This window comes from Setaria viridis, chromosome 1 (genome assembly GCF_005286985.2).
Source record: "Setaria viridis chromosome 1, Setaria_viridis_v4.0, whole genome shotgun sequence".
NCBI lineage: Eukaryota > Viridiplantae > Streptophyta > Magnoliopsida > Poales > Poaceae > Setaria > Setaria viridis.
In genome coordinates this window covers 6,673,234-6,740,839 of record NC_048263.2, presented here as the reverse complement: position 1 = coordinate 6,740,839, position 67,606 = coordinate 6,673,234, and the positions used below count along the sequence as shown (strand labels likewise).

General features: G+C 44.3%; 9 protein-coding genes, 2 long non-coding RNA genes and 1 pseudogene across 13 annotated transcripts in view; 7 read left to right on the top strand and 5 right to left on the bottom strand.

Moving 5' to 3' along the window:
• The window catches only part of LOC140221946 (uncharacterized), an 8,659-nt gene extending 750 nt beyond the window's left edge, over window positions 1-7,909 (bottom strand). The window contains exon 1 of the long non-coding RNA XR_011897474.1: window positions 7,644-7,909. This is a non-coding gene — a long non-coding RNA (uncharacterized lncRNA). The remainder of the gene's footprint in view (window positions 1-7,643) is intronic.
• On the top strand, window positions 2,258-3,667 carry LOC117853303 (protein ALP1-like; annotated as a pseudogene).
• LOC117844891 (uncharacterized) lies at window positions 4,082-8,487 on the top strand. Of its 2 annotated transcripts, XR_004637951.2 has the most exons (4): window positions 4,082-7,295; window positions 7,671-7,760; window positions 7,903-7,983; window positions 8,308-8,487. It is a non-coding gene; the product is annotated as an uncharacterized lncRNA (long non-coding RNA). The 2 variants fall into 2 exon arrangements; XR_011897473.1 differs by having other exon boundaries at window positions 4,088-7,295; window positions 7,903-8,406.
• A 221-nt stretch (window positions 8,488-8,708) lies between these two features.
• LOC117844883 (4-hydroxyphenylpyruvate dioxygenase) lies at window positions 8,709-10,537 on the bottom strand. Its single transcript, XM_034725710.2, has 2 exons — window positions 9,323-10,537; window positions 8,709-9,129 (listed from the first exon to the last, which is right to left on the bottom strand). Exons 1-2 carry the CDS (start codon window positions 10,408-10,410, stop codon window positions 8,943-8,945), a joined length of 1,275 nt encoding a protein of 424 aa, XP_034581601.1. The 5' UTR covers window positions 10,411-10,537; the 3' UTR covers window positions 8,709-8,942.
• Window positions 10,538-19,866: 9,329 nt separating this feature from the next.
• Window positions 19,867-23,451, top strand: LOC117841748 (protein JASON). Of its 2 annotated transcripts, none has more exons than XM_072291885.1 (8): window positions 19,867-20,224; window positions 20,340-20,394; window positions 20,484-20,557; window positions 21,592-21,684; window positions 21,765-21,835; window positions 21,940-22,756; window positions 22,835-22,935; window positions 23,119-23,451. In XM_072291885.1, exons 1-8 carry the CDS (start codon window positions 20,168-20,170, stop codon window positions 23,162-23,164), a joined length of 1,314 nt encoding a protein of 437 aa, XP_072147986.1. In that variant the 5' UTR covers window positions 19,867-20,167; the 3' UTR covers window positions 23,165-23,451. The 2 variants fall into 2 exon arrangements, with proteins under 2 accessions (XP_072147986.1, XP_034578126.1); XM_034722235.2 differs by having other exon boundaries at window positions 19,884-20,224; window positions 22,853-22,935.
• Window positions 23,452-29,432: 5,981 nt separating this feature from the next.
• On the top strand, window positions 29,433-34,258 carry LOC117866449 (putative E3 ubiquitin-protein ligase LIN-1). The gene is made up of 7 exons (XM_034750658.2): window positions 29,433-30,583; window positions 30,712-30,859; window positions 31,843-32,816; window positions 32,915-33,059; window positions 33,146-33,397; window positions 33,504-33,813; window positions 33,973-34,258. The coding sequence occupies exons 1-7, from the start codon at window positions 29,508-29,510 to the stop codon at window positions 34,080-34,082; spliced, it is 3,015 nt and encodes a 1,004-aa protein (XP_034606549.1). The 5' UTR covers window positions 29,433-29,507; the 3' UTR covers window positions 34,083-34,258.
• Window positions 34,259-35,648: 1,390 nt separating this feature from the next.
• On the top strand, window positions 35,649-38,265 carry LOC117851036 (O-fucosyltransferase 23). Its single transcript, XM_034732938.2, has 2 exons — window positions 35,649-36,014; window positions 36,432-38,265. The coding sequence occupies exon 2, from the start codon at window positions 36,565-36,567 to the stop codon at window positions 37,891-37,893; it is 1,329 nt and encodes a 442-aa protein (XP_034588829.1). The 5' UTR covers window positions 35,649-36,014; window positions 36,432-36,564; the 3' UTR covers window positions 37,894-38,265.
• Window positions 38,266-38,825: 560 nt separating this feature from the next.
• LOC117851044 (OVARIAN TUMOR DOMAIN-containing deubiquitinating enzyme 11) lies at window positions 38,826-42,547 on the bottom strand. The gene is made up of 10 exons (XM_034732949.2): window positions 42,386-42,547; window positions 41,372-41,586; window positions 40,941-41,014; window positions 40,805-40,859; window positions 40,436-40,510; window positions 40,245-40,318; window positions 40,092-40,140; window positions 39,440-39,524; window positions 39,179-39,235; window positions 38,826-39,065 (listed from the first exon to the last, which is right to left on the bottom strand). Exons 2-10 carry the CDS (start codon window positions 41,540-41,542, stop codon window positions 39,022-39,024), a joined length of 684 nt encoding a protein of 227 aa, XP_034588840.1. The 5' UTR covers window positions 41,543-41,586; window positions 42,386-42,547; the 3' UTR covers window positions 38,826-39,021.
• Window positions 42,548-44,406: 1,859 nt separating this feature from the next.
• Window positions 44,407-46,318, bottom strand: LOC117842759 (peptidyl-prolyl cis-trans isomerase FKBP17-1, chloroplastic). The gene is made up of 4 exons (XM_034723270.2): window positions 46,002-46,318; window positions 45,609-45,731; window positions 45,041-45,157; window positions 44,407-44,739 (listed from the first exon to the last, which is right to left on the bottom strand). The coding sequence occupies exons 1-4, from the start codon at window positions 46,257-46,259 to the stop codon at window positions 44,614-44,616; spliced, it is 624 nt and encodes a 207-aa protein (XP_034579161.1). The 5' UTR covers window positions 46,260-46,318; the 3' UTR covers window positions 44,407-44,613.
• A 1,276-nt stretch (window positions 46,319-47,594) lies between these two features.
• On the top strand, window positions 47,595-51,295 carry LOC117848872 (porphobilinogen deaminase, chloroplastic). Its single transcript, XM_034730452.2, has 5 exons — window positions 47,595-47,931; window positions 48,641-49,046; window positions 49,612-49,815; window positions 50,582-50,759; window positions 50,859-51,295. Exons 1-5 carry the CDS (start codon window positions 47,768-47,770, stop codon window positions 50,975-50,977), a joined length of 1,071 nt encoding a protein of 356 aa, XP_034586343.1. The 5' UTR covers window positions 47,595-47,767; the 3' UTR covers window positions 50,978-51,295.
• A 262-nt stretch (window positions 51,296-51,557) lies between these two features.
• LOC117848879 (uncharacterized) lies at window positions 51,558-53,375 on the bottom strand. Its single transcript, XM_034730460.2, has 4 exons — window positions 53,133-53,375; window positions 52,964-53,056; window positions 52,179-52,354; window positions 51,558-51,964 (listed from the first exon to the last, which is right to left on the bottom strand). Exons 1-4 carry the CDS (start codon window positions 53,365-53,367, stop codon window positions 51,899-51,901), a joined length of 570 nt encoding a protein of 189 aa, XP_034586351.2. The 5' UTR covers window positions 53,368-53,375; the 3' UTR covers window positions 51,558-51,898.
• An 804-nt stretch (window positions 53,376-54,179) lies between these two features.
• On the top strand, window positions 54,180-56,271 carry LOC140221528 (uncharacterized). The gene is made up of 2 exons (XM_072291307.1): window positions 54,180-54,385; window positions 55,737-56,271. Exons 1-2 carry the CDS (start codon window positions 54,241-54,243, stop codon window positions 56,111-56,113), a joined length of 522 nt encoding a protein of 173 aa, XP_072147408.1. The 5' UTR covers window positions 54,180-54,240; the 3' UTR covers window positions 56,114-56,271.
• Window positions 56,272-67,606: the final 11,335 nt, after the last annotated feature.

Sequence of the window (67,606 nt, the reverse complement as noted above, 5' to 3'; positions counted from 1 at the left end):
ATGATAAGATACGGCACACAAGATGAGTGAGAGAGGTTTAATCCTTAAGTTTAGATATGTAGAGAGAGTCCGACCCATCCCTAATTCATCATCACATTTCATGGACCCTCCCTACACACCATGTTCAATTATCATCCATACACCTTATCCATCCCAAACCATCGTCTCATTAGGTTTACTTTAGAAAATAGTTTTTGATGCAATGTTTAAAAAGGATTATCTTTTCAAAAAGAAATCATTATATCTACCTAACTTGCCCGAGCTCCCAAGAAAAGTTCATCTCTTAAATGCTTGTCTCCATGCTTTCCATGTTTTTGTAAATTAACAGGTATAAAAGAGCTTAATTACATTACTGCAAAATTTCTATACTGTGCACAGTTATATTTGTGTGGCATTTGGTCAACCTAGAATTATTGGATTTGAGGTCAAGTACTAATATAATAAGGGCACGTACAACAGGCTGTTGCGAGCCGTCTGCAAGCCGACACTTTTGCAAAAAAGACCTTCTCTCGCCGAGGCGACGGGCGCGCCGTCGCCTCGCGAGACGACGGCGACGTCCCGTGCTCCGAGGCGGGTAGAGACGGTTCAGCAGCGTTGTACGTCCCTCGTCTCCATCGACCGCACGCGGATCCCGCGCGGACAGCAATTGGGCGCGCGTGGGATTTTTCCGCGCCAAATCCATCTCCTCCTCCTCTCCCCGCGTCGTCGCTTTCCCCACGCTTCGAGCAAACTCTGACAGGAGCATCTCCGCCGTCGTTGATTCGACCTCCGCAGGTGCTGAATCGACCTCCGCCGCTGTCGACTCGAGCTCCGCAGGCGCCGAATCGACCTCCCGCGCGGACAGCAGCTGATCCCCCCTCGCACCATGGCCGCGCCGCCATTGCCGGTGAGGTTGCGGTCTCCTCATCGTCAGGGTCGGAGTCCAAGTCAGGGAGCGATGACGAGGATACGGAGCGGGAGCGGGAGCTAGAGCGCGTGCTGGCCGACGAGCCCTTCGGAGAGTTGCAGCGCGCGGGGGCCGACGGGTCGCTCGCCTTGCAGACTGCCTCTGCGGCCAAAGCAGCTGCAGATAAGAAGGCTCGCAGGAAAGAAGGCTCACGATGCCCAGCTGCTGGAGATGGAGATAAGCACGAAAATGCGGCTACCGAAACTCAGGGAGGTGATCCAGGTAATCTAAATTATTTAATCCCCAAGGGGAACCTAAATTATCTTTCTGATAATAAATGATCACTTGATCGAGATCATCACTTTACCTTGTTGATGGGTCTAGTGATAGCAGAGCCTGTAATAAGATTAACAATTTCAGGTCCAGACCAGTTCTAGCTCCAATTTCTCACAACTAGGTAGTAAAGATTTACAATATTCAGGTCCAGAAGTATACGGTTCATGGTATTAACAAGTTAACTGTATTTTCAGTAAGGAAAACAGGATAAACATGCTAATTTATGACTAACTAAAAGATACAAACGAATTGAGATGCAGGACATGCCATCCATTTCTAATATGAACAACCAATCTGCAGTCTCTAGACTATGCATCAACATGTATTTTACAACTACATGTATTTTACAACTAGCATAAAGTGTTGTGCCCTTATCTCTTGAATGCCCTTCATCTGCATGCAGTACTGATTTATGTTTGCTTTTTTACTTGTATTAGATTATGGAGATGAGTTCCTGTTAGCATTGAGATGAGATGAGCAGCTACACAGGTTTATTGTTGATATCTGAGATAAGGTGGCCAAGCTATTAAACATATATGGTTATGGTTCTTGTTCATGAATCATGAGATGCCTGTCATTGTGCATCCTGTCATGAGATGCTTCGAAGGGAAAATTTAGATGGCTCTAATCTATGGAAAACTGAATGGCAGTTGCACTAATCGGATAGTAACATACTACTTGCTGTGATTTATTTCTAGTGAACTGAACACTTGTTGTGGTCTTGGCGTTTCACTAATCAGATAGTAACATATTACTTGCCCATCAGTGTGAACCTGTGCTTGAGGTGTGAAATCCGTAACTTAGGTGTGAACCCAACATATTGCTTGAGGTGTGAAATCTGTAACTTAGGTGTGAACCCAACATATTGCTTGAGGTGTGATATCTGTAATTTAGGTGTGAACCTGTGCTTCAATTGTGAAATGTGTAACATATTCCAGTATAAATACATGGCCATCGGTGGCACTATGCATAGATGCTTCTTTTCTCCACGTTCCTATCAATGTCAACTCAATCCACTGATGAAGAACTGGAATATGAAGCCCTGCCCGGTGATGAAGCACCTGATGAAGCTATTGAAGATGATGATGAGGGCCTGTCCGCTGAACATGAAGTCATCGAAGAAGATTTTGATCTAGTGGAGGTATATACGCTTGAAGATGTCATTGCTGAGGACGCAAGATTAGAAGAATTTCGGAGGAAAATCAGCGACAAGATTAAGGCTAAGTTTCAAGGGGAATCATCTGAACCACCTCGCCGTCGCCGTCGCCAAAGTGAGCCGAGAAGGTACATACCACGTAATCGAGAAGCTGGTCACGACGATCTTGTTGCAAATTATTTCTTTGCAAATCCTATCTACACCGACGAAATGTTCCGTAGGAGATTCCGGATGTCGAAACCTTTATTCCTCCGAATTGTGTCAGAGCTTAGTAATTGGGATCCTTTTTTCACCCGAAGAGTGGATGCAACCGGTAGAGATGGACACTCACCCCTTCAAAAGTGTACTACAGCTATTCGAATGCTAGCATATGGCTCACCGGCTGACCAACTTGATGAGGTATTGAAGATTGCAGCAAGCACATCTTTATTGTGCTTAGGAAAATTTTCCCAAGGAGTGATAGAGTGCTTTGGTGCGGAGTACATGCGCCCTCCGAGAAGTGATGAACTTGAAAAAATTCTACAAGATAATGAGTCCCGTGGTTTTCCAGGTATGATAGGAAGCATTGACTGTATGCACTGGACGTGGAAGAATTGTCCTAAAGGTTGGGCCGGCATGTTTACTCGTGGTGATAAACGTGTTCCTACTATGATCCTTGAAGCAGTTGCATCACGAGATCTTCGCATATGGCATGCATTTTTTGGTACTGCTAGGGCCTATAATGATATCAATGTGCTGAATAAGATACTGCTATTCATTGAGGTGATAAAAGGAGAAGCCCCTAGAGTACAATATATTGTAAATGGAACGCAATATGACACAGGATACTATCTTGCTGACGGGATTTATCCAGAGTGGGCTGCCTTTGTGAAGACAATATCAAAACCTCAAACGGAGAAGCACAAATTATATGCACAACATCAAGAAGGGGCAAGGAAGGATGTCGAGTGCGCATTTGGTGTCTTACAATCTCGTTTTGATATTGTTAAACGTCTGGCACGGTTATGGAAACGGGATGATGTTGTTAACATCATGCAAGCTTGTATTATCCTCCATAATATGATAGTTGAAGATGAGAAGGAATTGGTCAAAATTCCATTGGATTTGAATGACAATCCGAGTGCAACAATTGTGCTACCACCGAAGTGAGGACAAGTGATGATCCTAACCCATGCTTCGTAGAGGTACTTCGGAGAAACAAGGTTATCCGTGGTCGCTCTACACACAAGCAGCTCAAGAACGATTTGGTTGAGCATATTTGGCAGCGTTATGACCGCAAGGAAAACTAGACCTACACGGGTAATCTATTGAGTCTTTATGACTAATATATTGAGTCTTTATTATATTATCATATTATGTATTGCAAAGATCAATTATTATAAATATATATTATATTTATATTTCTATGTCAAATTCATGTGTCCATAATATGAGGTAGCATGCATTGCATTGAGTGAACAAGCAACAAAATGGCATACATAGATCATATTTATACCTAATCACCTTGATTTGAATGAATTAAATAACTTGCAGACAACTTAAAAGACACATCATTGTATAAGCTGTCGGTTTCACTATCTATATATAACTTACAGACGGCAGCCATCACTGTCTATATATGACTTACAGACGGCAGCTGCCCTAAGTAGAGATATATCGCTGTAAGGATCGCTGGCTCCGGAGCCTCTCCGCCGCTCCCGCCTGTTGCGTCACGCCGCGTGTCCACCCAATGAGATCATACTGCGTGTCGCGCATTAACGTGGCTGCTCATCGCGTGTGCTTGACGCGCAGCAACAGAATCAAGCAGTCAGCCACGCCACTTGCTCGCCGCGTGTCCATAAGTCCATAACCAGGAGAGTCGTCCTTGCATCTCCACCAAATCGGCGACACGACACAACGCTTCGTCCTCCTCGCCCTCCTCATTTGCAAGGAAAAAAAAACCCTCGACGTCGCCGCTGCTCGCCGCTTTCTGTCCACCGGTGGGATCCAAGCCCGTGCAAAAAGGGCTTGGCGGCGGGTAGAGTTCCGGGGAGGCGGATGGGCAGACGGAGCTGCTGGCGCAGTGGGTGGCCACAAGCTGAGGAGGACTGCCTCAACTGCTCATGGCGGCAGCGGCCATGTGGGGCATCGCGATGCCGGACGGGAGCTGGTCAATTGTCGCCTCCTCCGCACGTCGTTGCGCCGCTGCCGTCCTCCTTCGAATGGGTGCTGCAGGTCCGTCGGCGTCCTCACTTGTGAAGCCCGCCGCAGGGCGCCCGAGTTCGCCGAGCGCGGCGCCGCGCTTGCCCGTCGTGCCTTTCCTCAGGTCCTACCTCCCTTCCGTGTGCGTCCATGTCCGGGCGATGCCGGAGTTGTGTTGGTTGTGGGCCATCAGGCGAGCAGGTGGACAGTGCGCCGCTCCGGTGACCGGTCCCTTCCTTCTGAATCGGCAGGCATTTCCACTGCCGAATCAGGCGTCGCCATCTACGCATCGACGGTGTTCTTTCCCACTCTCTGGCCTCATGCTTCTCAGCTATGCTGCTGCCGCCGGTCTCATTTTTCCAGTTATTATCCGAATCCATTTGCTCGACACAATCTTTTGTTCCCCTTTAGTTCTATCTCTTCTCAGTGTTCGGAAAAACTCAGATGTGGCTACATCTACGTGCTACTTTGTTCATTGTGACGCGCGCAATCATCTCAGCAGCTTCATTTCAATATGCTAATTTATACCGCAAATTCCTTGCTGTAGTGAAGATGGTTATGTGCTGTTTGGATCTGGGAATGCTCTCTGGTTCTGGGAGCTCATTTGCATCTGTCAACGGTGAGAAGAAGCTACTGTAGTTATGATTTATTAGTTTACATGCCACTAAAACCTGGATGTCAGTATTACATGGTCACCAATTTAGTTGCCTTTTAATTATTATGTCAAAACCTGAATCACGATGTGGCAATGCTGATTGGAGCTGGGTGCTGCACTGAATTGGAATGGAAATCGATCGTCTATCCCACACTGGAATTTCTCTCTGTCCTATTATCATTATTCAGTGCTACACTGCTACATTACATTTAGTTAGGTGCAGTCAAATTGATTGCTTTAAACTTTACAGATACTTAGTGTTTCCTTTACAAGTTTACTTTTTTGCTTCGTTCACATTGTATTTATAGTTCAGGACTTCAGGTTTTGCTTTGTATTACAAAACATATGTGTGCCTTTTGAGTGGAGCCTGAAAGTATGCCTAAATGTTGGTCATCTCGGTTGCTTTTCAGTACATTACAGAGCAGATAGCTCTGTTTCTTCATGAGCTACGTTATGTTTCTTGCAAGTTATGCAGTGCATATGGCCATTCCAGCGCCTGCAAAAGTGGATTTAGTTCATGCGGCTACGTTCCTGGACATGGTCAAAGAAACACACGAGTGAACTCTATTTTCTTTTGTTAAGAATTTCAGTTTCATGTCATTGGAAAGGTCGGAATTCTGAAGGATATGGCCTTCATGGATTTGTATAGTTTGGCAAGGTTGAAATTCCACATAGATTGACAGTTGAAGTGTTATATGATTATTATTTAATTTTTGTAGTTTTCAGCAATAACGGTGAATAGTCTGCACCACGCCCATACCGGTTTACCTTTCCATCTTCAGTTTTCCATTACAAGTTCGTGTTACCACTGTGTTACTATGTGATTGAAGCCACGTATCACATTGCCAAATCACAGTGCACACGTGCAAATTCTCAGTCATGTATTGTTCAAACAGATTTATTTCCATTGTTTTGTGTTGGGAGTCTGACATTAGCCTACTGCAGTAGAGTTTATCTGACAGTAGTTGGATTCTTGCTTACTTAATTCAGTTCCATTAGTTGTGTATATGTGAAGTTTCTCTGTGCAGTGTTGCAAGTTCATTAAAGGTACCTCACGATCGTCCCAGGTTTCAATTGGACAAATTTAGATGACTATCTTTTTTATATTGTGATAAATTTCCACAAAATGTTAAGGTTTGTAGTCGGTTCTAATATGTTGTTACTACAGAGTGTTAAAATTCTTACTCCGAATATCTCACAAGAAACTATCACATTCCTTGCTGTTTTTGATCTATATGTTGCGTGGGTTGCTGATCAGAGGTCATAAAGTTTCTACTTTGATATAGTTTGTCACAGATCATTTCCTTTTTTGCTTCAGATGAAATCACTAATGTACAACTGTAAGAGGAAATGATCATTTGCATTATTTTCTTCGATTACAACATGGCCATCTATTAAGATTTAAGTTTGACTGCATATGAGCGAAAAAACTACCACATTTGTGTTCAGCTCAAATTGAAGTTGTCCACTGATCATTGCTGCCTACTTCTCTTTTGCTATGCAGCTTATATTGCTTCGAGATAGAGTTAGACAAGCATAGGCGTGCAGCGCTGCAGTATACGGGCGCGGCGTAGCGCGCCTGCCATCCTAGTTTATATGCAGCTAGAAGTCTTAAGTTGGATTAATATATTTAATCAAGTTCTGTTACAGGCTAACATCCTTGTCAAAGCACCATTTCCTTTTGTTAGAAGACCACTCAAGGACGTGCCCATATGTCAGCTCTTTGGCCTATCTTTCCTCTGTTTCTTTTCCCCATTCCCCTCTCCCTGCGCCTACAGTTCTCAAGCTACTGCCCTCAAATCCACAGCCATGGCTGTAAGTTCTTGGACGATTACTACTCCAACTCAAGTCTACAAGGGTTCTGGATGCTATTTATCCATTTTTCCCCTTCGATTTCTTCCTCTCTTGTAATTGTCACCTCACCCTAGCGGCTTGTGCAGGATGGGCCGCCGACGGCGAACCGGCCATGGTGCTGTGGCCGGCGAGCTGTGGTGCTGTGATGGGAACCAAGGCCCATTGCGTGTTGCAGGAGCAAGCCGTGCTTCATCTCAGGCTGTGGCATCAACTTCTAGACTCTGACAGTGAGTGTTCCTATCATTCATCTCCCTTCTCAGTTTCAGTTAGCTCACTGTGTATTCTACAGCTACAACCTGAGCGTTGCTCCATGTGCAAGTTACTCGTGCTTCTTCTTTAGCCTAAGTTCCAGCATTATTGTGCATGCTTGCAATTAATAAAAAGGATATTAGCTCTTGCACTGTGAAACAACTAGCACATCTACGTTCTTGGGAAAATACATTACCTTATCCTATTTTTGACATGCTGTGCCAGTAGTGATAGCTAAGTAAAGACATCAATCTCTAATGGAAGGTGTTCTATGATTTTAGTTCTATTGAAGCAAAATCGCTCTAAGCTGTGAATGTGAACCTTACCTTAAGCTTGATGGTGTCTAACTGCAGACCTTAGCTTCTGATTCTCCTACAAGATCTTCACTCCTTGGATGGTCTTTCGTCTTGATCAGCTCGCTCTCTTCTTGACTTCCTCATCTGGTGAGCTCCCTTCTCCTCCACCGTGTCTCTCTCTATGGGTGGTTGTCACCAGGTTGTTACAGAGGGGTTGGAATGGCTTGATGGTCCTTCACCATCAAGGATTGGATGCTTCTAAAGTGGTTCTTGGTGTGCTCTGCTGCAGGAAGGAACAAGGAGCTTCTATTTTGTCAGTTCCATGGGGGAATGCTCACTCTCTCCTCCACCTTGTACTGAAAGCCTTGCAGTTACTGCCCTTTCTCTCTCTCTCACCAAGCTGTTGTCTATCTCTAATTGGCTGTTGGTTTGCCATGTTCCTGCTGCCAACCTTTGATTGGCTGGTAGAAAACTTGAGTCTCTCATTGGTTGGCTAAAAGGGTATTGCACTATTGTTGCTACAAGTTGGCCGGCTAGGTGCTCTGCATTTAGAAGTTCATGGCAACGCCTAGGTGCATGCACTAGTCCAGAGAGTTGGTTGCATGATAATCAATTAGACAAAACTGTAAACAAGATGTGTTTAGGGTTTTAAGTGAGTTGTCAACTTATTACCCTCTTTCTTTTTCTTGTGCAGGAAATATAATATCTTATATGATCAGTGTCATTGTATTTCAAGTGCAAGAGTTCTGTATATCAAGGTATTTTTGTAGTACTTATGTATATTCTTGTATTATATATGCCTATTGTGGGGAGATTGAAACCACTTGTTTTTTTTATCACTTAACTAAATGATGTTCAGCCATTTAATTACCAATTAAGCTGCAGACCGCGTCCTCACACCTCCTGGACAGTCTGAAACGTTCCAGGTGTTAGGCCAATCTAATATGAATTCATAGCATATGTAGATAGAGAGTGCCTCCAATACATTTTTTTTTGAAAATTCAAACTCCATCCCACAATGCTGCGAAAAAATCATGGAGTCGCTGGCCATCCGCTGCCAGTCGTTTTTGCTCGCCCCCCTGAAACAAGTTTCGGTTGTCTCTTGCTTCATTTTTTTATTTCTTTATTTAGGCATTTCAGCAAACATGTAACGTACCTTCAAGTTCCGTCTCTTATCACCTCTGTTACACCGGTTGTAGCAACATATCTTCATATTCAACTATCTATTACTACATCGGTGTCTGCATGTCAAGTGTTCCAAGGAACACCCTTTTTCTTTTGCACCAAGATACAAATTACTAGAACTGCTGTCCTTCTTCAAGTTGTATTCTAGGATCCCTGAAGAGCATCAGCTTGCTTTGCTTCAAGCGACTTCTCGTACTCCTCGAGGGATTTGAACAGCTCGGAGAAGTTGCCCTTGCCGAACCCGCCGCAGGCGCCTCTCTGGTAGTCTAGCCCCGTTTCATCCTTCTCCATGCACCCGATCCTTTGGATTATCTCCAGGAAGAACGTTGGCCTGAATGACATAGCTGATCCAGTTAGAACCGGGAAAGGTAGAGGAATAACAATAGCACGATGCAGTCAGGAATAACAGGAACGCTGAGTCCCGTATTTAGCTAACTACAAACCTGAAGAAATTGCTCCTTCCAAATCCTGCATGGCTGCATGCATAATGCAATGCAAAAGCTGGGAAAAGGTGACGTTTTTACCTGTCCCCCACTGGCTTGGTGAAGATTTGGAGCAGCACCCCCTGGTCATCCCTGTCCACCAGCACCCCCAGCTCCTGGCACTCTTTGATCTGCGCCTCCGAGAGCACGTCGCCGGCGCGGCGCCTGACGCCGTCGTAGTAGTTGGGCGGCGGCGGTGCCAAGAACTCGAACCCGCCCATGGCGGAGCGCGCCCGCATCTTCCGCAGCGTCCTGAGCACGTCGTCGCTGGCCATGGCGATGTGCTGCACGCCCGGGCCGCCGTGGTGGTCCAGGTACGTCTGTATCTGGCTGCGGCGCTTCGTGCCGTGCACCGGCTCGGTGAGCGGTAGCAGCACCGTCTCGGAGTTATTGGCGAGGACCACCGCGTTGAGCCCGCTCTCCGCCGTGCCGACATCCTCCGCCGTGAACTCGGCGAACTCGTGGAACCCCGTGAACCCGGCGACGTACGCGGCCACCGGCGCCAGCTCCGGCAAGCTGCCGACGATGTGGTCGAACCTCCTGAGCCCGTAGTCCAGCGCCCCGGGGTTGTTCACGTTCTCGAAGCCCGGCAGGAAGGGCGCGTCCTCGGCGTCCGGGTAGCTCACGTAGCGGAGGACGACGTCGCCGTAGAGCTCGACCTCGGCGAGGCGGAACCCGAGGCCGAGCTCGACGGGCTCGAACGCGGGGCGCGCGCCGGCGGCGACGCTGGCGCGGAAGGCGTCCTCGGCGTCGGCGACGCGGAGCCCGATGGCGCGCACCGCGAGGCCGTGGTCGCCCGCGAAGCGCCGCGCGGAGGGCGCGGAGAAGGACGGCAGGGATGCGGTGGCGGCGTCGACGCCGTGCGCGTAGGGCGCGGTGAAGAGGAACGCGAGGGAGTCCGAGCGGAGCAGGAGCGAGGCGTGCGCGGAGTTCCCCGTGGAGTGGTCGGAACGCGCGGCGAGTGGCGCGCCGAGCGCGAAGGAGAAGCGGCCGGCGGCGGACGCGGCGTCGGCGCACCAGAGCTCGACGTGGTGGAACGACAGCGCGTGGAAGCGGTCGGAGCGCGGGTTGGCGCGGACGAAGCTGCGGTGGCCGACGGTTGCGGCGGCGGCAGGTGGTGTCGGGGCCATGGCGTTCGGCTCTCTGAGGTGTGGCACTGTGGGGCGTGGAGCGTGGTGGCGTACCTCAGCTTGCAATTGTGCATGCGGCGAGTGTGGAGATGAGCGAGGGGGTAAACAAAGGGTAGAGAACTAGAGATGCGACCACTTGGGGGATTCTGGTTGTTGATGTGGTCGTTTGGTGGGTGGACTAGCCACTGGTACACAAACTGGTGTATCAAAAATTGCATTAAAAATATAAATGGATAGATTATATATTTATAAAATTTGAGCTTAGGACAAAAACTTGTGGAAGGAGGGAAAAGAGAGACGTGAAATCAGCACTTCAATAATTTGTTCAGGATCATGTATCTTTTAGTTACATCTGTGCTCTTCATATCAGATCATTGAACACTTTCACCAAAGGGTTCATTGTTACTCTTCATTGAGTTTCATTCCAACCTCAATTTCCATCATCCTCCCAACTGAGACTGTGTGGGAGTGTCGGAGCATGTACGTCTACGATGATCCTGGCGTGATCCATAATCTTTGTTTTTTAAGTTTTTTTACAACTTCTTATTTTTAAAAGTTGCTATAGCTTATTCATAGAATTTTTTTAAATGTCTTTGGAGGATAGCTTTTCCCGAAAATATTGTTAGGAGAACTTGACACACACCTTTTTTAATATAATTTCTCTAGATAACTTTTTTAGCACTCTTGAGATATTTTTCTATTTTACAAACTTTTTCTAAACAACTAATATTGTCCGCATAATTTTCAGAAGAATGTTGTAAGGTGAACTTGCCACAACTCTTCTACACATAACTTCTCCAAATAGTGTTACGCAATAAACTTATTGAGATAACTTTTTCAGCATAACTTCTACAATGATTTTGTCACAAGAACTTATAGGGAGGAGAACATTATATTTTTAGAAATTTTTCTATATTCGCTTAAAAAAAGGTTTTCTATACGCATAATTTTTTTTGCTATTCAACTTCTTTGAGAAAACTTGTTTAGCAATATAGAGTAGTTTTCGACAAATTCTTTCAGCTAATTTTGTATAAACTTTTCTATAACAACTCGTTCAACTAACGTTTATAGAAATAAGTTGTCCCAAAAAAAACTTTGTTTGAGATTAGGGATGGGAGATATCAACATGGGCATTTCTGCTCTTAGTATGATGAAGACGTGTGACTTGGCAAAAAAGAGAGAAAGAAAGAAAAAAATGATAGAAGACAAGGGGAAAATCTGGATCCCTATCTTTTCCGTACTAACGTAATCAGTTTATAATTAGACAATGATAGCTTAATTCGTTGGCTTTAGTTTAGCACCGGCAGCAGCCATGTGTACCTCGTGATGAATCGTGATAATTGGGATCTTGTTTAGTACCAGCCCGGCAAGCACACCAACGCAAATGATTTGCATGGATTCATCTTCTCCGCCCAGCTCTCAGCTAGTATTGGCACGGTGCCATGGCACCGTTGGAGTTTCAACCAGCCGCAAGTTGTATAGTACAGTACGTAGTACCATAATACGCTGAGTGACGCAACACATGATAGGTTGTCAGAAGGCGGCGTGGCAGCAGACGATAAAAGCATGGCATTGACTGATTGACATGATCCCGCTGATGGAGCGATGTCGTCGTTTGTGATCCTTCCGGCGACCGGCGGTGAGGCCGGTCGAGGCCCATGAGCACACCATACTCATCGTCCTCGGCATGCTCAAAGGCAGCTTGGTCTAGTGCCGTAGGCTTCCAACTCGGCCTCTAAAGATTCAGCAAGAGGTACTAGTACTACTAGTAGCAAGTTTGAGTTGTCGACTGGGATTCAAAACAAGAAAAGCAAATGCAAGACGCTTTCGCAGAATCAACAAATCTTCCAGGCCGTGTTTGTAAGGAAAATAGCCTTGGACCATAATAATTTTGATGATTAATCACAACATAGTTATTGGAACTAATGTGTTTGCAAGATGTACCTTTGTAGGTGTTTTATAGGTCCTAAGGATGAATTACAAAACCATCAAAATGAGAAGAAAAAAAGAAAGACTTACAAGAATTCTACAACATCCAAATGATAGTAAAAAATTCAGAAATAGTCTTATTCTAAGGCTTACAAATGATGGTAATGAAGTCAGGACAAAGACACGTGAAGATTTGAAGCGAATCCTGCTGAAAATATGCACTGACACATCCTACTGATTCATACTCTGGTAACAATAACCGTCACCGAATCAATCGGTAACCACAGGCAAGGCCAAGTTAGACGCATGCACTATTACCACCAATTTATACTTTGGTAACAGTAACCATCACCGAATTGGTCGGTAACCGCAGGCAGGACCAAGGTAGGCGCGTGCACTATTACCACTGATTCATACTCTGGTAATAATAACCATCACTGAATCAGTCGGTGATCGTCGGTTCCGCTTAGATCGGCTCTAGAAGTTCTGGGGTATAATTGGGCCTCACCGATTCATATGGTGGCTATAGTGACCATGGCATCGAATGAGTCAGTGATGCGCAGAAAGTTGCAATGGCTATGCAATGGCTAGGCTAGTTTCTTGGCTTGGGGCTATAAATACCCCCTTCTCGACCATTTCAAGTGTGTTAGAGTTTGGAGAAGTTATAGACTTGGTTCTCACATACACACAGGTGATCTATCCACCAAAGTATAAAGAGAAGATTAAGGCAATTAGCATAAAGTTTAGATCTTGATTAGTGCTAGTTTAGGCCTATTAGCGCATTGCTTTAGGGTTTAGCCTAGAGTTAGGCAAGGTTTGCATACCTCCTTTGTATCGGTGCTTGCGCGCACCAAGAGTTGTAAATCCGGGGCTTGTAAGTCTTGCAAGACCCTCCAACCGCGTTTGTGGAGTGGCCACCGGTGCTTGTGAGAGGGAGGAGAAACCCTCGACGTTTTGCTGAAGCTCTACCAAGTGAAGAGCGGCAAGGAACATCCAGGAGAGGCTAGGCGGAGAACCACTTGCGCGTGGGGAAGGCCCGTCAGCTATCCATGGAGTTACTTGACCGGAGAGTTTAGGCCCTTGCGCGGGCATTCCCTTTGAGAGGGGCTCCAACAACGACGACTAGGGGAAAGCTTTGCTTTCTGATACCTCGGTAAAAATAGTCGTGCCGCCACGCTGGGAGTTTGCCTTCTCTACCAGACTTACCTTCCGCATTTCTAATTGCACTTACAATTCCGCGTTTATGTTTCCTAGAATTGCCATATGTAGTTTACAGGATTGGAACCTAGGGTGCAAAACTCTTTTGTGGTAGAGATAGCGACACATAGAAAAATCTAGTACACATCTAGATAAAAATTGATATAGATTTTTATATGTGTTTGGAGCCTTAGTTTTTAGAACACCGAATTCCTCCCGGGTGTCACGGTCTCTTCAATTGGTATCAGAGCCAGTGACTCATATTTGGACCCTTAGCTTCACCGTCATTGAGCAAAATGACATCCGAAGATATTAGGAGTGATCTCGGTAGGCCTCTACACTTTGACGGTACTAATTTTTCCTATTGGTATTTTCACATGTCATGTTTTCTAGAGGTGAAAGGCTTAGGTGTTTGGAGAGTGATGAAACATGGAATTAATCCCCTAGCTTGGCCGAAAAACCCCACCAAAACCGATGAAAAAGAGTTGCATCTCAATGATATTGCTTGAAATTCAACTTTTGAATCTCTTAGCATTGAAGTATTTAATAGAGTCTATGAGCTTGAAAGTGCACACGAAATTTGGACCACGCTCATAGAGCTCCACAACGGCACAGGTGACGTTAAGGAACAAAAGTATAGCTTGATCAAAGAAACTTTTGATTCTTTCAAACTGTTGCCTACTAAATTAGCAAATGACATGTATTCACGCTTAAATGTTATTGTTAATGAGCTAAATGCAATAAGTTTGACCAAGCCATCCGATGCGGACGTCTCCAGAAAGATCATCTAAGTTCTTCCAAGGACAAGTACGCCGCCATTGTCACCTACTTCCATTGCTTCAAAGACATGAACAAATTGAAGCCAACCAAACTCTTGAACAGGATTATTTCCCATGAGCTATCCATGAAGATTACCAAAAATCCTTCTTCCTCAAGTCAAGATATTAGCACATCAAGCAAAGAAGAGAAGGAGAAGGAGAAGGAGAAGAAGAAGGAAGAAGATAAGTAAGAATCTTCCACATCAAGCAAGAAAGCTCAAGAGCAAGCATCAAGTTCAAGCTCAAGCTCAAGTGAGGCTTCAAGTTCAAGTGAATAAGAAGAAAGTGATGCTGAGGTGGAAGATGAAGAGGATGATCAAGCAAGTATTAGCAACTCCTCTGATGATGAAAAAATCAAGCAACTTGTAAAAGGAGTGAATAAGCTACTCACGAAGCTCAACTCTAAAGATGTTCCTACAGAACAATTGGTTCGCCAAAACCTAAAGAAAAAAAAGAAGGAATCTTTTGGTTGTCGTGAGGAGGGACACTATGTGGTGGAACCGTCCAACTTAAACTGGTTTAAGTGCGTCTAATTGCTGTCAGAACAACAATTATCCAAAACGCACTTAAAACAGTGTAAGTCCAGTAGTCCGTCAAGGGTTCTGTTCACAGAACTCCTTGAAAACCTCCACGGTGTGTTCTATAGCCATACATCACGATCGCTTCCACGATGGGATAGCATCAACAAACATTACATTTTTACATACATACTAGAGGTACGATTTATTACAAACCATAGATTGAAAGAAACTTAACAATGCATGTTAAACCATTACTAAGAGTTTAAAATATAACCAGTTCAGGGCAAGTAATTAAACATCTAAGTTTATTTTGGGGTATCATGAGACTCATAAGATACCCTAGTTCTTCGGAGCTTCCTCCTTGGTGGGTCCCTGCTGGGTTTCTGAAAACAACAACAAAGGATCCCCTGAGTACGAAGTACTCAACAAGTCTGACCCGTCTAACCAATATAAATACTTCCTGTATACTGTATGATAGCTTTATGGTGTATTGGCTGACTCACATTTTGCAAAAAGAGCTTACTACAAGTGAAACCTTAGTTTTATATTTTATTTCAGATTGAGTTTGTTACCTGACCAGTCTAGATGATGAAAGATATTTTAGCAACCAGATGGAACTAAGTCATACAACATATTTATTCAAAGCAAACGGTTCCCTTCTCTTTACTACACTACGATGCTCAAGCAATGATCAAGTGCATTCATATCCAAGAATTGCGGCGATCTGGACCGATTTACATCCTGCAGGAGATACCCGACCACCCGCTATGTACAACTGTCCGGGTTGCACATAACGACCTTTCGATTAGCTGTACCCAACGATCGGAAATATGACTACTCGAACCCAGGGACGCACCCCCACATGGGACCCCACATCTGGCCTGATCTCCAATGTGAGTTTCAGGCTACGCCCCTGCCCTTCCACTGCACGCCAAGCACGGGTACGAAATATTTCCGATCAGAGAGCTAACTAACCTACCGAGCTTGCTAGTTCCCATATGGTAGTAAGTAACCAGGTAATATCACTTGATCACTGGTTAAAATAACAAACGGTCCTTAATCAAATTAACCAAGTAGACAGAACTACGGAACTCAAGACTCCTTTCTTGATTCCATCCAAGCTTCTGTCCACTACCTTCCAAAATGGGTCATTTCTTTGATCTACATATGTATGACAATGTTACCTTAAGTTGCTGAGTACCATAGGTATTCAGAAAGGATAAAGGTAGCGTGACTATGTTTTGCTAAGCATGGGATACTTACTAATTATTTGGAAAAGGTGGCAAAGATGTCCATAATAACAAGGTTGGATTATGCATAAAAGTAAGTTTTCAATCAACTCTTAGACTTAATGCATTCATAAAGAAATAATGAATAGTTGGATACATGAAAAAATAACTCCAAAAGTAGATAGGCTTAAATGCACCGGGGCTTGCCTTGATCTGTAAAAAGGTTAGTGTTGTTCGACGATCCGGCTTCACAGGGGATCAACTCAATAATCTCCTCAAACTCCGGAGGTTCTTCAGAAATTTCCAAAAATTCCGCTTCTGGAGCTTCAGTGTCTACAATAAAGTGCATGCATGAGTCAGAGATGCAACTTTTTAACCATGGACTATACAACTTCCTTCATGATAAAGTTGCAAGCCAACAATGACTTAGACAACTTAACTTCATGATAAAGTTGCAAGCCAATAAAACCCTACCCATAACGTCTAACTCACGATTTAAACCTCCTTTATTAAACCCATTTTAGACTTTTCTTTTTATTTTTGAAAAGCATTTGAATTAATTTCTAATGTAAAAGAAAACGCAAAACTATAGATTAACATTTGTTTGGAATTAATCAAAACATTATTCAGAATTTTATTTATTTATCAACTTAAGCATTTACTTAAATATTTTAAGGAAAAGCATTAAATAAATACTTAATCTTTATCTTTTATTTAAAAACGTAAGCCTTTTGTTTTATTTTTGAAAAGCATCATAATTATTTTCTAATCTTAAACTCCTAATTACTAGAGATTATGGTTAATTTGTAATTAGAAAAGCATTATTTCATATTTTATGTATTTTGGAATTATTAAGTATTTATTTAATACCTTTAATTAAAGGCACTAAATAAACACCCAAAATGTTTCGATAAACAATTAAGTTTTAACAATTTTAATGCATAAAGGAGATTAAAACAACCTTAGCAAAATTTATTTACTATTTTTGGGTACTTCTACAAATTTTGGTGAATTAAACAATTAAATACGCATTTCAGCTATTTATTCGCAAACTAAAAACTCTTAACCTTATCCACTCCCCCGCAAAACCCTTTTCTTACCCAGCCCGCCCCTACCCCAACCACTGACGCGCGGGCCCCCGTAGTCGGGCCTTCTCTTGCCCAGCGCTAGAGGCAGGGCATCGATGGGTAGCTCCGGCGGCTTGCCAGTCGGCAGCCTCGCCGGCGACGGCGCCAGGCCGGGGAGCACCCCCAGGCCTAGGCGCACCCGCGGTAGGCGGCGGCCCCCTCGGAGGCGGCTTGAGCCGGGCCCTCCACGGGCGGTGGCGGCCATAGCCTCGGCCGGCCGGCGCAAAGCGGCCGGCGGAGGCGCCCTACGGCTTCTACACGACCCAAGAAGCCCCTGTACCCGAGCACAAGAGCGGAGAAGGGGTGGCGCGTAGAGCTCACCGGAGGAGCAGTGGTGGCGGCTGGGCGGACAGGAGATGCGGCGGGTGTGGGCTTGCCGACGGGGAACTGATGAACGGAGCGGCGTGGGGCGTTGAGGAGGAGCTGGCGGAGCTTTGGGCGGGTGGAATTGCGGAGAGGAGCGGCGGCACGAGGGTGTTGGCCGGCGGTGGTGCTGCTCGCTCGAGCTTCTGCTTGTGATGGTGGTGAAAATGGCGGTAGGGCAAATCGGATGAGGGCGGGAACAGTACAAATACAAGTTTTTCACCGCGTGCATGAAGGCCACATCGACGAGCTGCAGGCGTGCGTGGCACGGATGGGGTCGTCGCGCTGGCCGGCGGGCAGAGGCGCCGCGCTGCGGCACGGCTCCTGCCGTCTCTGCTCTTTTCCCTCTTTCTTCTTCTTCTTTGCCTTTGAATTTCAAACCTCCTCATCGACCAATTTCAAATCCAAATGTCCAAATGTTCCTTAAGCAAACTTGTAGATTAATCCAAGAACTTTATTTGATAGATTGGCCTCTACCCGAGATGAGCACCCTAACACCGAGATTTTGAAGCTCAAAGTTCGGCCAAAAATTTCCTATAACCGAATCCCTTTCAATTCAGTTTCGTCAAGTATGGTGCAGGGCCATTTATACTTCTTTGAGCTTGATTCAAATTAGGCAAACTTGTTCCATGCAGCTTGACCCTTGCCTATCCTTGTTCTACAACTAACAAAGGTTCCATTTTGCACAAGAACTCATATAACTTTCACACTGGATTTTTCTGAAATTTACTCCAAACATTGCTAATTGTTGCTGTTTTTCAGACAGGATTATTTCGGCGAGAAGGCTGAAATCTGCTTATTTGCTGATTTTGGGCTTAACTTTAAATTCGAACCTTCCACTTTCTCTGGCCAACAATATTTCATTTTCCTTCTCCATAGTCCATATTTCACTAATGTCCAAAAATATCTGCTCACTTACAAGAAAAATTCTCCAGAAACTGGCTCCAAAGTTGTGTACTCAATATTATTTTCAGATTTGCGCGTTTTCGGACGATGCATAGTAACTTCATTGATTCCACCTTCAATTGTATTTCTGAGAGGTTTATCACTTGAATTAGACCCTAAGCTTCACGCTCTTGAGTTCTAAATACTCTCAAGTCTCAATTTCATATCTTTGCCAAATTTATCCAAATTTGAAACTCCCAATTGCAAATTTGGTCAAATTCGACTCGAATTTGACTTTGAGTCAATTACCTTCCTTTTGCTCCAAAGCTCATCATTAACTCCTTATTGACACCCTTAGCCTGTCATTAACACGGGGTGTTACACACTACATTGAGTATTGCCCGTTGATGGAGAAGAGATGCAAGCAAAGAAAGAAAAAAAGAAAAGAAGAAGGAGAAGGAGAAGAAGGCAAGCAAAAAGAAGGCATTCACAAGCATTGCAAAGGGTGGCTTTGATATGACAAAATCAAGTGATGAAAAAACCCACCGCAAGCCACGTGCTTTCTTATCATCATCAAGCTTATCGCATATTTGCTTAATGGCCAAAGGTATGAAAGAGAGCGATGTAACTGATGATGACTCCTCTCCTTCCACACCGGGAGTTTGTCTTCTCTACCACATTTACCTTCCCCATTTCTTATTGCACTTACAATTCCGCATTTACCTTTCCTAGAATTGCCATGTGTAGTTTATAGGATTGGAACCTAGGGTGCAAAACTCTTTTGTGGTAGAGATAGCAACACGTAGAAAAATCTAGCACACATCTAGATAGAAATTGATATAGGTCTTTATATGTGCTTGGAGTGAACACCAATTCACCCCCTCTTAAGGTGTCACGGTCCCTTCAGTGTTGATAAAATCGGATTTGCAGTTAAGAACATACATGAATAGACATTTGGGACGGTTTTTGCGCTCCGCTTCTCGCAAAATTAACACTTATGACTTATGAGCAACAAAAACTACTCCACTGCTACCCAAAAAGATACTTTATCAAGACATATTTTATAATGGATTTGATGAAACTGATTTGATATTAGTGTTATTTTTTATAAACTTGACCAAACTTCTTACATTTTGAAACGGAAGGAGAAGCTACTATTTAACCATAGATAACCATAGATATAGGAATCTCACTTCTTTTGTTTTTGTGATGTTTATTCCTCATCATGTCTATGGTCGTCGAGTGCAACCTATACGTGTCATACACAATGTGACACGGTGAGCAAACTAAACAAGTATTTTTTTAGGGGGAGCAAACTAAACTAGTTCCGGCCTAAAACTGAAAAGCTCGAGGTAATGCTACCGGGCCGCTTTCCACAATTAGGCCAATTAGATATCGAGTTGCAAAGCCTACCTTTTCAACAGAAAATCAAAGGCCCATAAAGCCCAGGCCAGGCTGGATCTTCCCGTTCACTTTCCCTCTTCGCCCTCCGCCTCGATTCAAATCCACCAGCTGCCTCCGCCACCGGCGGCTCCCCTCCCCTCCCCTCGCCCCCTCGCCTACTCTTTCCATTTCCGCTCCTCCGCTCCCCGATCCCGAAACCCTAGCTAGCCCAAACCCTCGGCGGCAGCGGTTGCGCCGACTGTACGCGCGGTGTGTTGGGTTTCCTCCTCAGCTCCCGCGTCGCCATGGGCTGCTTCCTCTCCTGCTTCCGCGGCGGCTCCGACCCATCCGGCGATCTCCGCGTAAGCGAGTCCACCTGCGACCTCTCAATTCCTCGCGGTTCTCGTTTTTTCCCCAGATTGGTTCTGGTGCCGGTGGCGGTGTATGTGAGTTTCCTTGCGCGTTTGCTCTCTGCAGGATCCGCTCGTACGGGAGAGCCGCATCGGGGACGCCTTCCTGAATGACGACAAGAGTATGTCGCCATGCCAAATTCCGTTGTTTCAATCGATTTTTAGCTCTGTTACGAAATTCTTACTTTTTGGTGCGGTAACATCTTTCTAGGAATTGAAGCGGGTGGAAGGCTGGATGTGGAGGCGGCTAATGGTGGAGGAGTCGACGAGGAGCTCAGGAGAGAGGTACTGACCTTAGTTGGTTCTTCTTTGTTTCTTATTGTGTGAAAATGTATCAGAATTTAGTTCTTACTTGAGATGAGTAGTGCGAAAATTGAATGGACAATGCATTGTAGTCCTTTTCTTTGTCATGTCTTCAATGTTACTGTGGTTGTCATGAATAGCATTTAGGTGCTAAATTCAAGTCTAGGATTTTCCAGGCATACTGTACAGTACCTGCACCAGAATTGCTACTACAAGTATTCGTCTGCTAAAAAGGGGTGTTGTGGAATGTGCGAGTTAGGCTTAGGTGGTAGGTGATTATCATGCAGAAGGTTGGAATGATGATGTGCTGTTTCAGTTCGAATAATTCAGTGCTAGGACTACAACTGTACCAGAATTAGGTCCTATTTGACTATTAGCTGCTGACCATTTCTCTCATATTATGAGCTGTGCTTTCAAGAAGGCAATGTTTGTCTTTGTGATCTTTTTTGAAACTGTAATTGGATTCTGCATATGATCAATACGCCACTCTCATGGTCTCACCTATGTAAAATTTACTGATAAATTGTGTGTAGCTAGCTTATAAGTTCTTTTTTTTGTACATGCGCATAGCAACTGATCAAAATACTGCTACTGCTTTCATTTTGAAACAAATCGTGTCTTAGGTCTGAATATAGGCTGTGCTCCACTGGAGGTCACAGTTATAGATTCTTTTTTCATGTGTGCCTACACCTATGTGCACAGTCAGCTTCTGCTATTTATTTTTTGAACTTTCTGGTACCTTGAAAATCGCTTGAGATCAAATCAGATTATAATCATAGCTGTAGGTTGGGTCCTGCTAGTTGTGACATGTTAACTTGTGGCCTAGGATATTCTGGCGTGCAAAGTATACCCATGACCATTTTATTTATGTTTTATATGTTCATATGCATAACCGTTATCACCTTTCAGCTTTTGTGATTCATTTGTATTCTGAAGGCAAATGCGATTATATTCATACACATTACATGATTGCTAACACAGCAAAATGCACTTTCATGATGTTTGATGATAACTAGGCAAATTATCTCAAATCTTGTGGCACAATATCACAAACCCCACCAGAAATTCTGGAATTTTCAAGCCCAGCCACTTCAGAAGACACTAATGAGGTAAGGACTCTGTGTCTGCAATGTTTTTCTAATATTCTCAGTCTGATATCTTCTTCTTCTTCTTCTTTTTTGATAAACAGCGCAATGACACATCCAGCAATGTGCAAGTGATGGAAGAGACAAAACTACTGGAAGGGAACTTATCTGAAGTGTAAATAACCACCTCCACTCTTTTCATGAATGAATCATTGGTGGAATGGTGGGCAGTGTATCTACTATGACTACAACTCTGCGTTTTTTCCCCTTTCAATGCAGGTCCAAATCTGATGAGCCTGATTCACTGATTCAACAGCAGAACATTGATGAAGGAATTGTCAGGGTGGAATCAGAATCTGGATCATCGTCACAGGACAATCCTTCATTTCAGACCATCAGAGACCAGAAGACTGATTCTAGTGATTCACCTTATCCAACCCCTTTGGTCCTCAGAGGTGACATCCAGACTCCTGGAACAGTATACACTGCATGTATGGGGACTTCAAAGCATGGAAAGCGTGCAAGAGCCAGCAGACAGTTCATTTACCCTGTTCTGAGACCCATTGAGAACAAGCTACAGTGGATGGAACTAAAAGCCGCTGAGTCACCTGTGCTAGCATCCAATCCTCCGAAGAGAAGAAATATGAGCTCAGATTTCGGCAAGAAGCCTCAGCAGACTTTTGCAAGTTCAATGGCTGCACAGACAGGTTCACCAAATTCCGAGCCTTTCCCGTTCCATGACTACTGTGCAGAGCAGGATGAAGTCATCTCGCCTGACGAACTCAAGGCTCAGAATGTCAAGCAGCAGCTGTTTGAAGGTGGAGAAGAACTACCGGAACAAGGTTCAGAAGATGGAAAGCATGGCGTTTCAAGCCTCGCTTATTGGCTGAAGCCATCATCTGCAGATGATGAGAGCCACGGTGACACCAACACCGAAGACAACGTTGAGAAGGAGCCATGCTACGAGAAGAGTGTCTTTGATGTGCCTATCTTTCCAGCATCAGCTTTCAACTGGGACATTGATAATCCTACCCCTGTGTTGCCCAAGGCGTGGGACGGCAACGGCATCCCAAACACCACAACAAAGTACAAAGAGGTATGCTCGCATCTGATCCTCTCCTAAACCTGCACATTTCTGCAACCTGTTGAATGAACGCAACTTTTCCTGATCTAGTCTTTCCGCCGTTGCCAGGACCAGAAAGTCAGTTGGCATGCCACACCGTTTGAGGAGAGGCTGATGAAGGTTCTGTCGGATGAGAAGCCGCTCCATGAAAGGTCTGTTTTGCAGGCCTGATTACATCTGTTTGTCTGTGTTGTACAAGATGCATGCTGCCCATGGATACTTGGATACATTGTTTCAGTTTTTCACAGTCCAGTTGTTAGCATTACGATTTGAATCTGCAAAGCTAAAGTTACCTAGTTTTACTAACACTCAGCCTGATGGTCCCTTCTCCGCAGGAAAATCAGCGGGAAGCTTATCCACCTTGAGGAAAACGCCGAGTAGAGAGGGAGAGCCTCTCGCAAGCTGGAGACGCGCGTCCTCGACATGATGAGATGGTCCAGGCCGTGGCCAAACCAGCATGAGCTCCCGACACCGTGAATGTTATCGACTGCATGGCATCTGTGAATAGAATCTGAGTGCCAGAAACGCATTCGTTTTTGAAACTTCATCCCGCACTGCTGCATAAATCGGGGACGAGCCCCTTGGCTGGCTGTCATACGTCACCACATCAAACTGTTGATCGATGCTTGGTGTCAATACAAGTCAACATTTCTGGCTCCTGGCTGCTACTGGTGAGTGTGAGTCAGCTAGGACTGTTGCTGTCTTGGATGAGACGAGGTGAGATGGGATCTGCAACTGTCAAACAGTGCGGCAGCTCTGAAGGCCTGAACGACACCGCGCACCAACGCGCCGCTGCGCCACACTGCACACACACGGCCTGAGTGCCTGACGAGCCTCGTGTCCGCTCCCGGCGGCGCCCGACCCACCCTCGATTGCCCATGCGGCTTCGTCGAGTAGCAAGCAGCAGCCCAGCAGCGTGCCAGCGTCTGCGTGCTGCTGGCTCCTGCAGCTTGCACAGGGAAGGAGATGTTGGCTCACAGGATCACAGTACCCTGGTGGCGCTCCGCTCTGGTCGCAGGAAACTTCACGTCACGTCACGCATGGCGAGAGAGACAGAGGGGCAAGCAGGCTGCAGCCTTCAGGGGGTCCAGATTCGGAACACATGCCATGCCAGTATGCCATGTACTGCGAATCTACCTGCAGCGCCGCGCGCATCATCGCCTGCAATAACGCCGCGTGACGACGACGCCCACAGCCCCTGCTGGTGCCTGGTGGGGTGGTAGGCCTGCGCTGCGCCCGCCCGTCCTCCGATCCGCCCGGTCGCCCACGGTAGCTGGGGCCTTCAAGGCCGGCGTAAAGGCACTGCCCGGCCGGCCGGCCGCCGGACCCCCCCGCTCCGCCGAGGATCATTCCTGCTCGATGTACGCCACACCATTAGACGGCCAACGGCGTGCATCCTGCATCCCCTGCCGGCCTGAAACGCCGCCTCGCCGCGGTCCGCGGCGAGATAGATTATCGACGGGCGATGTTTTACCGAGCGATCGAGAGAATCTACTCTATCCAAATTCCAGTTCTAGGAAGCTCGTGCTGAAGCCAAACATAAGTTCTTTGTATGGTTGTTGATACGAAGCAAGTTTTTAACAGCTGATCAGATGTTAGCTCGAAATTAGGAATGTGAAACAGAATGCGCATTATGTGATCAGGCAACAGAAACAGTAGTGCATCTATGCCTCCAATACACCTACACCAAAGAGGTATAAATGCTAGTGCCTAACTGGACTGGGGCATAATCAACATACCGAAAGATGGAGATATAGATGTCGAACGATGGTGGAGGAGATCACTGGCGGCGTTCAACACGAAGCAAGACCGATCGGTAGCAGCGTACCTCATCCTAATTGCTTGGAACATATGGAAGAAGCGCAACCGACGAATTTTTGAAGGAAAATCTCTACGGCCAATGTAAGTTTTCGACATGATCTAAGATGATGTGAAGCTGCGCCAGAAAGCATGCGGGAACCTATGTTGGGTAGTGTATCTATCTTAATTTTAATTATGAGTAAGATGAGAGAACTATTTATCCTATGTAATATCGAACCATATGTAATCATAAACCTCTACCTCCTTAAATGAATGAATTAGTAGTGCTTCTGCTTTATTTAAAAAAATTCCAGTTCTTACTTTTGCCAAGCAGTGGCGTGATGGAAGCCTGGAAGCAGTGGCGGAGGGAGGGGGGGCACGGGGGGGCTGGCACCCCCTGACCCTCCGCGGCATCCGCAGTGGCCCCTGGTGGCCTGGGCGGCTGGAAGCTTAAAACCACGGGCTCATCTCGACCCACCCGGATGGCAATCATGGGGATGGAGGGATGCCGGATGCGAGAAGTGGACGCGCAGGCAGGTAGCGGCAGCGGCCGGAACAGGATCTGACACCTTCAGATCAAATCAGGCGACGGGACAGGCGAGGCCGCAGGGCCACCGCCGGCCGCTCGCGACAAAACACGCCCGAGACGACGTGCCTGGTATGGAGGGACACCGGCCGACCCACCCCAAATTCCTCACCACCACCCGCCGGACGACGAGTCGACGACCGAGCTGTACGTGCCACGGCGGTCCATGCACGGCGTCGTGCTGCGAGATGGTCACACCCCCACCCTGGAGAACGAAGCGCATGGCCGCATTTTGCATCGCGCGCATGTTAATGTGACAGCATAAACCTGGTCTGGTCTGGTACGGTCTCCATTTCTACAGCTGACACAGTACCATTAAGCCCATGACTTGATGAGGCGACCAGTGTTAAACCTAACCCTATTGGGTCATCAAATGGTCGCATAATTTATAGTTATATTCTTCGATCGGGTGCAGTGGCAGTGGCAGTGGCAGTGGCTGCAGCAGGGTCACGGGGTACGCGGGGGCGGTGGCGGCTTGCCACGCGCGTCCCCGGCCAAAACCTGAGGCGGTGAAAAGGCCCTCCCGATCCGTCCGCCGCGGGATAGACCCCATGCCGTTTCCTCGCCAACTTGCAAATAATAATCTTGCGTCGCCATGAATCGTATTCGTATCGAACTATCGATCCAACACCACCCTCATCACCCTTCATGAGCAAAACGGGTCGCATTCAGTTTGCACCATGTCCAGGCCTTCGCTTTCGAAATGTTTGAATCCAACACGACGGTCGACGGAGCAAGTAAAAGCATGCCTTTCCCTGTAAAAGGACATGGCCAACAAAGTGAGCCCATGCACATTTGCACATACTGTGTGATGGACACTACTAGATACTCTCACTTGCAAGCTAGAGACATACATGAGCGAAAAAAAAAAGGGGTTAAGCCTGGGACCTGATCGAGGTGTCCTCCTCTTGTTGGATCGATCTGCCTCGCATTGCAGCCCTAGCAAGCTGGTGCCTGAATAATCCTGATCTCAGTTCTCAGCCAAGCAACCGGACAAATCTCTCTGAACGTACGCTCTGAACAAACATATAGCAACATGCCTTCGAGTCCAGCAACAGCTCAAACTGTCTCAGCAGCTAGCAGCGAGCAATAGCCTCAGCACATGCTGATCAGAGTATATATGCAGCAGCTAGGCCGGCACATTGGTTTGCAACGCAAAGAGAACCTTGTCTTGTTCCTGCTTGTCTCGAGCTAGCAACCCCATCGCCATAGCTTCACTTCGCAGGAGGACGAACTCGACGCGTAGCATTATTTATATTCTTTGTTAATAACTTGCGGTGATGACGGGAACGACCAGCAACCACCCCCTCACACACGCATGTCGTTTGCGTGGCGTATCATTTGGCACTACTAGATCATGCATGCGTTATAGCATGAACGTACGTGCATTGTTTACTCTCGGCACGTACGTAGGATCGTACATGCATCGTGCATGGATGCGTGTGCGTCTCGTCTGTGTTTGAATTGAATCTTTTGGGAGAGATCCGTGTCACTAGGTGCCGTGGCGTTTGTTCAAGTTGCGCTTCAGATGTTGCCAAGGACGTGCGACGACATGGAAAATTGTAAAAGACCACTTGCGAAACAATTTCAGGCCTCTGCCGCAGGTCTCATTTGTTTTTATATTTCCACTGGCTGCCTTTGATCGATCGCCTACATAACTTGTAAGGATCTTCCATGTCAGCGTGCAAACTCCACCATGTCTCTCCTCTTATCCAAGGACGCCCGTGGTGGTATAACATGCCGTGTGGTTCTTGATCTGATCAAGTGATAGCATGTAAGGACACGAAGGATTCGGGGATATGTGTGCGGCCCGACACGAGTCGTGCAGTACAATTGGAAGATGCAACGGAGCTGGGTTGCCTTCTGGGCGACCTATGCAAGTCCAATGTGCATGGTCAACACAAACAAGGAGGTGTTTGAAAATATAAAAAAGTTATAGGAGTGGAAGTGTGACAGCCCTGAATTTTCAGGTGTTGTGGTTGCATTTTTTTTTCTTATTTTTCATCACATTTGCTGCTCAATTATTTTCACTACTACGGTGTATGCTACTACCGGTTGCTGAGGAAAGGGATCGGGTCATGAGAGGGGTGAGGGAGCCTTGACGGCCTTGGAGTTTTGGAGCTAGATAGGTGGTGGTTGTGCTTAGAGGGAGGGAGGGAGGAAGGGATGGGTGGGAAAGATGCCTCTAGGAGAGGTATATTATTCCAACGAAGGAGACAGATGGTGAGTGGGGTGGCGACAAGTAGGGGTGGATCTAGCAGTAGGGCGGTCGAAGTATAAGCTCATCCTACAACTTCGGATGCAATGGAGCTTCTCTTAGCCCCTCCTACAGTTTGTAGCGATGGATGAATGACAGGAAGAAGAAAAGAGAGTGAAGGAAGAAAAAAAGAGGAAGGAAGGAAAGGGAAGGAGGAATAGTGAGGAAGATGAGCCTCTCCTAGCTGATCTGCCACAGCTGCAAGGAATTTGACGTTCAGAGTGGATTGGAAGACTATTGGTGTTCGGTGGCTAGACTGGAAATGGGAGGCTGTCGAGGTTGAGGTTTCACGTCTTAGATGGAGGAAAAAAAGACGTAGAGGAAATGATGAGCGGAGTGGTTGATGTCGTTTCAAAACTAAATTAAGATGGTTCTTTGAGAAAGCTCTGCAATTATATTTTATACGATTAAGAATAACATCACTTAGCTTATCTAATTTTCCTAAGTGTGAGGCCATTGCTCAAGCATCGACGCCGCAAGGACTTATACTCGGCTTAGGGCTCGTTTGGTGCCGCTCCATCCAGCTCTGGCTCCTACACTGTGCGTGGCAGGGGTGTTAGAGGAGCTGGAGCCAGTGGAGCTAAAATTTGTGGCTCCACCGACTCCTTGCCAGTCTATGAGGGGGAGGAGGAAGAGAGAAAACCAGCCTCCGTGACAGTATAGTTACGTAACAGTATAGTTACAATACATAAACAGTAGCATGTCAGGTAGAGTCGGAGCCGGTAGGAGCTCCATCAAACTACCCTTAGGGTCTGATTGGTTGGTTGCATACCCCCCGTCCAGGCTCTCGGGATGCAACCTTGCTTTGATTGGTTACTTGGACAAGCGTTTGGACGCTCCGATCTTGCTTTGATTGGTTACTTGGACAAGCGTTTGGACGCTCCGATCATGCATCCATACAGCTCGAGCTAGACCCGTTCCCACGTAGGAATCGGGCGTTCTCGCGAGCCAGGCTCGGCCGATGCAAGCCAGATTGCAGGGAGCGCATAGGCGCGTGTAAATGATGGCTCGACGGGCGTGCATCCAGCCACCCAATCGCTTTCTTCGTTTGACCTAACCAATCAGATCTGTCTTACATGCGTCGGGCCTGGCCAAACGTGGCCTGGATCCCTCATGCAAGCCAGGCTCCGCCGAGAAGTGAACCAATCAGCCCTCAATCGTCCTCTTGCTCGTTTTGTGATGCGTTTGCTAAAGGGAGACCTTGTGCTCGTGTCTCACGTATTCCAAGCAATTCTAGATGTAAAAAAGCAGCCTGTAGAGTGCACGGTGCATCAAGATCTATTTCAAACGCAAACCATTTTATTTCTGGTCCCTGCTAGTGCTGGCCACGAACAATGAACTGGTCCCCGTAGAACTCGAGCGTATTGCAACATGCAAACAAAAGAGTTGCAACAGTTAACACACACTAACACCGCACCCGGATTCACTGTTCACGTCGCACGCTTCACTATTGCCACCGTGTAGTACATTGGTGTCGTCTAATAGGCGGTCTCATGCATTGACATGTAATCTTGAGATGATTCAACAGGCAACCCGTACAATGGGTTGTCCTATAAGTTTTCTGGTACTGGTATATAATTCCTTAATTTGTGCATAAGAAAAATAAAATATTATGAGTTGCATGGCAACAATAACTCGTACAATGGTTGTTAAGTTGTCTCGTAGTCCTACAATTTAGCTCATGAGGTGGTTGTTTCGCGAAGCAACGACCTCTTTCTCTCTCCTCGCTCTCTCTCCTCCACATCATAAAAAATCCTATATGGCACTGCATGAGACGACCTATGAGACCGCTGACGTGTAGCAATGTACTTGGACGCGCACGAGGCAAAAAAAAAAAGAAAAAGAAAAAGAGGAACGCGTTGCCGTTGACCCGTTGCCGTGCACCGCTGCATGCACGGGTACGTGGGCCGGTGGGGTCCAGGCGTCAGCGGCGGGCCCACTCTTTAACTGCGCCAGCGGCCTCCGGCCTCCCTCCCATTTACTACTCGTCACCCAACCCATGAGCTCAGCTGAGGCGCCCCCTTCAAGCGCAGACGCGATTGCGCGACGCGGATGCTCCGGACAGCAAGCGCCCAAGCGCCATGATGACGCCACCACCGCCGACCACGCCGACGCCGTCGTCCCTCCGCGACCTGCTCGCGCTGGAGCGCATCGCGGATGAGGACGACGGCGGCGGCGGCGGCGCCGCGCGGCCGTTCCCGCAGCGCGCTTCCCGCTCGCCGCGGCGCGGGGCGGCGTCGAGGTCCAGGTCGTGCAGGCACGCGTCGCCTCCGCCGCGGACGCCACTGGACATGAAAGGGAAGAAGGAGGGGTGGGAGGCCGCCGCCGCCGCCGACGACGACGACGATGGCGCGGTCGGCGCGGTGGTCGCGGTGCTGTCCGCATACGTGGGGAGGTTCCTCAAGGACGCCGAGTTGCGGAGCGGGCTCCGGGAGAAGTGCGCCGCGTGCCTCGCGCCCGCCTCGACCGCCGCCGCCGCCGCGGAGGACGCGGCGGCGGGGCGCGCCGTGCTGGCCAACCTCGAGCTGGGCATCGAGAGCATCGAGCGCCTCGCCGCCGACGGCGCCGCCCCGCGCGACGCCAAGATCCGCTCCCTCCGCAACTCCATCCGCCTCCTCAGCGTCGTCGCCTCGCTCCACTCGCCGCGCCCCGGCGCCGCCACCGCCGCCGCCGCGGGAGGACGCGGCAGCACCACCACCTGCGGGGTGCCCAACTCCCACCTCGCCGCGTGCGCGCAGCTCTACCTCTCCGTCGTCTACCGGATGGAGCGCAACGACCGCGTCGCCGCGCGTCACCTGCTCCAGGTGTTCGCCGACGCGCCGGGCCTCGCGCGCCGGGACCTGCTCCCGGACCTCTGGGACCGCGTCTTCCTGCCCCACCTGCTCCACCTCAAGGTCTGGTTCACGAACGAGGTCGAGCTCGTCGCCGGATGGGACGCCGACGACCGTTGCAGGAGGATGAAGAGCCTGCAGAGGTTGTACAACGATAACATGGACAGTGGCACGGCTCAGTTCGCGATGTACTACAAGGAGTGGCTCAAGTCAGGGGGCAGCGAGCCTCCGGTCCCCTCTGTGCCGTTGCCTTCGATGCCCGGAAACTTCGACGCCTGCGAGAAGCATTCGGCTTCGGTGCGCAGGAGCTCCATCAATAGAAACCTGTGGGTTTGCAACAGATTTTGATTGCATTTGGAAGAAGTTTGCATGGAGTTTATCTCCATACAGTTGGTATAGGATTCTTTTTTAAAAAAGTTACTCTTTTTTAAAAAAGCTATCTGTTCTTTTTCAGGTACAATGCTGTTTTTGGTACGGCATTTGAGCTGGAAGATGTCAAAGATGCAAAGCTAGACGATGAGACTGAATTGGTTTTGGATTTGGATTTGGATGTGGGATTGAATGATAATTCAGTGAGCTTGAAGATGGAGAAGCTTGCTCATGTGAGTCAACAGCTCCTTTAACTTCTCTAGACTAGATTATAAGTAATCTGTGTTTGTTGGCGTGTCAAATTAGTGTTGGCATCTTTTAGACAAGTGAGGAATTGTGGTCACTGATTGCAGTTCTGAAAATTAAAGATGCGCCAATGAGACAGCTATTTGATCCCAGTACAGTATCATATTTGTTTTCTAAGCCGTGGGGCCGGAAATTTTGGCTGATTCCTAGTTGTTTATGGTCGTAGGCAAGGGACCACAGTCCTATTTTTAGTATCCACTGAACTGTTCTGTTAAAAAAGTTTCTACTGAACTGAAGAACAGTGTGTCCTTTGTGCCTCATTTGATTTCACGGATAGTCATCAAAATCCAATCTTGATTTGGGATTTGCATATGCTATTAAAAAAATAAAAATGATGATACCGTCATAGTGTTCTCCAAATTTTGGTTACTTCTCTTGGTGGCTGATTAGCAGCTTTTCTACCCATTTCTGTTCATCTAATCTTATTATTCACTTTATTCTTTTATTATGTTGCTAACTGTCATAGTTTACTAATACTCTCTGCGTCCCAAATTGTAGGTCGTTTTAGCATTTCTAGGTTCATAGCTTTTACTATTCGTCTAGATATACACTATATCTAGATACATAGCAAAAACTATGAATCTAGATATGCCAAAACGATCTACAATTTGGGACGGAGGGGTATATGATTTCTAATATTGATAGAGCCACACTAGCAAAACAAGTATATTCTTGTTGTTAATCCTCTTTTGCAGCAATTGCACCAGGCATACGCTGTAAATGGAAGTTTTGTAAATCGTCTCCCATTATTTTCAAAAAATAAATCGTCTCCTATGGTTTCTCTATCATCCAGGACATTTATTTTTTCAGCCTGCTAAAGTTCCCTTTTTTTTTTGTCACGGAGTATGAATTGTTTCGTCCTTCATATACCTTTGAAGTTATTTAACTTAAGCCTGTTTTGAGTAGACAGAGTAAAATGGGGCTCCAAGAAAAGCATTACCGCTCTCAGAAAGAAGGCGCTATTCCAGAAACAGCACCTACACAACGGAAATCATACCCTTTTCGACTATTCTCCTGTCAAGGTGATATAAGTAGGAAAGTTATCAATCATCCTAAGATAGCAAAGAAGGAAGTTCTGTCTGTCGAGAAAGAGCTATACAACAGTGAGTTAACAATGACTCTGGAACGAGCAATTTCCGTGGTATCCAATTCAGACAGCCTTAGGCAGTGCGAGGATGCTGTGCATGAAGTTGCCAGAGCATGTTCAACCTTGCAAGGGGACCCTAATCTTGTAAACTTGCTGTCATGTGCCTCTTTTATTCAAGGGCTTCTCGAGGTTACATTCACCTCCAAAGATGATGCTGTACTGGAGTCAGCTATCTTGATAATGGGAAAGTTAGTGTTGGGGAATGAGGTGATTAGACAGCTTGTGCTTAATGCAGATCCACAGCTTGAGGTTTTCTTAAGGCTTCTGAGAAGCAACGAGTTGTTCCTGAAGGCAGCTATAGTGCTTTATATGATGAAGCCTAAAGCTAAGCAGATGCTATCATTGGACTGGATACCTCTGGTACTGCACATATTGGAGTGTGGTGACGAGGTGCAATCTCTGTCTTCTGTAAAATGCGCACCAAAAGTTGCTGCGTTCTATTTCCTAGATCAGCTCCTTATGGGGTTTGATGTTGACAGAAATATTGAGAATGCAAAGCAGATGATTGCTTTAGGTGGTTTGGACCTCCTTATTAGCAGACTTGAAGCTGGTGATGCCCGTGAGAGCAGACACTGCATTGCTCTCTTGACCACATGTATTCAAGCTGACGGCAGTTGTAGACACTACTTAGCTGATAATCTGAAGAAGGAACCGATTGTTCAACTTCTTGTTGGAAATCAGAAGAAGGCTAGTGCTGCAGCCCTTAATTTTATTAGTGAACTGGTCTGCCTTAATAGGTGAAATACTTCTACATTGTCAGTAACATAATATTCTGAAAAGAAACGTATCTCTAGAATATCCCTGATATTGAACTATTTCTTCCTTCTTCAAACAGAACAACCAAAATCGTGGAGTTCCTCAAGGAGCTGAAAAATAGTGGCTGCTTGAATACAATGCATATTCTGCTGGTCTATCTCCAGCAGGCTCCTCTTGTCCAACATCCACTAGCAGCTGTCCTGCTACTCCAGCTTGATCTCCTGGTACCATCTCGAGATGAACCTTTTCTTCCTTTGCTCAGGCATGCTATTGGTATTTGTGCGGTCCCCATACAGTAGTTTTCTTGCAGGGTGATCCTTTGCAGTACAGCGTATACAGAGAGGAGGCGATTGAAGCCATGATATCTGCTTTGGAGAGCAGTTCACGGAGCAAAAAGGTCCAAGAACAATGTGCTCGTGCTCTTTTAATCTTGGCCGGGCGGTTTTCATCTTCAGGAGAACCCATAGCAGAAGCATGGCTACTAAAGAGAGCAGGCCTAGACGATTCCCTCTCTGAATCCTTTAGGAGAACGGAGATATTCAAAGATAAGAGTGTTCGAGCAGTACGTTCAAATATCTGAAAACTATGTTTTTGGATTACCTTACATTTTGGTTGTAAATCAGTTTCTGTTTGCTTTTTTTAACCATTGTATTTGTGCTAATGGCTAGGAAGAAGAAAAGGTGGTTGAAGAACGGCTGAAGAAACTTGCCTTAATGTTACTAAATAGCGGGGGCAAAAGGTTCCTCGCGGCACTGTCAAACTGCATATCTGATGGAATACCAAGTCTAAGTCGGTCCTGCCTCATCACCGTAACATGGATGAGCAGTTCCCTGTCACCACTGGGTGGATGCAACGATTTCCAGCCTCTAGCATGCTCCGTTCTTGCACCGAACCTTTTAGATAGCTTAAGCTATGACAGAGTTTTGGAGGAGAGGGTGCTTGCTTCACTGTCACTGCTGAATGTTGTGAGACATCCAGGTACATTTGCAAAATTAGCAATGCCCTTATTTAATAAGTATTGCATTTGCAATCTTTCTGCCTTTTAGGAAAATATTTGCAATCTTTCTGTTTTTTTTTAAATATTTGCGATCTTTCTGCTAGCTGAATCATTTTAAGCCAACTTTTGTAATCTGACAGAATGCATGGAGAAGGTTTTCCCACTGAAGAAAGACACAATCGAGTCATTGCAAGATCTTGCAGAAGTGACGTGGACTGCAAAGGAGCTCCTCTTCGCCTGCTGCAGATGACATGAAGGGTCGGATCCTCAGAGATCAAAACTACACTCTACACTCCATCATGTAATTGAAGTAATTTGTTGCGAAAAGTGTAATCGGCCACTGTTCTGTACACAAATTATTTTGTTGATATGTAAAGCATCATAGCTTCTTTTCCTCGTAATAAACTCCAGTTTTCGCTGTTAAAATGCATTCTGCTGTTCTGCAAATGGCTTCATTTCTTCAGTTGTACATGGTCCCTGTTCTGACATGATTCCAAGGTACAGTGAAACCTTTTTTGCATAGGGAATTTGTTTTGGTTTATTGGACTTTCCTTTGGATTACCATCAGAACACAAATATGTAGGAGATTTGCAATGAGTTTCCTGGAGGTGCAATGAAGCTTTTGGATTGCGATGAAGCTTTTGGACAATCCGAATGGCCCCTAACTGATCTATGATTTTCGTTTATGACGGATTCAATGGTTGATCTGGTCCGATTGCTTAAGAAAAGAAGTAAGTTGGTCTGGTCCAACATGCAACTACTATAAGCAACTGGATAAGGGCAAAGGGCAGTTTCTAGGATCCTTCATCTGACTACGCGATCTTGTTTGGAACGCGATAATTGTTCGTGGGACAAAGTGGTCTCGTTCCTAACGCAAGATTAGCTTGGCTGCTACGAGTACACAAGTGTTTCTCCTTACGCCTATGCGGTACGGCTACGCGCTTCTTTTTCAACCTACGAAATCTTAAGGGCCTCCTATATGTACTGTTATTTTTTAAGAGACCACGACAGGCAAGATGCCAGCGTGAACAATTGCATTGGCACATGAAATTTTTGCATAAATTTTAAATAAAAAATATTATTAGCCTAAATTACATATGTGATCCTCCCGTATTTATGGTTAAACAACTAAAATGGTCGTTTGGTGCGTTGCGTTCACATATCCAAATCGGACGCCGGGTTGCAACTGAGGTGCAGATAGAACACGAGAGTTACTTCCCTTCCATAACTTTTTTCAAACCTTATCGTTTTTCATTTTTTAACATCTTGTCAATTTATCTTTTGTTTCATTTTTTTAACATCTTGTAAATTTATCTTTTGGGACTGATAGGCACTGATAAGAAAAAGGGATAATGCTACACAACTTACGTTCGAAATCTTAAAAAAATTGAATGGCTCAACATATGTTGCGATAATTAAGTATCGATATCGCAACTATTATTTATGCATGTTTCACAGTGAATATTGCATGAAACATAATGTCCATGTTGCGGCGTGAATTCTCTATCCTAGAGTGGAATGACGTAGTCATTTTTTCGCATATTTTTCAATGTTGCAATCATAGATTTTTGATGTTGCAGATGTTTTGTTTTGATGTTGCAACGGAGCGTCCGATGGGAAAATTCCAACGTTCGGGCGCTAGCAGCGAAAAAAAAAGTTTGTGTGTGACTAGGAAGCTCCTTTGCCTATCCACCCTCCTTCCCTACGGAATTACTTAACTGAATCGCTGAATCGGAGCTGAATTCCAGCGGGCTGGGCGAGTGATTCCACCCCTAACTCCGACAGCCGGGCCACTCTCTTCGGCAACGGAAACACGAATTCATAAGAGGATTCCACCCCATTCGCGCGACACGACCACGTCTTCTCTTCTCACGCGACGTCAAGGCCCCCACCCCCACCGCCTGCGATCTCCGCCTCCTCCACAGCTGCCGGCTCTCCCCCGCCGCCGTCGCGCCGCGGAGCACCGGACCCGCCTCCACCCCACCTAGATCGGGCGCCTCCTCCGCCACCCGTTGGTCACTCACTCCGCCTCTCCCCGCTGGGGCCGGGCGAGCTCGCCGTGGGGCGGAGAGGTTGTCGCCAGCGACAGGACCCGCGTCGGGTGCGCGCGACGGCAGGGGAGTCCTGCTCTTCCTCCTCGCCGAGCCCCCTTGGGATCCATCCGTGCTAATTTGTACTGTTGGTAAGAAACCCCTAAACTATATTTTGGGGGCGTGGTCCATTTCGCGTTGGTACTGTTTGTTCTGGACTCGAGTAGGAACCTTTCTGCAATATCCCGTCCAATTAGCGTGAATGCATCTGCAATTGGAAGGAATTTATCACTCCAGTTGCTTTTCAATGCAGTGTGGCTGTTGAGCGTGCACAGGGGCTCAAACGGGATATCTTCCCAAATTTTTTTAGTTTCCATGTTAGCTTACATAAGTGATAAGTGCATTAATGAGTTCTTGTGCATGCTAATATCCATTAGTAAATGCCATGAGGAAAAATTTCCTCCTATGTGTCAGCCTTGTTTTTAACCTTAAAAATGAAATTGTACCACAGATGTCAATCCACAACAGCAATGATTGAATTGTCTTTATTTTTTCCTCTGTATTTGCAGCCACTTGGATCGATCATGTGCTAAATTGATCATGGAAAAACACCATCAAGTCTGCTGATATCAGTTCAGCACGGGCGTTGGTAGTGACATAATAGGACTCGTTGTGATGACAAGGATTTGAACAAGCGTTCCAATGAACATCCTACTTGAGCTGAAGCATCTCAAGCTCTTAAGCTTGCCTGCAAGGCCTGTCATCTGCAAAGGCCTTCTGATAGTGATTGCTCTTATTATATTGAGAGCAATTTTATCTCCATTTTTTGCCATAAACTCATCTGAGAAGGAAGAATTTTATGAGTCAACATCCCCTGACTTGCTTCCTGGAATTAGACGAGACAAGTTTGTTGAGGTCCCACAGATTATATGGGGATTGAACAATCAGAAGATAGCATTCGCCAGAGCGTGCTTGACTGCAAGATTCCTGAACAGATCTCTTCTCATGCCAAGCCTGAGTGCTTCACTCTTCTACAAAGAGGTTGACTTGCTGCAGCCTATCAATTTTGACAAGGTGTTTGACTTTAATAAGTTCAATGCGCGTTGTCATGGTTTTGTAAAGTTAGCTCGGTATTCAGAAGTTTCTAATCGAACTGAACCTTTCAAACTCCAAAAGGGGAGTGGTAGAAAGTGGACAGTGGAGAGAGACTTGGATCAACTGCAGCAATTCATAGGGGGCAGGGCAGACGACTTTGAAGTCATTGAAATCGTTGGGAAACATCCGTTTCTGTGGCCTGACCATTGGCCAGTCAAAGACTATGCCAAAATCTTTGATTGTCTTGTCTTAGTTCCTGAGATAGAAACTGAAGTGGTTAAGGTCATATCCAAGATTAGAGAGGCAGGCCAAAGAGCAAGACATGAAGCTGGGTTTTCTCATAGTAAGCAGAGGAGAGATGGCTCAACGAATCTGCCTGTACCATATGTTGCTGTTCACATGAGGATAGAAAAAGATTGGATGATACATTGCAAGAAGTGGGAGCAGCGGTCCCATTTACATGAAATCTGCAGCAGTAAAGAAGAGATCATTCATAAGGTCTCACAGATCACTGATCTACGTCGGCCCGTCGTTGTTTATCTTGCAGTAGCTGACAGCCTTCTTGAAGATGATTCAATAACCAGTGGGTGGAGAGTGGGTATGGTTGCTTATGAGAAGAAGAAACTTGGAGTTACCGACATCTATGATAGGCAACCATATCTTATAAAGTCTGCCATCGACTTTGAGGTGTGCTCGAGAGCAGACGTGTTTGTTGGCAATAGCTTCTCGACATTCTCCAACCTTGTAGTGCTTTCCAGAACAGAAAAGTTATATAACCTGGGAAAGGTGAGCTCATGTGGTGAGAACATCGGGCTTTCATCATATGCATACAATGTCATGGGCGATGATGGTGGGCCGCAGAGATGGATGACAGATATGTCCGATACAAACCTTCAGAGGCTAAGTTACGGAACAAATAACGTCTCGTGCCACTGACTTTTGACGCATAACACTTGACTCAACATGATTGTACACGGGAGGATGATCCTTGTTTGAATTTCATTTTATCTTCGAACAGGAGAAATATGTCAGCTAGTCTGTGGTGCTTCTATGTTTGAAGCTGGAATCGTCATGTCACACTTGTGGAAGACTACGGCAGAGTTGTCTATATACTTTGTGAGTGTCTATAGATGTGCTGAAAAGCATTGACGTGTTGGGCAGTCTTTAGTTTGTAAAGCTGAATGTTGTGTCATAGTTCATTTATCTGTGACCTGTTCAATTTTTTTATGATTTCAGAAGCAGATCTACACATTTGTTTTGTCTGCAGTCAGTGTTTGTTTGTAAGATGGTTTGCTGTGTTTTGAACTATTGACCTGCAACACTGTCCAGTAAGGCAGTAACCTTGCAAAAGGATTCTGCCTGGGATGCTTGGTGTTTCTGCAGAAGAACGAACAAGGGAGTAAGGGTGGTGGAAGGATCATTTTGGAGGCGTTGAAACTGAAACCCCAATGGAATAAAACACTTACAGCCCACGTTCAAAGGTATAGACAAAGGTAACTAAAAACAAAGGTATACACAAAGAAGAAAAGCCTCTTGCACATGTCCAGGATCGAATCTAGTACTAGGTTACTAATTCCCAAGGATGGATATGAAAACCAGATGCATCCTTCCCGAAAGGATCAATGAAAAGGAAACAATTTCCCTTGATCCATATATGCTTGAATTAACTTGCACCGTAGTCAAAAGTTCATGGCCTAAATTTCAAAAGCAAATGGCTCAGTCTTAACATGAACAGGGAAACCTTTCTGTATCCCAAGTCCCAACAGATTGCACGTGCACCATCCATCAGAAATGCGCGGGTTGAGGCGGAGGAATTGAACACTGGTAGCCGCAAATTACAGTCCCAGAAACGTGGTGACCGCAAGAGCAACAGGAACAGGCAAACAGCCCAAAACTGCACTAATAAAATTTGGCAATTCACTGTACATGAGCTTACATGGATTTGTTTCCAGGTCACATTGCAGTTTACAACATTAACAAAAGGCGAAGCTAAGGTTACAGATGCTGCTGGACTACGTAGCGAAGACCAAAAGCAGATCCAAGAAATTGCTGGAGCCTACCGAGCTAAAACAGCCAGTGCTTCTTTTTAGTTTTGCGTGACGGCAGATCTGAAAGCATAGAGTATGCAATAGAGTATGAGCTCAGATGAATTGGTGTGCCAATCAGTAAAATTTGTTGGAATATAAGCCAGCATGTATCAGGGAGGCAAGATAATCCTCACCTTCAATTGCATACAATGAATTGTAATGTACTTCGCACCAGAAACTTAGCCAAAGCTCTGCAAAAAGGGACAAATGAATGGTCAAAAACAGCAGTTTCCACTGTGACCTACTGATCTTGAATATAAGGAAGGGGTTCCAGAAACTTAACGAAGCTCTATAACCACGGAAAAATCATAATAACGAGGCGGTTGGACTGTTGGAGTTTGATAGAAAGTTGATACATAATATAGTAACAGGAGCAAACAGGAGCAAACTCTAACCTCTTGTGGGAGTGGCATCTCTGGGGACTATCTCGACTAGGCATGTGTCTCTAAACGATGTCAACAGACATATTTTAGCAGCAAACTGATTCAACAGAAAAACTTGCTGTTAGAAAAAAAAATACATATGATGCCTACTAATAAGTTAACAATTTGAGCACTCTACGGAAACAGTTGGAAGCAAGGATTAAAGAATTCTACAATACAGATAAGCACGCGATGTATTACTACCTCCAGATACAAATAAGTGATGTTCTGGACATAAACATGGTCATACCTCACCAAAATGTTTCATGATCCTTCAATCACTAATCTCCGATGTACTATTTTACAATGTGTAGCAAAAGCAAAATATTTATTATACTAATTTTGGTTAAACATTTCCTCTATTGTTGCTATTATTTTTTATCTCCACCTGTAAAGAGATATGGGTAATGAAAATATAGATAGTTGGACTATATGCAACCCAAAGCGTCAATTACTAGTGAATGCAGGGAGTACAATATTCAAAATGTCTATGGAGTTTTGTTGGGACGGACTAATGATAAAGCATCACATTGAATCTACAACTAGAACTAGAGGCCAAAAGATAAATAATGCCAAAACCTGTAGATAAAATGTTTTTACTCATAGCTTGAAAGTGCTATGTTACCCTATCTGCAGCCGCCTGTAAGGTCACATGATCTCCCCATTCCCCAGATCTACAGTGTCATATGTAAGAAAGCTAGCATCAAGACATGAACAATAAATAGAATGTTTCATATGACCAGGAATTAAGCATCTTGAATTCAGGATGGAGTTGAACCTTTTCATTTTCTTCAGATAAACCTTATATTCCATCGGTACATAGCCTTCATAGTGCTTCTTGAATTCCTTTAGCTAAAACAGAGATATACTTCAGGAAAGCAACTAAGAGCAAGTATTTTCTTATAAGAGCAATAAACAAGTTATATTAGGAATATCTATCAGATAATGAGAGAGGGATGAGGGATGTACCTGCTTCACTACTGCCTTCCTCACGTGTTTGTGATAGTCAGGATTGCGGAATATCTGGTCTGCCAGAGCTCGGAACTGTAATAAAGACAAGTCACTCAAAATGGAGAAAGTTTTTTTTAGGAATACGATGCAGAAAGGTTGAAGACACAATAAAACTTCACCTTGTAGATGAACCAAAATATGATAATCAGATAAGCTTATAGTTTGAAGAAGATAATAATAAATTATCACTACCTAAGTCTACCAGTACAAATGAAGATGAACATACTATATAGCAAGTAAAATACAATAGAAATGTGTCTAAATAGATTTTCTTCATAAAAATGAGATGGTAATTCTATCAAGCATGTAAAAAAGTAAAAAACTAACCTGACAGTTCCCATCTCCTTCTATTTGGTATTCAGCTAAGCCGTAAGTGCCCAGTCTATCATAAAAAAGTATGAGATAAATGAGCCAAAAACGAAAAAAAGAGAGGATAAAAGAAAGAACATAATGAAGCACTTACCTTTCCAGCAACGATTCATGATCTATTGTCGCATTATTAAAATCCGGAATTTTCCCATTCACTCGAGGAGTGTGCTGTCATTATGAACATCAGTAAACTTGGTACAAAGGGTAGTAGTTACGGCACACTAATTTGATTTAATAGTAACAAAGGTAGATAATGGTTTTTTTTTTCTCGAACACATATTATTCTATTAAAAAATACAAACATTTTTGTAATAAATACTTGAGTATATAAGAAAATGTACTGTTTATTATTGTCAATTATCTTTATTGGATGCTACGTAGACATGCTTTATGTCATGCTAACAACTTGATAATAGTTTTCTCCCATCAGAAAAATATGGTAGATCCAAAAGGTAAACTTCAAGGAAGCAGAGACACCAACGTTTTGTCAGAGAAAAACATATTACACAATAGTGAGATTAGTACCGGGATCGAATCTAAGTGTGACAGGCGCCTTCCAAGACTCTTTGCACTGTTTGTTGTGTTTGCTGCTTCAGTTATAAGGGTACCGATGGTCAGTTCCTCCTCACTCTCCTGAGTACTGCTGCTAATACTTGAGGAAGAGCTTTTGCTAACACGTTCCTGCTGTTCAGACATGATATCTCACAAGGAACATTGAGGTTGCATGGGTTTACTGTAGGCTGCAAATTAAGAACGAAACAACAGTTTGGTGATGCACTGACAGGCACAATTTTCTATAATGAAACTGGCGGGTAGCAAACAGCTAGCTCAAGTTCAAGATATAACATCAAATGGCATGCACACTAGTAGTGTCAATCTAGTCATCGAGACATTCTACTGCTTGTTACTGTCGAGTGAAAAACAAGTTTTCGACTATCCACACTATTCCAAAGGAAATACGAAGATAAGCGTGGCAGCTTACAGATTCCTACTGTTCATTTCATGGAGGACACAGATCCCAAGTAACCACCCGGTGACCATAGTCCTTTCCGTAAGCTACTTGCAAACTGAGAGTCAGTATAGACGCGGCGTCCACATCGCAATCCACAAACTTTTTTTCAGATCCCAAGCTTAGAATTTTCTAAACCATGGACTTTCCTCTAAAGAAACTATAATCCAAGAAGCGAATGCGCGGCGCGGCGGCACAGGCACGTCGAGACGCTCGCGGCCGCCCGGGCCGGCGCCGGTCCGCTCGATTCCGCCGGCGCTGGCGGACGGTACCAGGCCCCGCCGGCGCCCACCGGTGATCCGCGAGTGAACCCCCCGAGCCAAGATCCTTCCTCTTCACGGAGCTAAGCGAACCGCACAAAAAGGATTCACGGGCGAGCAAGAGGGGAAACAAGCGCATCCAAAACGCAACAGAAAACAGAGCAGAGCTTCGCGCCGCCGGGCCGACGGATCCAAGAACCGCGACAGCGGGACTCTCCGGCTCGGGAAGAAGCTAGCGAATTGGTACTGGCGCACGGGGAGGAGACTCACCGGCTGCTCGGATCGGAGGGGCGGTGGCGCGCTCGTCGGGGAGGGAGCCGCTCGAGCTAGCGCTTTCTCTTTCGCACCAAAATCTCTCTTGACGAAGGGAAGTTTCCTTGTCTGGAGATTAGCCGAAATGACCCCTGGATTTTGCTCTTGTTGCAAGTGGGCCCCTCCCAGGAAAACACACAACGCTATGACTACGTGTTTGACTATATTCGGAGTAGCTTTTGCTTTTCGTTTTAGCATGTGTTGATGGGATTCTTCAACCTTTTCCTGACGCAACTGTAGTGACAGCAACATCTTACGTGTAGTTAACCGTGTGTTTCCATTTTGCATTGGGAATTTGGGATAATTCCTCTCTCTTCTTTTTTTCCACTAAAATTGGAGGCACAGAATATAGGTTTCTTCTTCTTCTTTTTTTTTTACCTGGCAAAGTACAGATTCAGCAGCATTACAGGCACATACTCCACTTGAAAATTCCGTTTCAAAACATTTGAAAGTTGAAGATGGCATTGGCTATAGTAGCTTTGAAAGGGATCCATACAGAATATTAGATGAGAGGCATCTATTGTTTAAGATGCTCTTCAGGAGCAACTGCTTAGTTCGTTGAAAAGCTTCACATCGATGCAATGCAGCTTCAAACACGAATCTTTTTGAGAAAAAAAAGAAAAAAAACTAGTGGGTAAAATGAGACGAAATAGTTTAGGGGGGTTGCATGGACAACAACAAAAAGCTTGAGTGTAAGACACAAATTCTCGCAGTGGGACGTTTCTTCTTTCAGGATGGCCACTAACTGGACCTGGAAATTTCATTTCAAATGCAGCTCGCAAGACGTCCACTAGAATTTTGAAAGTATCCCGTAGTTTTCGTGCTTACTGTCCTCCCATCGACACAATTGTGTGCATCAGTGTGTGTTCTTGGGCAGGACAATCATGTGGCAACATAATTGAAAAAGCTATACCAACAAGCTTAAACTATGACAACGCATCTACTTTTTTTGGGCCCAAAATCAGAGAGAGAAGTAGGGATAACAATTATGACTATATCCATGTGTTGTACGCTGGAATCTCTTTTCCAATACTCTGCTCTTCAAAAGCAACTACCATCCTGATTGAAAAATAAGTATAAGAGGATTCAGTCCAAGTCAGATGTGAACTATGAATATATGATGTTTTCTTTTTCGAAACAAAGGTTATAGGATGTTTTCATGTAATCTAACTTTTTGCTTATGCAAAAGCCAAATCGTGTCAATCTCAAAATTACAGAAGTATCGACCTCAGGATAACTCATCGGCATACAGAGTACAATTCATAGGATCCATGACAACTAATCTCGAGAACCTAATCTGGAAAACATGGGTGCCACCAAAGTGCAAATTCTTCAGCTGGTTGGCCGTGCAAGATAGAATTTGGACAGCGGACAGACTCCAGCGTCGGGGATGGATCAGTAACCCAACCTGCCCCCTTTGCAGCACAGCGCAGGAAACAGGGTATCACCTTTTCGCCAACTGCAGTTTCACACGGCTAATTTGGACGGAAATTAACACATGGACGCAATGCCCTAATGTTGATCCAAGCCGCTGGGATAGGCACGACTCCATACATAATTGGTGGACAGCTACGCTGGCTAGCCCGGTGGCTGAGGGGAACGTGGGGAAAGGGTTGCGAATCCTCATTATCCTCGTTCTTTGGGAGATCTGGCTAGAGAGAAATCGGAGGGTCTTCCAACACAAAGACAAGACGGCTACCCAGATAACCGACGGCATCAAGAACCAAGCTGCGATGTGGGTCGCTGCGGGAGCTAAACACTTGGGGGACTTTCTCTCAGGTTGAGTGTTCCGTTTTGTACTAGTTGTCATAGCGGAGTTCTGCCTCCCCGTTTCGGGGATGCGAGTGTACAACTTGTATAATGTGTTTGTATACGACCCGTCGGGCTTTTCCTCTCTTTTAATATAGCAGCAGCTCTTCTGCTGGCTCGTTTAAAAAAAAATTTACAGAAGTAGCATTCAGGAGCAGAGCAACGAAATCTGATCTTCAGAGTTGCATCCACTTGATTTTCCTTTGTATTGTATGTCAGTACATTACTGTGTTTCAAATGTATTACAGAACGGATTAAACAGAAAGCATGATAAAATTCTTGCACAGAGCTTCTTTCAGGCACAAGAGTGAAGAGTATGGGCCAAAAGATTTTAGTGAGGGGGTTGATCAGTCTTCTCTCCTCACAAAACAGAACAGTTATGAGCGTTGCCTTATGTTGATTAGCTCGATGTCGAAGATAAGTGTACCAAGGGTGGAACCCTCACCATTTGCGAGACGTGTTGGGTTGAATATAGTAGTAAATAGCCTCTGCCGATCAAAGAACTGCGCATGAAACAGCAGGTGAAATTAGTATGTAGTTATATCCAGGCAGCAGTAGCAGTTACATCCTTCAAAGACAGATATGAAATATTTTCTGAATCTAAACACGCCCATGTATCCCAGGGGAATATACCAACCACGAAGCAATTTTTCAATCAGTTGTGCATGCAACAGAAAGTAATGATTAGGAGTTGGCCAGACTGGAGATACTTCAGTTGATCACCAACTACATGATACAATAAAAAATCTAGAATATTGGCAGTAGGTTGGTCTAAAAAAAGAATATTGGCAGTAGGGGAGTTACGTTTGGGGGAATAGGTTCCTGTGATGTGTTTTGATATCCCTGTGACGGCGGAATGATAACACGACGAAGACCACCAACCTTCATGGACTTCACTGCTGCTTCAATACCAGGTATAACCTGCAAGATCCATGCACTATTATATTATGGCTAGAGTATCAAACCCAGACTCACAAACGAACATCCCATGTAATTTATTTTTTGCCAGATGCCAAAACCATGGGTACAAACAATTATCAGGGAATTCAAAATGCAGAACGACAGATAGTTCATACTCGTATGGGTGGACGCGTAGCAACTGTGACGCTAAAATAAAATAGCTTGTGATAATTGTGCTCCACAATAGAACAAGTGTAACTTCACATATCGAAGATTAGGTGGGATCCTTAGGCATGTTTCAAGAACATAGGAATATCAATGCTAAGCTGTAATATCAAACTTTCACCAAAGGGGCTTCAGAATGGAAGAGTACAAATTTCAGGTAAGATCTTTATCTAAAACTGAAGCAGTATCAGTACTATACATACAACTCAGTTCTTCTTCACCGAGTTAAATGAAATCCATATCTTACTTTTCCAGACCCAATGGTGAAGACAAACGGAATGGGTTCACCGGTCTCATCCTTATGATCATAGGTGGAATCAAAGCGCCATCCTTGCTTCGCTGCCAATCTCCCATAATAGTGAATTGCAACCTATGTAGTTCATACAAGTGAGAAAACGTAAGAGCCTTTCATACACATTTCTCAAAAACAATACAAGCCACAAAGATACAGCATAAGCTATCCATGTAACTCATGCACTTGCAGCTTCTTAATATTAAGCAGAAATTGAATGAATTTATGCCAATCAGCAGCTCAGCTTGGAGTGATAAAATAGAGTAATTTCAAGAGTAAACTTTGTTAATTAGACCAAGCAAGGATGGTGCTAAAAAGCGCAACCAGTGCAAAGGGGCGCGCCTTTACCTGGTCGCCCTCGGCCGGGACCTCACCGGAACCCTCCCGGCGGTCCAGGGCCTTAACGCCGCCGGAGCCAGGGATTTCCGCGAATTCGGGGGCCGCAGCGGAGGGGGCTGCCGTGCGGAAGGTGGAGGCGGTGGCGACCGCGACGAGGAGCTGCCTTCTGGTGAGGGTGGGAAGTGGTGTTGTGGCTACAGTTACTGCTTTTCCTTTCGGAGGCGGCGGCGCGGCGCCGGCGACCGCCGTGACGGCCGTGGTGACCATCGGCGGCTGTTATTTTGTAATTCGCCTCTCCTTTTTCCTTTTCTGTTTCTTTCCTTCGATTTTGTACTTACCTGACATTTTCATTTCCTATTATATTTCAGTGAAAAACTGTCATATTCAAGTATTATACTACATACTATGAAGTTGAATGCAAACTAAAAAGTAAAAACGAAAGTATCGTAGGTAAAGCGCACAAATATGATATGACCTTGAATATTATATTATAGAAGTAAAACTAGAGTAAATTTTACTTTGGTTGAGATAATTGGTAATGCTTAAGGTCTACAATAGATTTTGAAAACAATTTATCTAGTACAATTCTCTTATTTTTCAAGAGATGGGTGTTAAGTTTAAACAAACTGATGGAATACATACACCCATTACACCCATTGTTTTTCCCACTTGAGTTATACAAATCTTTTACAAAATATAATACAGATATCAAGTGCCCACGTCCACACTCACATATAAAAATACACGTACACACCACACACGCTTGCCTCTATGTGACTATGAGCACATATGTGAGATTAGGTTCGCAGATCCTGAGATTGACAAAATTAGAACATACGTCTCACTACTGATGAGCACATGTCTTATCATTGAAAGAATAGCACTGTTATTCTCATAATAAATCCGGAATTCAAGCACCATGACCTATATCGAGTCAAGAATTCATACCAAATGACAAGTTAAAAAAAACTTTCAAATTAGTGTTAGTTTAGCTCAAAAGTACTCCGTAGACTACATGATTAGATTGTGGATATGTTTTTTTATAAGGGACTATGTTGTTGAATGGCACCCACTACACGGAGTGAACGTTGTTTCCCCTCACATACAACCGTTGCTTAACTTGTACTAGCATTTATTGTCATTGTACTATCTCTGGAAATGCTACGAACTTAAGTAAAAAGATGTGTACTAAATAAAAGGCTACAAATAGATAAGATTATATTTAATACAAATCTTGATACATCTAAAGACTTGGTCCACGAGACACAAAAGACTTGGCCTACGAGACAGGCAAAAAAGCGAGTGTCTTGCGGGCAAATTTCTTTTCCATCCAGGATTTACTGGTACAGTCAGTCTAGTTACTCAATTACAAATGGGGAATTCACCGGTATATTTTCTCTTGGTCGAATCCAGCACAAGGAAACTCAATTAATTAATTGGAAAACAAGAAACATAATCAATAGAAAACACATCTAAATTCCAGAAAAGTTTCCCGGTTATTAATAAGCTGAATAATAAGTAAGTAAATCGTGGAGGGCAGGCACACTGTCCCGTTCTATACGCAGATTGCCGTGCAAACGAGCTCGCTGTGGTTGGCCAATCCTGACACATTATCCTCTCCCCCTCATCCATGCCGAGGGCATAACAAGCAGCTCAACCAGATCAGACACCCAAAGCCCCCCTCGGTAGAGCGCATCCCCCCCTCTGCACATCTCGCCCTCTCCCTCCCCTCCCTCCATTCCTCGCGCCGCGCCGTCCTCTCTACCCGCCCAAAGATGGTGTTGGTGAGGTGCACCACCGCGCACCACTCGCTCCTCGGCTCGCCGACCTGCCTCGCGCGCCCGCGCCGGCGGGCGTGCCCCGTCGTGCGCGCCGCCGTCGCCGTCGAGGCCGGCGCGCAGGCCAAGGTCTCCCTCATCCGGATTGGGACGCGCGGAAGGTGATCGCTTTCGACCCTTTTCTGCGGTTACTTTGGTTGGGAGGGTGGTGGATTTGGGGTTTTGTTGGTCAAAATCGTGGCTTTAGGCTCTACTGGTCAGATTTAGTGCTGAAAAATGCGTTGCAAATGTCCGGGAGATCCTGTCGTTAGCTGTTCCTCGGGGAATTGGGGTTTGGTGCTGTGACTGTGAACTTATCGGGTCTTTATCAGGAGGTATTAGACATTGTGGACAGCGGGGTGAATTCACGCGGAGTATTTGAGGATATTTGGCAATGAGTTTTTAGTTCCGTTTGGATGCAGTTCTGGATCAGTAGTAACTGGCCGTTGACCTTGATAGAGCTAAAGAACAGGCTTGGCATAATTGTACCTGTACATTTCATGCTACCCCTACTATTTTTGGGTCAAGGCCAGATGCTGTACTTGTGTTGTTTGTAAACTAGCTAGCAGTTCCATGTGGGCATTTACACTGTTGAGAAAAATTGCACATTTTCAAGTTTTCTTTTTGTAAACTAGCTACTGAGGTATGCCTTCTAACGTCATTTTCAAGTTTTATTTTTGTTGACAAAAATTGCACAAGAAAAGTCAAGGTTTACTGTCAAAGCGAATTGTTCCTCTCAATGTTCAGTTAAAATTGTTGTTTTTTGTGGACTGGAGTATCTTGCAAGGAATATACAGATATGTAATTCATGTTATTGGTTATTTAGGACAGTCCTCTTGCTCTTGCACAAGCCCATGAAACTCGAGACAAACTGAAAGCTGCACACTCTGAGTTGGCTGAGGAGGGGGCTATTGAGATCATCATCATAAAGACCACTGGGGACATTGTCTTGGACAAACCCCTTGCAGATATTGGAGGAAAGGGTTTATTCACCAAGGAGATAGACGAAGCACTCTTGAATGGAACGATTGACATTGCAGTTCACTCAATGAAAGATGTCCCAACATATCTTCCCGATGGAACAATATTGCCCTGTAACCTCCCACGAGAGGATGTCAGAGATGCATTCATAAGCTTGACTGCAAATTCGCTTGCAGAGCTTCCTGCTGGTAGTATTATTGGAAGTGCTTCCCTGCGGAGACAATCTCAGATTCTATATAGATATCCATCACTGAAAGTAAGTATGATTGTTGCATCACACTATTACCCCCCTGTATTTTCTGTCTTTGTTGTTTAGTGTGCTCAAAATGCTCGTGAATCCTCTCGTGTCTTTGCTGCATGCCTCCATAATTCATTAATTCGACATGCAAATACTAGCAAGAGTTTTAGTGCTAGCAGATTCACTAATTTGTTCATAAATACTTCCCAGTATTGTGAATTTGGTGTTTTTTCCTGTATATATAGAGAGAGCGAACTGTCTGAGCTCTTTCTCTGAAGTCTGACATATAGATCGTCTATTATGTCAACTGTAGTTCTCAACTCTTATATAGACATGTATATTTGGATTTCTATGCATGTATATTTTAGGCTTCTATGATTGTGAAGTGGTTGTTTTCGTTGCCACATATGTCAAGAGATGCCTAGCATGGAGATATTCTTACAATTCATGTTTTTTTTGGTTATAAAGAGGATTATGTCTGTAGACTCTCGTCTCAGTCTTCTACTCAATTACTTAGAAGTGTATTCTGATTAGGTATTCATCTTGATTAGTCTGGGTCTCAACAGTATTGAATGGTTTTCAGGTAGTTAACTTCAGAGGAAATGTTCAGACACGGTTAAAGAAACTCAAGGGAGGAGATGTCCATGCTACGTTGTTGGCACTGGCTGGACTAAAGCGGCTAAACATGACGGAAAATGCAACATCTTTATTATCAGTGGATGAAATGCTTCCAGCAGTTGCCCAAGGTGCTATTGGAATAGCTTGCCGAAGCAGTGATGACAAAATGGTGAGTGGTCCAGTATTTAGTATGCTGGTAGATGAGAAAAAAAATGATGTGTGCATCATTCCATATTTCCATATACAAATCCGACGCCATATTTTCGCAATCTAACACTGAATGCACCTTTGATGTTATAAGTTTAAATGCCCATTTGTATTCAGTGCACTGAGGTTCATAAACTTTTCTCAGATTCTCACCTAGGCCCATAAACTCTCACAGTGAGAATCTGGGTTCTCCAACTTTCAAGTGATTCACTCGAATTGAGAATCTGGGTCCATAATTGGACCTTGAGTGAACCACTTAAAAATTTGATGGACCTAGATCCTCACTCTGAGAGTTGATGGGCCTGGATTAGAATCCGGGGAAAGTTTAAGGACACCATTTGCATTTTACTCAGAACCACATGACTTTATCAGATAATGTTGTTAAGGCACCACAGGTAATTGCTTTAAAATCTGATTTCTTTGTCAACTTTCACATTTTTATGTTCCTAGGGCAATCTCAATCTTATTTATTGCTGCTTTATCCTGACCATGCTGCATGTTTTGGGTTTTCCAAAAGTATTTAATCTTTGAGAAACAACGATTTACAATACTTCTAGATAGAATATTTCTAATATCTGAGTGCACATTTCTGTTTTATTCTGCAATGTACATGAAAGTCATACGCAGCTACATAGAGCGTCCTAAATATTTGAATCGGTTCATGGCTTTTTAACAATCTTGTAGCCAAAGAAGATGAGAGCCCCCATTATTTGCCCTTTTTTTTGTAGATGGAGTATCTGTCCTCATTGAACCATGAAGATACCAGATTAGCTGTTGCATGTGAAAGAGAATTCTTGGCAGTTCTTGATGGTAACTGCCGAACTCCAATTGCGGCCTATGCTTATCGTGACAAGGATGGGAATTGCTCATTCCGAGGTCTATTGGCCTCACCAGATGGAACTACAGGTGTCCTTGATTTTCGTTTTTTTAAAGAATCTTGAAAGAAGTTTATTTCATTTCATCATCGAAAGCAACCCATCTTCACTTTTATGATTCTGCTTACAGTATACGAGACAACAAGAAGTGGACCGTACTCTTTTGATGACATGGTTGCTATGGGCAAAGATGCTGGTCATGAGCTGAAGGCAAAGGCTGGCCCTGGCTTCTTTGATAGCTTGCAATGAAAAGAACAGACTACGGCGTGCACTTTCCATTGCCACTCTTTTGGTTAGAAACAGACGGCCCAAGTAGAGTGTTGGGAGGTTTGTTTTTGTTTTCTTCTTCCTCCTAGTTCTGCTAGAGCCTTGTACCAGATGTTGAGCAACCCCATCCAAATATGTATCGCCTGTTCTTTTAGCACTCTGGGTTAGAACCTGAACGTCCATGGTTTCGTAATCCCCGAGTATTGTCAGAGGTATCTGCGCAGCTATGTTGTAACATTGTAATCTGATGTAATTTTGCAGATAGTTTATTGAAATTGAGTAGTATCGTGATTGAGCCCATCGCGTAAATTCGATATTCGTTTGGGAACTAGCCTTGCTGATTGATTCTCTGATGGGCCTGAAAAACATACGGTCTACCAAGCTGAGCTTTTTCAACAATACCTTAAATCTACCATCTGGAGTTGATTACTCAAAGCTTTAGTAAAATGCATATGTATTCATGTTTTTTTTGACATTTACAAATTCTGTTTCTTCAAGATTCAAAAAGATTTTTGATCCTTTGAAATCTTCATCTGCAATCATATCGTAAAGAGTTAAGACAGGCAACGCAACACTGTCGCACTTTCACAACATTGCAGATGATTGATACATCAATGGTCTGTACTGCAGAAATGAACACAATAGTTCCATGCTTCCAGCTCCCAGTCTACACTACCCAAGCATTATCGTGCTACTGAAGGTGGATCTCCTGAAGCAGAGCACCCTTAAGGCCTTAACCCTAAACGTTACCTAGTGGATACGCTGAAATAGTATGCTGCTTGTTAGACAGGTAGATAGCTTGTCAGGTTGGTTCCCCGAGTCGAGATTACATTGAGTAGAGACTTTTTCCCCCAGTGCCACGGTTACATCATATGGGAAAATCATAATCACCATACAATGAATCTAGTTGTCCTGGTTCTGCATTGCTGACATGTTAGCCAGCTCTTCAGAAGTCACTGGTTTGTGCATCTGTAGGAACAGGAAGCCAAAATTAGGATAGCATCCATCAGTTTGTGTAATGACATATTGACATTTCAGCCGTTTCAATGATTAGTTTTGTTGGCCTACTGCATATGCCATGCCTAACCACAGGAGGTAGAAAGAGTCAAATCAAATTTACATAATGCATATCAAGTGGACAAGAAACAGATCGATATATCTTAGGTAAAGAAATAATACTCACCGCATTAGCAACAGTTAGCCAATGAAAGCACCTTGGGAGGGAATCCTCTGCTGATGGCGTGGTATCATGATTCCAGTAGGTTATGTTCTGGAATTCCGCACGGGCTACAAAATTACTCACTTCACCATCTGAATTCTGTTTATCCTTTCCTCCACTCTTCTTCTCCAATACATAACCTACAGAGAATATTCAAAGCATTATAAGCTCGATCATACTACAGAAGGACTTTTGTCAAATTCACAATTTGTATCGAAGATCTGGAGCAACAGATCATGACCACCTATCATCTAGATGTACATGCAAACTTAGCATCCCCACACAATTTAACATTTCTACCAAGAAGCCAGATGGCCATATTTCAGATAAAAAAGGGACCATATCACAATTCTACAATCAAACTCAAACCCAAACTTCAGATTTTGCAAAGGGCTTCCTTCACAGTTTTTAGCATGCATTTGAGTCGCAATTCGATCCTTATTAGAACAAGTTACTGGACAATATTCTTTTAGGACTGCTAGAAGATCAAAAGTTGCACAGGAAGCTTCAATATCATCAGGTGCCTCACACAACAATTCCTTCAGTTTACCTAACCAGTTTGGGTGCATTAGTCACAATTTCACAGATTCTATACCACTTTATTATCAGACTACAATTCAATGCAATTGCTATGAATCGATGAAAAGTCTCAGATTTCCCACCCCGAAGCTTCCAAATTCAAGATAAATTCACACATCTTGTAGGATTTAGATGAAAGCAGAATGCAGAAACAACAAACTGAGCCTCACCTCGGTAGCCATCCGGGAGTGCAAGGGTAGCGCCCTGCAGCTTCCTCCCGCGGAAGAAGGCCTCCTCCACCCTCACCCCCTCCACCTCCACACCTGCACGCGCCACACCAATACTTCAACCAAATGAAAGGGGAAAAGGAAACGAGAGGTCCGACTCCGTGCCACGGACCTGTGCTCCTGGGCTTGAAGTAGTCGGAGACGGGGGCGCCGCCGTTCTGCTTGATGCCGCAGGGCAGGTGGTGCGCCCCACCAAGGTCGGTGGCTGCAGGGGAGAGATCGACGGTGGCCGTGACGCCGCCGGCGGCGGCGGCCGGAGGGGTCGCGTGCTCCATGTTCGGCTCTGTGTTTTCAGCAAGCCGCCAAGCCACGGTGCGGGAATCCGGTGGTGGCCCGGTCGATTCCATTGGTGGAGCTGGACAAGAACTGGGCCGCGGAGACGTGGAGTGGGCCGATCAGGAGATCGAGCTCGGTTTCTGCGGTCCCCATTCTCGCTGGCCGAGGAGCGAATTAGTCTGGCCCATTTTTTAGTATCCATTTCTTTTTATAGACTTTTGTGAAGGAAAAAATCATTTAAAACACGAAATTTTGCACGGAACTGAAGTTCTATTTAATCTGAAATCTTGTAGTAACAGAAATCGGATGATACGAGAAATTTTGAAGGTTTTGAAGTTCACACCACGCATTTTTCTATAGCGTTGCATTCTTTTTTTTGTGTCAATTTATTTGGCATTACTACACTTTAAAATGATATCCAAGAGTTTTCACAGCATCCCTTGTAATTTGTAACCGTTCTTTATTTACAAGAGCAGTATGGCAATCCAAAAGTTACTTGGAAATTTGAAAAGTATCATCGAACCTCTAGTTTGAACATAGTTATTCCTATACTGTATCATTATTACTCACCCAATATAATTTAATATGCATTTTGTTTTCATGTTCAGTCTTGCAGTGATGATCTCATATCAGATTAACAAATACATAGATGATTATTCAAGGAAAATTAAAGAACTTAACGCCAAGCTGCCAAAAGAGTAGAAGTTGTTCCCTGTGTGTGTCTGACCACGAGACCCTGAACTTCTAATTAAGGCAAGGGCTCCATTTTTCAAGGAATTTCAAATGGGCAACACCTCTCCAAGTATGTATCTTTTGTTATTTATATTTTAGTTATATCTAAATATAAAATATCTATTTTTGACTCTCTTTTTTCACCCACAGTCAGTTGGGGATGCAAGTGTTTTGCTAGCCCTGAACCTGGGGAGAAGTTCAAAGCTTCAACTATGTCGCAGGGTTTTTGTCTGAGCTTTGGAAATGTTCTCAAGGTTGAGCCAATGAAAGTTTACAGTTTTGTGGCAGTAAGAGATGATTGTGAGCCTTTGAGAAATTACATCTTCAACCTCCCAAGAGAGAATGCTTATACACTCAGTTCGGTTAGTTGATCTACACTCGTGTAATTTATATGTCTACTTGTGATGTTAATGTGGCAAGTGACATTTTTGTGCCAACTACTACTAACTTAACACAAAGTAGTTTGAATTTGCTGCTTTAGGACCGCATTGTGGTCTCAGCTTCAGACAATCTTTATAGCACCTATCTATCTATGTATTATCAGATAAAAAATGTGCATTGTGAATATTCCCATATGTTATGTGTGGTGCTCTAGGTAACTTTGAGTTTTATATACTTTTATTTGGCCATGAAATTACCTGAACTTGGCCCGTCATGGCACAATTAGGAAGGGAAATCAAATGATGGTTGTGGGTTTGAGGGGTAGTGTTGAAATATTTAATATATACTTGAAACATTTTAGAAGGTTACGGAAATTACAAGAGACTAACTTTGCCATGCATAAGGAAAGTAGGAAGGTTCTAGACACTTTGGAGATGTAAAAAAACTAGAATTGCCATGCTTCATGGCAACTTAAGAATACTCTAGAACTAGGTATTTACATGGTAGGATAAGGATGAGAGAAATTTCTAGAGTTAGATATTTGTAAAGAAGAGTGTGGAAGTTACCACATGGCAACACCACAATCATCATGAGCACCTATAAATAGGGGTGCTCCTGTCCCTAGAGGCCATTTGGAGGATGGCATAGGTAGCCACCATGAAGAGTTAAGTGACATGCCATTGGATGGCATGAGTAGAGAGTGGTAGGATAGTCACATAAAAAGAATAAGAGTGAGTCTTGTATCGAGTTGAGTTGTGAATAAAAGTTTGAGTTCCCTTGTAGAGAGTTGGTCTCTCATGTTGGTATCGGCATGAAGGCCTCCTCGAAGTAGCATGGGTATAGGGTCCAGAGAAGAAGTGGTAGTACGGTACTTTGATGCCACTTCTAGAAGTTGGTGTTAAAGTCGGGGCACCGATTTCTCAACAGGTAGCTATAATAAAATGAAGTAAAGAGATAATTTCATTCATTATTATTAGTATGGTTATGTGAGAAGACAATGGTAAGGGCATACAGGAACTGTGTTGTTGTTTATGAGTTTTATATAAAGAAAAATGGGAGGAGCTAATGTTTCTAGATAGGAGCAAATATTTTAGGGAGGCAATATCCAATATATGAAATTTAGGAGGTCATATCACGCATATTTTTTTCAGTCAGTCTGCATCTATAGGAGTTCTTGGATCAAAGTAATTTGAGTTATATGTATCTACAGAAAATAAGTCCCTAATATTATGAGAAACAACTCTACCTTATTCTTGACTATGGTGTTGTTCCTACCCTGGAGGAACCTATAATGCTCACTGCTTATTATTTTACTGTGATATGCAAGATTCCTCTATGTTGCCATTGATTTCATCCATTCGTGGCATGTCTGTTTGGAACAATGTCATGGCTAAAATGAAATTGATGGCCAAGAAAAATGATAAATCTGATTATCTCATCCTTATAGATGCATGCATTGAGTTCAGATGGTATAGGATCATGCGTGATAAGAAGCTCAAGACTAGGATCGATGTCCCATTTGGTGCAGTTGAAATGGAGTATATGTTCATCAAGCATGGGATAGAAGCTATTGTTGAAGTTGACATTCCGAAAGAATTGGTGGGTGACCATGTCCTGTTAGTTGCTCGTAGCCGTGGGTTTCAGGATGAGTTGACAATACATGATGCTGTTGTAGAGAAAACTATAGAAAGATTTCAGTTGTGATTGTTGCTTCTTGTGGAGGGAGTTTACATTTTGGTTTCCTAGCAATAGGGGCTGAGCAAGTGTTGCCTACATCAACTTCAAAGTGAAGAAGTTTGGAAACCACGAAAAGCATTTGCTCATCTTGAAAGAGCCCTAATCCAGCATGTTACAGTATGAGCCACATGATATCTTGGTAGTTGACAGTCGTTTGCAACAAGAAAGTCTACAACTCTCTTGAAAAAAGGGAAAATTCTTGCTTTGAGAAAGGGCGTAATGATCCCGGAGTACTCAATGTCCCATTTAAGTTTACATTTTCAACAATGGGTTGATTTAATAATGGAATGTAAAATATTAGCTAAATTAGAATGTAAAACATTTGCTGGATAGCTCATATATTATGATACTTACATTCCTTTGTGCTAAGATTAGAATGGTTGACATGTTGATACAATTGAATAGCAACTTGGGCACCTTACTTGTCGCAACTTTCTGGTGTTAATGATCAGTCAATAATGCTACAGAATATACGTTCAGAACCTTAAAAAACGGATGGATCGACATGTTGCAATAGTTTGAAAGTGCATTTGGTCCTCTAAGTGGGTTTTGGTGTTGATGACATGCATAATTAAGGGACTAATGATTTTATCGAGTAACTGACAGGTTTAAATCCTAAGAAGTGCAAAGATGAAAGAAAGGAACCCCAAATTTGATTGAAGAACGGTGTTGAAGCATAAAGAAAGATCTTTTATAGTTTCTATTTTTGAATTTGAGTATAGGAACACTGTACTATAAAGGGGGATGTGGATGGATAGCTTGAAAATGTCAAAGTGCTTGTTTGAGATGCTAACCACCCATAAGAGACACCACTCACACACTTGCACATTTATTTTCTCAGTTTCTGTGAGTGTCGGAAGTTCGGACACCTGCCGGAAGTTTTCAATAACTTCCAACAGGGGATGCTCAGCGGATTTAATTGAACAGTGTCGGAAGTTCCGACCTTATGTCGGAAGTTCCGATAATAGGCACCGGAAGTTTCTAGTAACTTCTGGCAAAGGGTTCCAGCCGTTTTATTTGAATTGTGTTGAAAGTTCCGACAAGCACATAACAGAACTGAAATGGCTAGTTTTTGGCGCTTGAGTATTTATACCCCTCAGCCCCCCCTTCATTTGCTGCTGACCTAACCCGAGACAAACACCCTCTAGAGCATTCAATACTCCTCCCCACTCCCTCCTTGAGCTAAATCTCTGAGAGTTTTGAGCTAGGGCTTGGGTGAGAGAAGGATTGGAGGTGTGAGACTTGGGGCTTTGAGTGTGAGGTTCAACAAGTTCATCTCAAGAGCACTTGAAGCATTTTCGGCCTTTGATTTGCGTTTGTTACTCTTGAAGCTTGCTTTTAGATGGTTTGGCGTTGCCCATTTGAGCGTCCTCTTTGTGTAGTGCGCCTGGAAAGTTTGTATCACCCATCCTCTTTGTGAGGATTCAGAGTAAGTAACTCAATCCTCCTTTGTGGTTGATTGAGAGAGGTAAAGGGTTAGCAAGGACTCAGCTCTTTGTGAGCTCCTCAACGGAGACGTAGCTTCCTTTGTGGGATGAACTTCGGTAAACAAATCCTTTGTCTTGTGTGCTTGTTGTGTTCCTCTTGTTCTTGTTGATCTAGAAGGTTGTTTTGTGCCGATCTATATATTTGTGAAGTTCCTCTTATATATATCACCTGCAGTAGTCTCTATTCATACTTCTAATCTTTTGATTCAAATAGAATTGGTAGTTTCAAGTTTTATTTTGAATTTTGCCTACCGTCGGAAGTTTCGCCCCTGTACCGGAAGTCCTGACCCTATTGGAAGTTCCGACACAGTGTCGGAAGTTCCGACGTATCTAATACCGCTACGAAGTTTTTCAGGAAAATTTTAAAGTAAGCCTATTCACCCCCCTCTAGGCATCACAAGATCCTTTCATAGTTAAGCATCGATGTTGCAACTATTGTTTCTGCATGTTCACAGTGAATGTTGCATGAAACTGGTGTTTATGTTGTGGTGGAAATTTTCTATCCAGAGTCAGACGGTGTAGTCATTTTTACATATTATTTTTTTATGTTGCAAACAATGATAGCTAATGTTGCACTAGGTAATTTTTAATATTTCATCGGAACGTCTGATGAAAAATTTCCCATCCGACGTCTGAGCGGTAGCAGCAGCATTATTCAATGTACTTCTTATATTATGTATGTGCTGCTTAAAACATCGCCCAATACGTGAATGAAGGCATAGTGAGCTGACTTTTGTGGCCACACTAGGACATCAAGCAGTTCTCTTATCATTTAGGTGGTGATTTCGCTCATACCAGGTAGACCACCCTGACGGCGAGCACGTCGGTGCAGTCGTGCACCAAGTGCATGAGGTGGTGCTCTCGAAGATGAGGTAGAGGATGTCGATGGGCGTGCTTGCATTGACCAGCTATGCATGGTGGATTTTGGTCAACGTTGCCATCGATCCGTTTCTACTACCTTAGATCTTGCCGTATATGAAATCATAGACGCAGTAGCAGATGGCTAACAGGACCGGTTTCGAATAATTTGAATTCAAACACAAATACCGAAGCAAACTAGGTCTCCTTAGAATAGAAAAGGCAACATGAACTCAAGAACATAAAATGAATACAAGAACAAATTCAATGTGCACAATGTTTTTTTTGACCGACGAGGAGCCCCAACGAAATAGGCCTAAGTCGAAGCCTTGCTTAGGGTCTGGTTGTTTGAGCTTTTCTGAAAAGATGTTGCTGGCTTTTTGCTTCTGAAAAGCTAACACTGGCTTTTAAAACATGTGTTTAGCTTTCTGAGCTCAAAAAGCTACGAAAAGCTCATAAAAATGAACTTTCCAGCTTTTCATATAAACTCAGCTTTTCTTCCAGCTTTTCGGAAGCTACGCGAGAAGTTCACTGTTTGTTTTGAGCTTCTAGCTTTTCACGCTGAGAAGCTGCCAGGAAGCTCAAACAAACAGGATCTTAGTCACTCCACTCCATATCAAAAACGAAAAGGTATGAAAATGTTGGATGCGACAGATAATAAATACTATGACAGGTGCCTTCAATTCTTTTAACTTTCTATGGATCACCAGCCACAACATTATTTCAATTCCATTATTCCATCCAGACAACTATAAGATCACACAAATGCAACCTACTTCCTCCGTTCATTTATCTCCATCGCCTGAGCGTTTTCCTTTTTTCCATTAGTCTCCATCATATTAGCTTCTCATCCTGGTTTTCTCGGTAGCGCGGGCGCATGACGCCTCATTTCATTTGCGGAGTCGTTACTATGCTACTCCTTCCATTATCTCTTATACGTATCCGACGTTTCCTCTATTTGCCCATCGACTAGACTCTTTCGTTACCGCGACACCGCGCCATCAAGTCCCCAAGCCATTGTCGAGCCTCAGCGCCATAGTGGCATCTTGAGCCATGGATGGTCAGGTCAGCCCTTTTGACGAGAAGATTGTTCTTGGTGTGAACTAGGCACCGGATTCATGCGACAAAGAAGAAGATGATCAGCAGGAATCACCCGTGGTAGAGAAGCTTGTTCGTGGTGTGAACTGGGCGCCGAATTCATGCGACGAAGGAGACGTGGCTGAATGTGGCGGAACCGCCCAACTTAAGCTGGTTTAAGTGCGCCTAATTGCTATCGGAACAGCAATTATCCGAAACGCACCTAAAACAGCATAAGTCCGGTAGTCCGTCGAGGGTCCCTAGGACTCCTCGAAGGATCCACGACGTGTCTCATAGCCATACATCAGGATAATATCCGCGATGGGATAATATCAACAAATATTACATTTTTAAAGACATAACAAAGGTACGATATATTACAACCATAGTTTGAAACAACTTAATCATGCAGATCAGTGTGGTTCTAAGAATTTAAAACCAGTCTGAAAGAAAAACAAACATTTAAGTTTCATTCTAGAGTATCATGAGACTCATAAGATACCCTAGGTCTTCGGGGCTTCCTCTTCGGTGAGTCCCTGCTGGCTTTCTGAAAACAACAACAAGGGATCCCCTGAGTACGAAGTACTCAGCAAGTCTTACCCGTCTAACCAATATAATAGCTTTCTTTGGAAGTGTATGCTTAGCGTTTTGGTGTACTTGGCTAATGCAATTTTTGCCGAAAAGCTTACTACAAGTGATACCTTAGTTTTATCTTTCATTTGGGTTAAGTTATTACCTAACCATTCTAAATGATAACAGAAGTAAAAGCAACCACAGCTGTTAAGTCATACATTACTTGACAACAGGAGATTTTATATCGCATGAGTTGATACTACGATGCTCAACAGTGATCAAGTGCATTCATAACCGAGAATTGCGGCGATCCGGATCTAATTACATCCTGCAGGAGAGTACCCCGATCACCAGCATTATACGACTGTTCCGGTCGTATCTCACAACCTCTCGATTAGCAAAGTCAATGATTAGGAATACAACTACCCGGACCCAGGGATGCACCCCCACATGGGACCCCACGTCTGGCCTGATCTCCATGTGAGTTTCAGGCTACACCCCTGCCAATCTCCAGCACGTCAAATGCGGGTACGAAGCATTCCTGATCATAGAATTTACTAACCTACTGGGCTTTACTGGTCCCATACCCAGTAAGTGATCAGATGTTATCACTTGATCAGCGGTTAAGACACGAATCGGACCTTAACCAGATTAATCTAGCAGACAGAACTACATCTCTAGCTTCTGTCCGTATTCATATTCCAGACTATCCTTCATAAGCAACATGTATGACTTAAGAGTTTTCCTTAAGGTTGGTAACCCAATCATGTAAGCAAGTAAGCAATTCTAGACTTGGGTAGTTTCTAGGATTTGAACAAGTGGCAAAGATGTCCTTAAATCAAGGCATGATCATACACAAGAATAGGTTTCATCCAACTCCTAGACTTAGTGCATGCAATAAACAAATAACCTATAACTAGTCACATGAAATAACGACTCTTAAAATAGATAGGTATAAATGCACCGGGGCTTGCCTGGGAGCAACAAGGTTAGTTCTTCGGAAAACTTGTTTATTGAAAGAGGCACTGCGAATGCTGTCCATCTCCAGCTGAAATCCATGAATTCCCACTCCAGGAGTTGTGACGTCTACGATTTAGTATATGCAAGGGTTAGAGATGCAAACTTTTGAATACAAGACTATACAACTTTCCTTCATGATAAATTTGCAAGCCAACAAGGACTAGACAATTTATCATGATAAAGTTGCAAGCCAACACACAAAAACCCGAAAAGATTAGCCCACCATTCTATTCCCTTTACTAAACCTACCTTAGACCTTTTTATTTATTTTTAAAAGCATTATAATAATTTTCTAATCTCAAAAACCTAATTCCTATGAATTAATAATGATTTGTGGATAATAAAGCATTTTTCAAATTTTTATACATTTAATAAAGTTTAAGCATTTATTTAAATACCTTAGATAAAAAGGCATTAAATAAATACCTAAATTTTTATTATTTTTCCTAGGGTTTAAGAATTTTAATGCATAAAGGAAAATAAAACAATCCTAATAAAATTGGTTTCACTAAGTTTGGGTACTTCTAGAATTTCCTGGAATTTTAAATGGTGAAAACCCTATTTAATTTATTTATCTAATAAAAGAAAACCTAAAGTTTAAATAAAACCCCCGGCCCAAACTTTTTCTCACCCGTCTTGCTTCTACCCACTATCACTTCCACCTATGGCCCACCCGGCCTCCTACTTTTTCCCTCTTTTCTTCACTAACGCGTGGGGCCCACGGCCCAACTTTCTCCTTCTCAACCATTCGCTGGCCCACTCTTTTCTTTCTTCTATTTCCTCTTGGGCCGCACGGCTCGGTTCCTTCCGAATGAAAAATGGCCCACCTGCTCTCTCTCTTTCTTCTTCGAAGGTCACCGGTCCAACAAGCGCCCACTCCTTTTTTTCTATGCTGCGCGGGCCAGCTGGGCCGGCGTTTTTCCCTTGGCCCATGACGGCGACTGGCTCTTATCCTTTTGCGCCTGCCCCCTCCTCCTAGCGGCTAACACGCGGGCCTCCTTGGTCAGGGGCATCTTCCTCCCCTGGCCAAGAACAGAGGCGCGCCGGACCGGTGGGGGCTCGCCGGCTGGCGGCTCGCCGGCGACGGGGTCGGGCCGGGGAAGAACCCCCAGGCCGCGACACTCCCGTGGGCGGCGTCGGCGCTCCGGGAGGTGGCCGGAGATGGCCCCTCCACGGCGGCGGCGGCTTGACCGGCTGCCGGCCGTGGCTTCACCAGATGACAGCACAACCGGGTCCTTGACCTCCCCCTATGGCTCCTATCCGACCCCGCAGCGCGAATAGGATCCACAAATTGAAGAAAAAAGGACGGCACAGGAAGCTCACCGGCGGATGGTGGTGGCGGCGGGCGGACCAGTATGGCGACGCTTACTGGCTTGCCGACAGGGAGGTGAACTTCGGTTGGGTTGGGGGTGTCATAGAGGGGTTATGGAAGCTGCTTGATGGGTGAAACGGGAGGGGAGACAACGGCGTGGGTGAAATGGCCGGCGGCGGCACTGATTTGCTTGAGCTCTGCTTCTGCCGATGTAACACGGCCGGTGAAAAGGATAAGCGCGGGAAAGCAACGTCGTGCTCTTCCATCGCGCATGCGTGCCACCTCAACAACTTGAACGCCTGCGGACGTGGCCGTCGTTTTGGCCGGTCATGCGCGAGAGCCGGCGGCGGCACGACTCTGTCGATCTGATCTTTCTGTTCTTTTTCCTTTCTTCCAAACCGACACGTTCACGCCTCGATTGCTCGAAATATTTCATCTCAACTCATAGAACTCCTTTAAGAAAACTTGTAGAGTAATCCGAGCACTTTAATTGATAGATGGGCCTCTACTCGAGATGAGCACCCTAACACCGAGTTTTTGGAGCTCCAAGTTACTGTCAGGTTGTACAGTTACTGAATTTTTGCGATTCAGTTCGACAGTCTTCAACTGTGATTGTTTACTCTTCTTGAGCACCAATTTCCGTAGTCCAACTGTATTCCATATAGGCCAACAACTCCTTATTTGTGTTCTACAACTAATAAGGATTCCATTTTGCACCAGAAACCATATAGCCTTTGCACTGAAGTTTCCTGAAAATTGCTCCAAATATTGCTAGTTAACACTGTTTCAGACTTAGATTTTACGCAGCTCGAGAATTGGCCGAAATAGCTAGAGTGCTGACTTTGAGCTTTGATTTAAATTTGATTCTTTCGCTATCTCTGAGCAACAACACCTTATTAAACATGTCCAAGGATCATACTTCACCGCTGTCTAGTCGCCTTTGCTCACTTACTTGAAAAATTGGGCAGAATTCGGTTTCAAACATAGATACTCGTCATGTTTTCTAGACTTAAACTTAATTCGGCAAGGAGCTCGAAATCTGCTCAATTGCTGAATTTTGGTTCCAATTTGAATTCAAACCTTCCACTTTCTCTGGACAACAACTATTCATTTACCTTCTCCATAATCCATATTACACTAATGTCCAAAAACATCTGCTCACTTTTTAAAGAAATTTCTCCAGAAATTGGTTCTAAAGGCAGGTACTCAATATCATTTTCAGACTTAACCAATTTCCAGCAAGGTCGCTTATTGTGACAAAGTGCCAACTTTAGGCCTCCATTTGAAATGGTTCCCTCTGTTATTCCTGATCCACAACACCCAAATTTTGGAGTCCAAAGTTCATACTTCAATATGGTATAGTTGTCCTGATTTACTTATTTGAGAAATTTGTCAGAACTCAATTCCCAAAATGGACTCTGAGCTGTTTTTCTGATTTCTTGTTTTCGGACGGTGAATAGTAAACGTTGCTTTTCATTTCCTTCTCTAATTTCCTTTGAGCGTTTAGGATCAAATATTATTCCAAATTTTTGACCCTTAAGTTCTAATCATCTTTACACTTCCACTCTATATTTTCGCCAAATTTTTCTGAATTTCAAATTCAAAATTCAAATTTCGGCCAAATTTGACCCGAATTTGATTTTCGGTCAATTCCTTTTTCTTTTCTTCTCGAATCGCTTCCAATTCTTCAAAGTCACTTTGATGACTAAAAATGGCGGGTGTTACACTGAAGGAGATGAACCTGATGTCGTTGTTGATGCCCTACTGGAGCTGGCTTGCACTAAGGTTAGCAAATTTCAATCTGACAAGGAGAGGGACAAGTTTTCTAAGTTGTTACTCCCTGTCTACCTTCCTCGGTTGTATGGAGATGATGAACAGGATGTCAATGATGCCACGGTAACTTTGTTTTGGATCGCAGAAAAATCTGACATGTACGGCAACAATCTTTCTTTGATCAATTTTAGTGTCTGTTAAGTGGTGCTATTGGATGCTGTAATTTTAGTATTCTTACTTTGATCAATTTTAGTGCTTGTTATGTGATGATGAACAGTGCAAACAAGTTTAAATTGAGATTAACAGATCAATGCAAAGTCTTATGATAAATTCGACAATACAAGTATGAAGTCTAATTCCTAAACCTGATCTGACAATGCAACTCCATCCTAATTCTATCCAGCCTAAAACAATTCTAAGTATCGACGAATCGCATGGCTTGATTATGAAGCTGCAAAGGGTACTTCAAAGTAATGGGAAGACATCCTTGCAGCTCCAGGGTCTTCTTCTTCATGTGAGGGATTTTGTAGTGCTGGCTGCCATTATGCTTCGTGATCTCCATCATGCAATCCTATTGGGTTAGGAAAATTCAGTTCAATCTATCCACTGGGTAGTTCTAATATGCCTCATCAACCTTTTGAACAATTTCTTTAATGTTGTTTGGTGTACCTTTCTCAAACAATGCTTGGATTGCTGCAAAAAATTCAAGATCCAAGACGTTCAAATTAGGTAAGTTAGGAGGTTGGCATGTTAGACTAATGTCCCAACCATCAGCTTCGGCGGTTTGCACAAACGCTGGATCATCTACGTTGATGTGGGTCCTTGCATTGTCTTGTTGGATGAAGATTGGCATCCCTCTTTCTTCCGATGACCACTTTGCCTTCAATGATGGTAGAACTTTGTTCACCAAAAAGTCTCGACTAACATCCTTTGTTACCGACACCATTGCCTTATTTACAGGGGCACCTCTCTCCCTATTTGGACTCTTTCTTTTTGCTGGTTCTATCTTGACAAAAGGAAAAATCCCTATTTTACCATCAAATGTGCAATTTTTATTTGCATCATATCTAGGTCTTGTAACCATAGCTAGAAACATGACCTTTTCTATGAAATTCTTACTTTTAACAGTACGTTGTGGTCTTTCCTCATTATTGGCCAGATAATATTTCTGGTTCTTACATGTCCTATAGAACCATTTTTCGTCAATGTAAACAACATTGTACATGGGTTTGAAAGATAAGCCATTCATCATGGACAAACAATATTTTACCTGAGCTTTTTTGTTCTCATCGGTTAAACTAAACTTAAGGTTATTAGTGTGACGACGAAAGTAGCCTTCTTTGAACGATTGTAAAGAGTGCTTTTCTTCACTCCTAAAGCATTAGCGAGGTCTTAAAAGGTTGCCCGCTGCTTGAGAGGGATGTTTTTCATGGATTCCAAATCAATTTCTACTCGTTTCTTACCACAATTCTTAGAATACTTGTTCACAATTCCTTGTATGCCACCGTCTTGACTATTTTTCCAAATAGCCTGTACAACTCTTAAAGGGACACCAAATTTTTTAGCAACTGATTTTGAAACTCCACGGCAAAGAATAGGTGGATCAGTTTTTGACAATAAGTTAATTTATATGGCGATCTTTAGATCATCCGGATAGTACTTCCTCCTTTTGTCATCGGAACCTAAAAATTGTATGAAAACAGTCACTAAAGCTTGTATGGAACAACACTGAAACATGTATGACAAATCAACTTAATGTAGTTCACTGCAACTCTAGTGCACTTCACTGAAACTCTATTACAGTTCACTGAAAAAGCAGACTAAATAACCGTACCTGAAGCTTGCACACCATCGGCTGAAGGTTCAGGTAACTGCACTCCATCAACATCACCTTCATAAACTCTATTGCAGTTTATTGAAACAAATGTAGGAACATAATCAATTTACTAAATGATGCAGGGCATCACCTGATCCTTCATCTTCATCAGCAGCCCCTGAAGCCACGTGGTCACCATCTCTAGGACCAGTTATTGCAAGATCTCCAGCACCAGTTACTGAATTTTGCAGGGTATGGACATCTACTTCCACATCTGTTTCTTCATGCTCATCACCTATGACATGAAACACATATATAGAAAATTAAAGATGGTAAACAGAAGGAAGCACCTAGCACATCGAAGATCATGATTAACCGATCACCTTGGTATCCTTCATCCCAAACCATATCATAATCAAGTTCATGATCAGGGCCATCCCACTCCGCTATACCATCCCAATCTATGGGCACGACTAATTCTGGTGGCTCTTCATTTAAGTCGATCTCTAATCCGAGCATTGGTTTTATTCAATCTCTAAATCGGAGACAGAGAGAGATGGAAGGATGCCAGCCATGACCGGCTTATATAGAACATGGCACACCGAGGAAAAAGAAAGACAATAGCGGCAAAAGAAATTTGGCTACAAAATTTGAATGCAGAGCAAAAAATTGGAGGCATGGAGGCCAATTTTTTCATCGCGGGTGGGCTAACGAAAGAAGAAAGAGAAAGAAAGAGATGGGCGGCCGATGGAGGACGCGGCAAAAAGAAAAAAGAAGAAGGAAACGTGATCTGTTAGCGCAGTAACGACATTTGGAGCGCGGTTAGCGGCAGATTTATCGGTAAATCAACTGACGCCGGCACAGTAAAATAAAGCTCCGGATTTATTGTCAATCGGGACTCATTGCTCACGATATTGGACACCGTGCCCGAGCCAAATGCGACGGAGACTAATGAACGGAGGGAGTATTACATGGTAGCATTATTGCTCCCTGCTTGCAATGCCCGGCCTTCCACCGTCGGTCCAGGCGGTGAGCACGGCGGCGGGTAGCAGAAGGGGCACTTGGCCACGCACTCGCTGTGGGTGAAGTAGCATGGGGGCTCCGGCTGCTCCAGCACGCAGCAATGGCAGGGCTCGCCTTCCACGCACTGCAACCCTTTGTACACGCACATCACCAGCTCTATCTTGCTCTCATCATTCACCGGCGAGGTAGAGCTGCTGGCCGCGCTCAAAGAACTAGGGCATGGGGTGGTGAGGTGACTGTCGTTTCTTAGGTAGCTCTTCTCCGTTCCACCTCCATCCTTGAGCGCCGGTGAGCGACCTGGAAATTTCGATGTGTTTTGTGTTCATTGTTAGTGCGATGAGAGGAAACAAGAAGGTTTAATTTTGTACATGTACTTACAGTGCACGCACAGCGCGAAGCATCCAAAGAGCAAAATAAGAAAGGCAGTCATCGCACACGCTCTGCTGCCACCATGGCTACTCCTCATATTGGATCTTGGTTTTCCTAAAGCTCTATGAATGTCTGAATGGAGTGGAGCTTTT

Bases quoted from the DNA above. Each gene is read 5' to 3' on its own strand.
- LOC140221528 (XM_072291307.1), top strand. From the start codon at position 54,241: ATGTCGCAGGGTTTTTGTCTGAGCTTTGGAAATGTTCTCAAGGTTGAG. The intron at 54,386-55,736 runs GTTCGGTTAGTT...GTGATATGCAAG, and splicing joins AGAGAATGCTTATACACTCA to ATTCCTCTATGTTGCCATTG.
- LOC117841748 (XM_072291885.1), top strand. From the start codon at position 20,168: ATGGGCTGCTTCCTCTCCTGCTTCCGCGGCGGCTCCGACCCATCCGGC. The intron at 22,757-22,834 runs GTATGCTCGCAT...TTCCTGATCTAG, and splicing joins CCACAACAAAGTACAAAGAG to TCTTTCCGCCGTTGCCAGGA. The intron at 22,936-23,118 runs GTCTGTTTTGCA...CCTTCTCCGCAG, and splicing joins GAGAAGCCGCTCCATGAAAG to GAAAATCAGCGGGAAGCTTA.
- LOC117851036 (XM_034732938.2), top strand. From the start codon at position 36,565: ATGAACATCCTACTTGAGCTGAAGCATCTCAAGCTCTTAAGCTTGCCT.
- LOC117842759 (XM_034723270.2), bottom strand. From the start codon at position 46,259: ATGGTCACCACGGCCGTCACGGCGGTCGCCGGCGCCGCGCCGCCGCCT. The intron at 45,732-46,001 runs GTAAAGGCGCGC...TGAACTACATAG, and splicing joins TCCCGGCCGAGGGCGACCAG to GTTGCAATTCACTATTATGG. The intron at 44,740-45,040 runs GTAACTCCCCTA...TTTCATGCGCAG, and splicing joins AGGAACCTATTCCCCCAAAC to TTCTTTGATCGGCAGAGGCT.
- LOC117844883 (XM_034725710.2), bottom strand. From the start codon at position 10,410: ATGGCCCCGACACCACCTGCCGCCGCCGCAACCGTCGGCCACCGCAGC. The intron at 9,130-9,322 runs GTAAAAACGTCA...TATGTCATTCAG, and splicing joins ACCAAGCCAGTGGGGGACAG to GCCAACGTTCTTCCTGGAGA.
- LOC117848879 (XM_034730460.2), bottom strand. From the start codon at position 53,367: ATGGAATCGACCGGGCCACCACCGGATTCCCGCACCGTGGCTTGGCGG. The intron at 52,355-52,963 runs GTGAGGCTCAGT...TATTCTCTGTAG, and splicing joins ACTCCCGGATGGCTACCGAG to GTTATGTATTGGAGAAGAAG. The intron at 51,965-52,178 runs GTGAGTATTATT...CTGTTCCTACAG, and splicing joins GGCTAACTGTTGCTAATGCG to ATGCACAAACCAGTGACTTC.
- LOC117866449 (XM_034750658.2), top strand. From the start codon at position 29,508: ATGATGACGCCACCACCGCCGACCACGCCGACGCCGTCGTCCCTCCGC. The intron at 33,060-33,145 runs GTACCATCTCGA...GTTTTCTTGCAG, and splicing joins TACTCCAGCTTGATCTCCTG to GGTGATCCTTTGCAGTACAG. The intron at 33,398-33,503 runs GTACGTTCAAAT...GCTAATGGCTAG, and splicing joins AAGATAAGAGTGTTCGAGCA to GAAGAAGAAAAGGTGGTTGA.
- LOC117848872 (XM_034730452.2), top strand. From the start codon at position 47,768: ATGGTGTTGGTGAGGTGCACCACCGCGCACCACTCGCTCCTCGGCTCG. The intron at 47,932-48,640 runs GTGATCGCTTTC...TATTTAGGACAG, and splicing joins CGGATTGGGACGCGCGGAAG to TCCTCTTGCTCTTGCACAAG. The intron at 50,760-50,858 runs GTGTCCTTGATT...TTCTGCTTACAG, and splicing joins CTCACCAGATGGAACTACAG to TATACGAGACAACAAGAAGT.
- LOC117851044 (XM_034732949.2), bottom strand. From the start codon at position 41,542: ATGTCTGAACAGCAGGAACGTGTTAGCAAAAGCTCTTCCTCAAGTATT. The intron at 41,015-41,371 runs GTACTAATCTCA...TCATAATGACAG, and splicing joins CACACTTAGATTCGATCCCG to CACACTCCTCGAGTGAATGG. The intron at 39,236-39,439 runs GTTAGAGTTTGC...CCCTTTTTGCAG, and splicing joins AGATGCCACTCCCACAAGAG to AGCTTTGGCTAAGTTTCTGG.